General features: G+C 31.6%; 3 protein-coding genes and 1 long non-coding RNA gene across 6 annotated transcripts; 3 read left to right on the forward strand and 1 right to left on the reverse strand.

The window, feature by feature from the left end:
* The first annotated feature begins 10079 nt into the window (after nucleotides 1-10079).
* On the forward strand, nucleotides 10080-17527 carry LOC132747391 (ovomucoid-like). Its single transcript, XM_060736763.1, has 6 exons — nucleotides 10080-10220; nucleotides 10720-10863; nucleotides 14065-14247; nucleotides 16432-16538; nucleotides 16994-17183; nucleotides 17408-17527. Exons 1-6 carry the CDS (start codon nucleotides 10205-10207, stop codon nucleotides 17473-17475), a joined length of 708 nt encoding a protein of 235 aa, XP_060592746.1. The 5' UTR covers nucleotides 10080-10204; the 3' UTR covers nucleotides 17476-17527.
* Nucleotides 17528-19657: 2130 nt separating this feature from the next.
* Nucleotides 19658-22330, forward strand: LOC132747388 (uncharacterized). Its single transcript, XM_060736759.1, has 2 exons — nucleotides 19658-19765; nucleotides 21260-22330. Exon 2 carries the CDS (start codon nucleotides 21271-21273, stop codon nucleotides 22129-22131), a length of 861 nt encoding a protein of 286 aa, XP_060592742.1. The 5' UTR covers nucleotides 19658-19765; nucleotides 21260-21270; the 3' UTR covers nucleotides 22132-22330.
* Nucleotides 22331-32328: 9998 nt separating this feature from the next.
* Nucleotides 32329-33982, reverse strand: LOC132747389 (FMRFamide receptor-like). Of its 2 annotated transcripts, none has more exons than XM_060736761.1 (2): nucleotides 33842-33982; nucleotides 32329-33585 (listed from the first exon to the last, which is right to left on the reverse strand). In XM_060736761.1, the coding sequence occupies exons 1-2, from the start codon at nucleotides 33907-33909 to the stop codon at nucleotides 32517-32519; spliced, it is 1137 nt and encodes a 378-aa protein (XP_060592744.1). In that variant the 5' UTR covers nucleotides 33910-33982; the 3' UTR covers nucleotides 32329-32516. The 2 variants fall into 2 exon arrangements, with proteins under 2 accessions (XP_060592744.1, XP_060592745.1); XM_060736762.1 differs by having other exon boundaries at nucleotides 33735-33959.
* Nucleotides 33983-56258: 22276 nt separating this feature from the next.
* LOC132747390 (uncharacterized) lies at nucleotides 56259-64765 on the forward strand. Of its 2 annotated transcripts, XR_009628123.1 has the most exons (6): nucleotides 56268-56392; nucleotides 56748-56918; nucleotides 58100-58267; nucleotides 58751-58866; nucleotides 59619-59728; nucleotides 63087-64765. It is a non-coding gene; the product is annotated as an uncharacterized LOC132747390 (long non-coding RNA). The 2 variants fall into 2 exon arrangements; XR_009628122.1 differs by having other exon boundaries at nucleotides 56259-56918.
* Nucleotides 64766-70855: the final 6090 nt, after the last annotated feature.

Below are 70855 nucleotides of genomic sequence, written 5' to 3' on the forward strand. Positions count from 1 at the left end.
TATAGAAACCAAAAGTTATCTACTAAATGACTGTCAGGATATTTTTTCGAATGTTGTAAGTAAAGTTATATAGTAGTTTGTAATATAGCCAACAATACGATATTTAAGTGGTAAAAGGAATAAACACTTACCACTTAAACATCAAACACATATTTTTATTACTGCTACATCAGGCAATTTAAATGACATTAGAAATTGATGTATATATTGTATCAACCGTCATCTTGAAAACTCAAACCTCAAATATTTCAGTGTCGCAGATCGAAAATAAGTCAGTACTCAGAATTTAAGCAGAACTCAGTTACATCTTCAGAACTCTAAAACCCAAAGTGCGTTGATATGTAGCATATCAACGCACTTTGGGTCAGTTTTCTTGATTTTGACCCCAAAGTGCGTCTGACCCAAAGTGCGCTGTGAAGTTTACCGCACTTTGGGGTCGGACCCCAAAGTTGCGTTTGACCCCAAAGTGCGGTGTTAACAGTGCGCCAATTTTTTAATACAAACTATACATGCGCATTGTTCAAATCCACTTACTAAAGAAGCCTCCCCCCCCCTGTGTGATGCCATGCTTTGTATGTATTCCCTTAACCAGGATATTGACACAAAGTATCTTTGCATATCTTTCTCTTTGTTTGTAACGGTAGAAATCAAAATTTGGTTACAATGAAAAGTTACTAAGAACAAACAAACATTATCATGTATGTGGCCATTTTTTATGTATTTAATTACATGCAGTGGAGTTTCAATGTCATTTAACATGTTTAAAAACTCTCAAAGAGTGTGTATAAAATGTACAAAGGTGAATCGCTTTCAAATTGTTTCGTGTTTGTCGAACATTTAAATGTTGAATAAAAGCCTTGGATATGAAATACCTCTTTGATTATTTACTTTGAAAAAAAGATCACTTGTTTGTTTATTTTGCCTTTATACAGTTTTTTTTTTCTGTTTGTTTGACTTATTTATGAGCTGCGTAACATGTATTTATTTTCAATGATCTTTTATTACGTCCAAGACCTCTTCATTATCGGTTGTCTTGAACTCCATGTCAGATACATATTGTTAACATTAAGTGATAATCATTTTCTCATGAACTTGTCGGAAGTACTGCTGAACTTATGCATAGATAAGCAGGAAGTAAAATGTGCCACTTACAATTATCGGTATATAAATTTTTGCATTAAGTTTTATCAGTACTAGAAAAAGGTTCAAAACTACAAACTAGATATATCAAAAGTAAATGATATTGAATACAATTTATAATAAATGTTTCACCATTTTCACCTGCATGACATTCCAACCTGAACATTGGTCTTAAACTAACCATAACCCCACTGAAGCAAAAGTATAATACAATTCAGTGAACCAAATAACCAGCTGGAAAAAACTATGATCAATTTAAATAACCATAACCACTGATTAGAGTATAGTACATTTAAAATTCAACAATAAACCATTTAATAAGTAATGATCCATTTCTATGATCATAAATGCTGAACAAAGTTTTGTCTAATATGAACCATAAACCACTGAACAGATGATATAATATTTGTATTAATGTCGTATATAACGAATGTTCTAGATTACTTTTAGAATTTAAAATAACGTGTTTAAAGTTTTTACAACCCTGCGTAACTCTATGCTATCACCTTTTGTTACTATTTCGATAAATTAAAATCATGAAATATGTCACATTACGGGTTGTAATAAATAATAGAGAACATGTGACACGAGAATAAACCCCAATAGTTTTTGGACTATGTATAACACTTAATAACCTCAGTCGAAAATATATCACGGCAGCATGAACAAAAGTGGGACATGTAAGCTCCTAAATTGTTTAACTATTAAAAATCTAATAAATTTTCTTTGAAATTATAGATCTAACATCAAAAATATAAAACATATCTTATAGAAAAGTAATAAACCTCAGTATTAATTTTTATAGGGCTAAATATTGTGTTTCTCCATGATGGAGAATGATTTCATTTCTAAACTAGGAGAATATTGATCCAAGAACGTTTTAATGTTTTTATTTATCTGTGAAGATACTTTTTTTGCGACATTTTTCATTGATAACCGATCGCTAAGATAGGTGACAGTCTTTTTTAACTTAGCTTATATTTACTATCTTCCACATTTATTATTAGTGTTTTATGTACCTATGTGACATAAATAAATATGGAGTTGACTTGCACATTTTGAATAAGCATTTCGTAAATTTTTATGTTACAGTATGTAATTTAGATATATATTTTTCAAGTATTTATACATTATGTCACAAATGCTGTTGTAAACTATAAATACATACCAATTTTCATTAGTTTTGTTTTCAAAGTCGTATCCCTGGTTCTCAGCTTTTATATTGCTGTTACTCGAGCCCCCAGCAACCAAAAGTATGATTCACGTAGAGACTCATTGTGACCGGATATGTGAAAGTGACATGTACAATGTGAAAATATGTGGTACAGATGGAATACTATACGGTAATATATGTTATGATTGATATATGTTTGTATACGGTATAGGAGGAAACTTTTTTGAAGCCGTGTGTTTATCAGATCGAATATACAACACGACTAAAAAAGTTCATTGAGTATATCACACGGATGATAAATTTCGCTCGAAAATGACACGCGTCATCATCATCATCATCATCATCATCATCATCGTCAAACGATTCTTATCAACATGCTACCAGCCCCTGATCAGAACTTTCATCATTATCACGATCAAACAAGAAACATTATCACCACCATCATCGTCATTACTACTTCATCATTTCTGCTTCTTTCATCATCATCATCATCATCATCGAAACTAGCAACTGATCAACACTATCATTATAATCACCATCACCACTGTCATTTTGACGTGCATCGTAATCAACAAGAAACAAACAAAACAGCTTACTATGTTTATAATAGGTGAATGTGACGATGCTAATCAACTGGATGTTGTTGTTGATGGTCATGATTTTTCATTTTCATTTTTAAGGTCATCTATTTGGTCGTTTTTCCTTGATTCTATCATTTCTATTTCATAAGCTTTCTGATTGTGTTTCAGTCTCAGTTGTTCGTAATCGTCATTTAGTTTCTTAAATTCTAATATAAGTTTGTCCATTATCTCTAGTTTTGAAGAGTCAGTCCGAATTTTTTCCTTTAGCGAGTTGTTGTTTTGAAAAAATGTTTCTTTAAGTTGACTTATTTCTAATTTCTTTATGGAAACTTCATCCTGTAGTTTTTCATTAAAATCCTTAAGTCTTTGATTTTTTAAAACAAGGGCAATATTTTCTGCTTTTAAACCGTAAATAGTTTTAGTCATTGAATCGGTCAAAGATTTCAACTTCTGAAATTCTGCTGTTGAAACATTACTTACAGAATTGTTTGTTTGGTTCTTCTTAAAGTAGGCATCGTCTTCATTGTAAAATGGTAATGTATTTTCGGCTGTCTTGCGTCTGATGAAAGTTGTCATGCGTTCCTGATCGCGTTGTTTTGAGTGGTTTGACTTTTGCCTAACTGCTGGACGTAGACAAACTCGTGCAAAATGTCCAATTCTATTACATTTGTTGCATCTTGCCATTTTTGCACAACACTTCTCCTGTCTGTTATTATGATAAAGTCCACATTGTCCACATGATTTTTCACTTCTGAATGGTATTCCATATGAGAAACTCATTGTTGTTCTTCTTGGGGAATTTGAATTCGTAGTCTCGCTTGCTAAATTGAGAGGTTGGGAAATACCCGGATTCTCCACCACGTGTTATGCGCTAAATTATAGGTTCTACTGAATGTGGATTGTATCACAACACAATGTTCCGTTTTATATTTTAATGTTCCTTTCTTAGTGGAATACCACAGATAATATATAACATATACACAGGTTATCCTGATGTTAACAAATTGATATTAAAACAGTAACGATTATTTCTAGTGGAAAGCCACAATACAATGTTATCACTTGGAAATCCAAAATGTAACTGTCCCTAAATTTTCTACATGCATCTTTACAATATTTCTAAAATTGATTTCGTTTTAAACTGACCAATAGAGTTTTAACATTTTTGTGTCTTAAATAACAAAATGACCAATCAGGTTTCAATACAAAATAATGTAACATAGCAACATAGAATTTATAACAACAATCATCACCTGGATATTTTATCAGTCATAAGGTTTAACAACATGATAAGTACAGACAGCTTAATTGACCTTATCACCTATATATTATAAAACTTTTAGCACAGTTGATTGGACAAAGAGGAAAAGCCGTATTTTAATCTTCCAGTTACATAATTTTAAATTTGACATCTGTTATTGAAACATATACTATTTGTAACGTATTTTTGAAATTTCACAAGTTTTGTTTTGAAAATATGACCTTTTAGAAAATGATCATATATATAAATATTTGTGTTTAAAAGAAAATCATCATGCATATTTATTCCTTTTTTTTTTGTAAATGAATTTTATCATTTTTCGGCTGCACAACAATAGACTCAACCAAAACAAGCCGAACTATGTAGTTGCATGACCATGATTAGAAATAGCAAACCAAATGTAAGAGGTAAACCTATTGTAAAAATAATACAAGTAAAATGGTTTCCTGCGGGGAACATTTTTAATGATATAAAGATATTTCATTTAACTATTTTCAACATTGTTATGTGAGAGGGGAATAAATAAACGTTTGTATCAGGAATATAGTTGACACTAATCGATCAATATAGAAGAAAGTCTTTGGAAACTGACCGGAGAAGGTCGAACATAAAACAATTATTTCTTTTAAATAGGCCTACCATTTTATGAATAATTCCAAGCAAAAAAAAAATAAAAATAATCAAAAAAAAAAAAAAATAATAATAAACAAAGTAAACAATTTATTTTTTTGAATAATTTGCAATAGATATTAAAGGAATATTGATAACTTTCAAAAACATCAATTTTTTCACCTTAAACTGTTAAATAATGATAGAAAAATAGAAATATCACGTAACTGTGTTATGTACTTCATTTGATGTAATTCCCCAGAGCTAAAACGGTAACGTACCGGAAAACGGTGTTTAGCTAGGTTTTCGAAAAGGTCAAGTAACCAATCGTGTACGGTTTACAGATCACATGCTCCTCTATGTACCGAAAACAGGTCACGTGCTCCTCCATGCCTCAAAAGTAAAACGCGTACCAATACCCTGCGGTCTCCAGACCGCAGGGAACTATGACCACAGCAGATTTCGTACAGATAAAATAATTTTCAATCAAGATAGAAAATATATTAGATACTCTAGTTTGAATCATTTTTTTGTACTTATTGAAATTTGATTGTGTTCAATACATATTTCAAGCTTTTTATTACTTGATTTTAAAACCGGAATCAAATAAAGAGCACGCACTTCAATATCAAATGAACGTTGCTAGGGTTGTTTTTATCGTAAGATTTATCGTAAGTGAATTTTTTATCTTAAGATAAAATTTTAACTTACGAGTGTCTTTGTGAAAATGACTTAAGATTTAACTTACGATTATCTTAAGTCAAAAACTTAAGATAAATCGTAAGATTATGCAACACATCATCTACGTAAGTATACTGTACTGACAACTGTTCTACACATAGTTACCTCACAACACGTTGTTATATATTATATATATTGTATTTTATTTTGTTGCTGGAGTGAAAAATGCGTTGCTTTTGTCTAAAGAAACATCGATTGGATCTGAACTGTTTGTAATATGACGCTTTCATGACGACTGATGTTAAGGGTCAAAGAGTTTTTTTAGAAGATCTACGAGTTAGGCATTTAAGTAGTCTTGTTATCAGGTACACATAGTTTAAATCTTGATGATAATACTTTTTTCATCTGTCCTTTTGAAGATGAAAATTAGATGTATTAGTTAATTAGCTGCTAATACTTAGTAGAAATTTTCTTGATCTAACAATTACAGTTTTTACAGAAAAGTTAAGGATTCTATGTTGCTGTAAGATTGTAAATTGTTCTTTTTTCCATTTACTTAAAAAATATTCATTCTACTTTATGCGGTTAAAAACAGAAAACAACATTTTATGACTGCGGTTCAAAATGAGATACATTACTAACATTCTCAAAGAACTTTGAAAATCTAGTCCGAAATAGTTTTGTTTTAAATTTTTATCATATTTGCTTTAACCCAAACCGTCTTTATCACATTAACGAGCATTAAATTCGCCGATCGCTCAAAGAAGGCCTCTCTAAATAGTTTCGTCTGTATGATATATAATATGATCATATTAATTGGGCATAATTACGAACATGCAATTTCCGTGCAAAAATGTAGGTACACTGTGCTTTTAGAGAATCAAGTTAACTTTGAATGCTTTATTTCCCGTATTTCTCATGACCAAAGTTGCTTACCCACGGTGGATATACGTACTATGTACGCATGGGCATACTGCCTAGATGTATTCTGAAGTAAACTCTTGAAACTCTTGTAATAATATTTTGAAAAGGAATGAAACACGAAAAAAAAGATAAAATTATCTTGTTAGACTATAAGATAACTCACAACTGGACAACCTTTACAGATATTCATGTAATTCATGTTGTCATAGTTACTACCAGTTAGCGTACACTTATAACAGCCTGTAAAATTCGACAGTCATAAGCATTGTTTCTTTTTTAAATATCTTCACCAGCTAAAAAGTCTCCATTTGCCTCAATATCTACTGTTAGCATCACCGCCGCAAATCACAATAAGAACTTAATTTTGGTTAAGATACATTTTTTGTAGCAGTAAGACATTAAACGATTTGAATCAACGCTATGTGTTGAATTTTCTGGTGGAAGACAGTTGGCATACATAAAATTATATCAGAAAAATGTGTGCGCTGTAACACCGCACTTTGGGGTCAAACGCACTTTGGGGTTCGACCCCAAAGTGCGTAACGTACTTTGGGGTGCCACCCCAAAGTGCGTTACGCACTTTGGTGTCAAAGTTTGACCCCAAAGTGCGTTACACAGGTACATATGAATTTTTTGACATCAGACAAACGCCCGCACTTTGGGGTTATAAAATTCAATCAATAAGAACGAATTATAGTGATATTCTAAAATAATATCTTGTAGTTGATGCCAATCGTAAAACAAAGTAGGCTTAATGGATTAAGTTGGCTAACAATAGCAGACGATTGCTTATTTTAATTTGTTATATCTAATGGTTGCAATTAATTATAATTATATGTTTTATATTCAATTAATTGTCCCATAGGATATTGGCTTGAGAGATATATTGATATGCTTGATGTGTATTGTGTGTAATCATACATAAGATAACATATTCATGAACTAGCGATAATTGTAGAAATTGCATGTCATACGTATTTCCATCTAATTAAAATCCAGTCCCTTATACGATATGATCCTTTTCATGACTCATTAAAATCTGGATTTACTCTATTTCTAGTTATATTAAACGGAGGTAACCTTTCTTGATTACTTATAGTTTTTCTATGTTGTAGAAAAAAGACTTGCATTGAAAGGAATTCAGGCTGTGTCAAGCTGCCACTACGTACTAATACTGGAAAAAATGAGCCATTCAAGATCGCTTCCAAGATGGATGCAATATTATTAGAATTCACCATGCCTAACAAGATCATAAGTTTATAATTATTTAAATGAAATTCAAGTCCAATTATGGCAGGAATTATTTTCAATCACGTATATTTTGTAATTTTCGGGAAAAAAAACATATCGTCTCATTTTAAAATGGCAGCGGTTTTAGGTGGTTCATCAAACAGACACGTTTTCATTATTAGTTATAAAGATTGTTGACAGGTTATATGGCCCTATATAAACGCCTTTTTGTAAATATAACCCGAGCCGCTAGGCGAGGGTTATATTGCAAACAGCCGTTTATATATGGCCATATAACCTTTCAGCAATCTTTATAACGAATTTATAATACAGCAAGCATCATTTTTTAGAGAAAAAAGTAAGATTTATTTATGAATCGACAACAACCGTGTATATAAAATTATATAAACGTCACGATTATCCAATGAAAAGCGACGTTACAAACGTGCAGTATTATAATACCCAAAATAACATGTAAGATTATTTTGATTCACAGTATAAACTGCCCTGTGCTGTAAATTAACGTTTACATCTCAGTTTATTTTGCAATCTCAGGACGGCGTCCAAAATGGCCACAAATTGAAAGTATGTCGTTGCGGAAATATAAAAGTATATTTAAAAATCATGAAGATTTACGGGATGAAAACCAAAATTTACTATAAGGCATTAACTGATGTGCAAAAAGGCTTGATGTAACCGTCACGTAACTTTATTCAATTTATGTTAGTTTTATTTCTTAGTACTCACTTGTTACAAGTCATTTCGGTAGAAATTAAAATACACTGAGATGACATTATTTGCATTTTATTACACCCCATCATATTTAATATGGGGTTCAATATAGAACCAAAAGTTATCTACTAAATGACTGTCAGGATATTTTTCGAATTTGTAAGTAAAGTTATATAGTAGTTTGTAATATAGCCACAATAGATATTTAAAGTGGTAAAAGGAATAAAACACTTACCACTTAAACATCAAACACATATTTTTATTACTGCTACATCAGCATTTAAATGACACTTAGAAATATTGATGTATATATGTATCAACCGTCATCTTGAACTCAACCTCAAATATTTCAGTGTCGCAGATCGAAAATAAGTCAGTACTCAGAATTTAAGCAGAACTCAGTTGACATCTTCAGAACTCTAAAACCCAAAGTGCGTTGATATGTAGCATATCAACGCACTTTGGGGTCAATTTCTTGATTTTGACCCCAAAGTGCGTTTGACCCCAAAGTGCGCTGTGAAGTTTACCGCACTTTGGGGTCGGACCCCAAAGTGCGTTTGACCCCAAAGTGCGGTGTTACAGTGCGCCAATTTTTTAATCAAACTATACATGCGCATTGTTCAAATCCACTGTACTAAAGAACCTCCCCCCCCCCCCCCCTGTGTGATGCCATGCTCTTGTACGAGTATGCATTCCCTTAACCAGACTATCGACACAAAGTATTTTTGTCATATCTTTCTACTTTGTTTGTAACGGTAGAAATCAATTAGGTTACAATGAAAAGTTACTAAGAACAAACAAACATTATCATGTATGTGGCATTTTTTATGTATTTAATTACTGCAGTGGAGTTTCAATGTCATTTAACATGTTTAAAAACTCTCAAGAGTGTATAAAAATGTACAAAGGTGATCGCTTTCAAATTGTTTCGTGTTTGTCGAACATTTAAATGTTGAATAAAACGCCTTGGATATGAAATACCTCTTGATTATTTACTTTGAAAAAAAGATCACTTGTTTGTTTATTTTGCTTTATAACAGTTTTTTTCTGTTTGTTTGACTTATTTATGAGCTTGCGTAACATGTATTTATTTTCAATGATCTTTATTACGTCCAAGACCTCTTCATTATCGGTTGTCTTGAACTCCATGTCAGATACATATTGTAACATTAAGTGCTATCATTTTCTCATGAACTTGTCGGAAGTACTGCTGAACTTATGCATAGATAAGCAGGAAGTAAATGTGCCACTTACAATTATCGGTATATAAATTTTTGATTAAGTTTTATCAGTACTAGAAACAAGGTTCAAAACTAACAAACTAGATATATCAAAAGTAAATGATATTGAATACAATTTATAATAAATGTTTCACATTTCACCTGATGACATCACTGAACATTGGTCTTAAATAAACCATAACCACTGAACAAAGTATAATACATTCAGATGAACCATAACCACTGGAAAAACTATGATCAATTTAAATAAACCATAACCACTGATTAGAGTATAGTACATTTAATTCAACAATAACCATTTAATAAAGTATGATCCATTTCTATGAATCATAATGCTGAACAAAGTTTGATCTATATGAACCATAACCACTGAACAGGATGATATAATATTTGTATTAATGTCGTATATAACGAATGTTCTAGATTACTTTTAGAATTTAAAATAACGTGTTTAGTTTTTAACCCTGCGTACTCTATGCTATCACCTTTGTTACTATTTCGATAAATTGAAAATCATGAAATATGTCACATTACGGTTGTATAAATAATAGTAGAACATGTGACACCGAGATAAACCAATATTTGGACTATGTATACACTCTAATAACCTCAGTCGAAATAATACGGCAGCATGAACAAAGTGACATGTAAGCTCCTAAATTGTTTAACTATTAAAACATCTAATAATTTTCTTTGAAATATAGATCTAACATCAAAAATATAAAACATATATTATAGAATAGTAATAAACCTCAGTATTAATGTTTAAAAGGCTAAATATTGTGTTTCTCTATGATGGATGATTTCATTTCTAAACTAGGAGAATATTGATCCAAGAACGTTTTAATGTTTTTATTTATCTGTGAAGATACTTTTTTACGACATTTTTCATGATAACCGATCGCTAAGATAGGTGACAGTCTTTTTAACTTAGTATATTTACTATCTTCCACATTTATTTAGTGTTTTATGTACCTATGTCGACAATAAATAAATATGGAGTTGACTTGCACATTTGAATAAGCATTCGTAAATTTTATGTACAGTATGTATATTAGATATATATTTTTTCAGTATTTATACATATGTCACAATGCTGTTGTAAACTATAAATACATACCAATTTTCATTAGTTTTGTTTTCAAGTCGTATCCCTGGTTCTCAGCTTTTATATTGCTGTTACTCGAGCCAGCAACCAAAAGTATGATTCACGTAGAGACTCATGTGACCGGATATGTGAAAGTGACATGTACAATGTGAAAATATGTGGTACAGATGGAATACTATACGGTAATATATGTTATGATGATATATGTTGTATACGGTATAGGAGGAAACTTTTTTGAAGCCGTGTTTATCAGATCGAATATACAACACGACTAAAAAAGTTCATTGAGTATATCACACGGATGATAAATTCGCTCGAAAATGACACGCGTCATCATCATCATCATCATCATCATCATCGTCAACGATTCTTATCAACATGCTACCAGCCCCTGATCAGAACTTTCATCATTATCACGATCAACAAGAAACATTATCACCACCATCATCGTCATTACTACTTCATCATTTCTGCTTCTTTCATCATCATCATCATCATCATCGAAACTAGCAACTGATCAACACTATCATTATAATCACCATCACCACTGTCATTTTGACGTGCATCGTAATCAACAAGAAACAAACAAAACAGCTTACTATGTTTATAATAGGTGAATGTGACGATGCTAATCAACTGGATGTTGTTGTTGACGGTCATCGTAATAATAATGTTTTCTTGATGATTATGATCGTGATGCTGGTTGTGATGATGAGAAGGATTGTGTTGTTACTGGTTGTGACCATAATGATATTGACCGCCATTGACCGCGAATCTAGTCGGCATGATGATAGTGACCGCGAATCTGGTCGACATGATGATAGTGACCGCGAATCTGGTCGACATGATGATAGTGACCGCGAATCTGGTCGACATGATGATAGTGACCGCGAATCTGGTCGACATGATGATAGTGACCGCGAATCTGGTCGGCATGATGATGATCATACCATGATACGGTTGTTTCACTTGTTTGTTAAGATAATGATGACAACAACGGTGCTACTGACTATAAAATTATGATGGTGATGATTGGCTTGCTACAGTGGAAGATCTTGATGATGATAGGCATACTTTTCGTGATAATGATGATGACTATCACGATAATAAATTATATATATATGATAATAATGAGTAGGTAATGGTAGTCATGATGATGATGAGGACGATGGTGATGACCGGGAAATTAAATATATTGGCCCTGATGATGTAGTTGTCTTGCTGCTTCTTCTCATGATGATGATGATGAGGATGATGATCGTCTTAATGAATAAATTTTTGGTATTAATTATTTTGTTGATGGTGGTGGTGATGATGTTTTGTCTTTAAGTTCCATCATTGTTTATAACAATGTGACATAGACGATTATCTTTTGACTAATGTATCACACAAGACAGGTATATCACTAGTTCTAGGCCAAGTGATTAAGGTCGTTGACTTCAAACCACTTGACCGTCACCGCTAAAGTTTCATATCGCGACATGGACTTTGAGGAAGCTTTACTTCGAGCAAGCTAACGGAACGTCTGTGGTTCTACTCAAGTGTTAGTTCGTGCCTAAAATAACGCACGGAAGCGCACCTGAAGTATTCCTCCACCAGTTAAGCTGAAGAGTCGCCATATGATCTATACTGTGTTGGTACGACGTATTTCCTTCCCAACCCCCACCAATTTTGTACAAATTCCCGATATTTCCTAGACACTTTGGATAAAAAACATTTTGAAGCCAGTTGTTAGTTTGTTAATTATTGTTGGCTATATATTTTTACACACCTCCTCTATTGTTTGTGACAGGTCTATATTTTTCGGATAGACCTGTTTAAACAAAATAGAGTCCGTTATGAGGTCTATTTTTTGCACGTGCACAGGTCTGTTCTAGTCAGACAGACCCGGTCATGAAATACACGTGAAAAAATAGACCTGCCTATGCGCAGACAAAGAAAACATAAAATGCAATCAAAAATTAAAACCCTTTTAACTAAGCAATTATTCAAGCATCCCTATATTAAATCTTTGAATAAAAATAATGGATATCATATCAAAGTTAGGGCACATTTAACATTTATTTAATAATCGCGTCATTTTTTAAAGTAATATTAATTGTCATTAAGTTCGTAATATAACAAAATGGACGGTACAAGTTCATATTTATGAAACTATATAGCAGAAATCACAGCATACTCATTACGATTTAAAAATGTGAATAAAGTTATAAGTGATTTAGTTTAAAACATTTTATGATGAACGATCATATTTTATTCTAGAACACTTTATAATCTGCTACATAAAAATAGTTTCGGTTCATGTATCTCACATTTGCCAACAAAATACATATTTAAGTCTTTCGTGGTCTGCTGGGTATCCACACATTGCCCTTCGGACAGTTGCCCCCTCGGAAGTTTGCCCCCCTTTTGCAGTGGCTGTCATTTGCCCCCTCATATCTTTGGAAGGGGCGGTCATTTGCCTCCTCCCTGTTTTAAAAAAAATGCTTTATTGTTGAATTGTGTGCTACCATAATTCATCGCCTATTGTCGAAATTTCATTGTGCTTAAATGCACAAAAACTCTCGCGCAAATTTGTGAAAGTCAAAACAGCATCCATAAATAAATGAAACTAAAATGTTTCCATTGGCATACAAAAAATCTATACACGAGATGACAAGAGACAAATCACAACGGCAAAAAGGGGGCAAACGTCCCGGGGGCAACTGTCTGGGAGGCAAATGTCCTAGAATCTGCATTGTCTGATACGAAATACTATCAACATAATTATTCATTCCTTAACACACCTTCTATGACAGATCTATTCACTTTATTATTGGCAAATTGCACATTTAGCTTTTTTGATTTTTGATTTTAAAGGGGACAGCAAATTTAAATGCAAAATATATCTTGTATTTAAGCAGAACGTTGATAAAAGCTTACCTGTATATGCTTTGTGTTAAAAATAATATTTGTGCATTTCATCAAATGCTTCGGATCAGCCATTGCTCAAGCCAATACAGTTTTAACGGTGTGTAAGTTGGATATCGGCCTCGTACATCGATCTTTCTGTTTAGGAAAGACCTGGTCACGAATTTCATGAAACACCTCGAGCGCTACGCGCTCTCGGTGTCACATGAAATTCGTGAACAGGTCTTTCCTAAATAGAAAGACCTCGTACTCGGTCGATATCCTATACAAGAGGATGAACGTTTTTTTAGCAGAAAACGTAGGTGGTACATAAACGGGATGATTAGCTGTTGTTTTTCTTACATAAACCGGTGCATTTTCTTTACTTTAATATTTCATTAAAATGATCAGATTATACAGTAATTGTACTTCTTTGTTAAGTATCAATGTGGTGTGTAGTGGATTATACTTTAGGTAGGATATCTTTATTTTAGACTCCATGTGCACATATGATAGAGCACTTTGTATAGCCGAGAAAAGAGGTGACACGTTGAATATATACAGCTATGGAGACTGTATAAATTTAAACAGCACGTGTGACGTGGTGAACGATCCAAATATCAAATGTGTAAGCAATGATGTAAATAAGATTTGTGCTTCGAACAATTTAACTTATGGTAAGTTTTAAAGGGTATTAAACTATATCTTATCAAATGTTTTCATAAAATCTTATAAACATTAAAGTTATGTTGTTTCCATAATTACATGGTCAATTCTTGAAGCAGCTGCTGTTATATAGAATGTTCTGTGCATTTATCGCTTGCTCTTTAGGAAATTAATAAGCGAATTTATATTGTACAATTTTTCAAAATTCAAACAATATTTTTAGCAGATATAAAGCTTTATACCCTTTTATGAATGCAGGGAATAATCTCTTTGTAATATGATAAACAAGAACATTTTACAGCTTTTATGACTATATGTTTAAACATTACTCATACTGGGTGGGCGACATCCGTTTACGGTATCTTTGTTTCACCACAAATTGGTATTTTGCTATTTTTTCAGTATATTTTTTCTGTCATTATCCAATATCAGAACTTACCAATACAACGTGGCTCTTTTTCCCGTTATGATTGCACACATTTTTCAATGCGATAACATTGTGCCTAAGTGGAAAAGAACAAGAGATTTGATCAATTGTTTATTAACTGCATTGAACATTATCTACATAAATGAATCAAACATTTATGGGCGCTTCCGCAATTATACTGTAAAGCAAAAATCACGTGATCACCCATCCTGTTATACTGCATCAATTTTATGTAGATTTTTCAGCAGAATTTCAAGTTCAACGTTTATTGCATAAATAAATACCTGCATGGCTTAAGAGAAAAACAAAATGAGGAAGAAGCGTTAAAGAACAAAGACCATAAACCTGTATTTAAGATTAAAGATGTTTCGGGAGTTTTTATATGGACATGTAGGCAAAACTTAGAATTTCTTTATAAGATAGCTAATACAAATAACTCTTTTAATTGTGATGACAGTACACAATATTATGCAATTCTATGAATTATTCCTGATACAATTTTTCTGTTTGAATAAAGGGACTTAGATTCTTTAAAAAAACATGCCATTTTAAAAAAGTCCAATTCAGGGGCAGATAACTCAAAAACGAAAAAGTGACATTATAATTTTTTTGCTTGAAATATTTCAGTCATCATATTCTAACAACATGCCTAATTCAAAGAAAAAACTATTAAGCAGTTTTAATTCTTCCTACATGTATAATATTATGTCAATATGGAAACTCCCTCAAGGGTGGCGGAATTATCTACAGTTATACTTTTTTGTTGTGAAAGCTAATATAACTTCCCATTTATATCAATAAGGTACAGAAATGTTTCCTTAATGCCTAAATACTTAATCTTTACTACTTATTTTATTATTTACATACCTTTTAAGCAATTATGCCTACATGACACAAGCTAATGGTCACCCCACTACGCGGTATACATATAACAATACAGTCACGATATGGACTAGACAATCCATTTATGGCTGGTTCTCCTATCTCTACATGGCCTCCAGATCTTAAAGTGAATTGGTCTATAAAGGAAGATCTGCTATACAACCAATTTACGTTGATCAGTAAATTTATTTTTATATTGTCAACAATATCCTTGCGCAAGTGCAGTGGTTATTGGACAAATTGCCACAAGTTTCATCATTAGAATAAAAAAATATTTCTGGGAAATGTCCCTTCTCATTTTGTATACGAATCAAATAGTACCATTTAACGTTGAATTTGTCTTATGCTTAACTTTAATTCTCGTGAGAATCATAATGTAAACTGTAGAATTTTCTAAGTTCAAATGTACTTGCGTCGCCTTGGCCAATTTGTTGTTTATCCGAGCAAACTGTCTTCTTACGTCTGTATAGAAAAACTCGTACTGTATCCATTTACAGTAAATATATTTTACATTCATTCAAGTTCTATTAAATAGAAAATTAATAGAAAATATTGCGCAAATCTTTTAGTTTAATTAATATCATTTTACAATTCAGTAACATATATGTATATATAAATTATATAGTAGGCTACCTAACACATTCTATAATTGACTGTTATATAGTAGGCGTGTAAGATGTCTGTAAAAACTCAGGGATTTCATAAAGTTCGTAGAGAATGTATGGAGAATGTGTCGCACTTGTTGACTTATTAGTATACATCTTAAAATTATTAAAGAGCTACACTATTTTAGTCAACACATAACCTACTTTACATGAATCAAATTATTACTTTTACTCGGTCTTATAACGTTTGAAATGATTGAACGCCAAATTTTGGTTTTCAGACAGTATATGTGAATTTATGGTTTCTAAGTGTCGCCACCACACGCATGTACCTGTACGTGTATTGCACACCGGCGCATGCGTGTATGATCTGAGCACAGCAACAAAGGTATATGCCATTATTTCTTACTATATAAATAGTTTTTCTTTACAAACTTAACTCACCTGTTTTTATAATCTTTATATACACTTATCATCCTTTTTTATTTGCGAAATCACGTGACGTATATTTTTATCATATACTTTTAGCACAACGCAATTACTATGAATTGCGGAGAATTACTATTGATTTCAACCGGAAACATTGCTTTATTGCTCTTTGAAAAAAATATTTCATGTCTAATAAAAACATAGTTACAAGAATCACAGTAAAAGCTCTCTGTTGATTATTGAGTCGTGACATGATATCTGTGATATAAAATTGGTCAGGTAATTAAATGCTGTCACGTATTATGGAACAAAAAAACTTTCAGAATATTTTACATATTGAACTATTTTGGACATTTTACGTTAACATTCTGCTTTGAATAGGGATTTTTACATTTCTTTGGTGAAAATTTACAGCTGGATTGCTCCCAGTATGCAATAGATAACTCTGTGGGATTGGCGCTAGAGAACGGAACTATGCCTCACTTAAACTATCATTGTCCCCCTCACACTGCAAACCACAGTTCTACTATATGCTTGTTGAATGGTCGCACATCTTATGATGCTTGCCACTATTGTCAGCAACTTTCTAAAGAAGGAATTGTCAGTATGTATAATTTATATAAAATACCATTAGAAAATAAACAGGTGTGATTTATTGTTGTAAGACGTCACTTTTAACTAAATATACATTGTAAACCGTAAAGCACACCTGCATAAAAATAAACATTAAAATACATTACCCATGTTATACAATTTAATATGATATGCATAAAAACTGTTTTATGGCTAAATATATAATTCATATTATCTATGTTACTCGTATTTCAGCAAGTACAAATTTGGTCACTTATATCCAGCATACAGGGAAATGCCAGCACAATATGCTTGTCGGATAACTCCGATATTCTTGTATCCATTGTTGAAATAAAATATTCCATGATTATATTATTAAGCGTTTGTTTCATTTTGAAACTTAGTTTTAGCTGGGACCGAAAATATACAGCTTTTGTCCCAGGGACGAAATAATACATTGTTAAATAGTTGGTTATGTAATGTAAAAACGTTATTAGATGACTTTGGTTTTTCTTTCCTGTGGAATTGTGATAGAATATCTGAAATGAATGTTAAATTAATTATTCAAAGAATCCATGATCAATATTTACAACAATGGTTATCTGAATTAGACTCATCTTCTAAATTAGATTATTATAGAGAATTTAAGTTTAACTTTATTCAAGCTAGTTATTTAAATACTGTTAATGTCGAGGCACATATGAAAACACTAGCGAGATTTAGATGTTCATCACACAACTTAGAGATTGAAGAAGTTAGTAGAAGCGAAAGATTATGTCGAAGATGTAATATGAATCAAGTTGAATCAGAGTATCATTTTTTGTTAATATGTCCTTTTTATAGAGAATTACGTTTAACTCTTTTAGATAATTATTATTACACATGGCCTTATATGAATAAATTCAATAAGCTTATGTCAACACCCAAAAGATCTGTTAAAGTAAAACTTGCAAAGTTTGTCTATCTGGCTTTAAAGAAGAGAAACGAGAGTGTTGTTGTATAATAAAATATGTATTTCTTTAAACTATTTTTCATATTTATGCTGTATATGATTAGATATGTTAAATATGCCATGACTTGTGTTGTATGTGTTTATGTGTACCTAAAACTGCCCATCTTTTGTTAAAACATGAAAATGAAATGAATTATATATTTTCATACTTTTCAATATTATATTACTTTTGTTAATCTAACCGCCAATTATGTGTGGCGAAAAACATGTATATATGTTTATGATAATAAATACTTTGACTTGTCCCAGGTTTTAGTCGCCATAATGTATCACTACCTAATAATTTTCATCAAAGGTTTCAATGCTGTGTTGAATAACGTTTGGGAATTATTTTTATTCGAGTCCTTAAAGGCACGCTACTTCAGAAATGAATACATTTTTATGCTTTAGAAAAGGCTGAGTTTTATAACAGTTCAAAATGGTTAACCATCAGAGAATTTTAGATGTTAATCGCCTGAAGAAAAAAGCGCTGAATGTGAAATTATTTGTCATATAAAGAGATATAATTTGACTTCCATTCAAAATATTAAATCACTATATTTTTACTTATTGTCAAATAGAAACAGAACCAGGGCTGATTCAGGTAAAGGACCTATGAGCAACTTTTTAGAAGATAAAACAGGACAACAAAAGTGAAAATGCTTTTGAAAAATGAAATTTAAAGCATTTATTTTATACTTATAAATGAAATATTGATGAAAAGAAATACATATTTTCATTTTCCGTATTTTCACTGTAAAAATATTTTCACAGCAGTGAAACTAATTTTCCGTATTTCACTGTTGTCTTGCCGGACAACTTTCTGCTATAATATTGTACAGCCAATGTACAAAATTTAAGCGAAAGTCATTCAAATTCTGATGTCAAAGAAGAGAAAATGTATATAATTAACATAAACTTCAAGTTTTTTTCTACAAATACAGGATTTATTTTCATCTTGTGGTATGAAAACTATGATTTTTCACTCGTGACTACCGCCACTCATGAAATATTTATTTTCATACCACTCGATGAAAATAAATACATTGTACTGTATTTATAGAAAAAACCTGAATATCCTCTAGATTTATTATATACCTATAAATGAAATATTGAGAAATATTGATGATATAAAATGAGTATTCTCATATTTCATATTTTTACTGTAAAAACATTTTTTTCACTATATATATTCCGTATTCATTTTGGTATCATGTCGTTTTTCTTTTCTTCTAAATTCAGTCAAAACACAAACTTTAAGGGGGTCTTTCAAATTGTAATGTCAAAAAAGATGTATATATTAAACAAAAATTTCAAGATTTTTCTATCAAATACAAAATTTCTTTTCATCTTGTGGTATGAAAATTATCATATTCCATGAAATGTTTATTGTAATACCACTCGATGAAAAAAATCCTGAATTTATAGGAAAATACACGCTTAAATATCCTCTATTAATGGATCATAATGGGTCTTTAATGATATACTTTTGTTCTACTGTCGGCATTCAAAAAGCGGGACGTTGTGTTTAACGTGACGTCATTTCCGGAAACAACATTACAACGTTTTGAATTGCTATATTATATAGATAATTTGTCGAAAATGGATCAAAAATATAAAAGGTAACCTTTATCACACATATATATTTCTTTCACTTTTTTATATAAGTAAATTTTATAAGATGTAAGATTTATTTGGATTAGAGACACACTGTATTGGTTATCTTAATTTAAATCTACTGTAGCTCTTAAATTTTCGTAATTCTAACAAAATATTTTACATGTGCAAACTAACGCCATAATTATATTGAATTGTTTACGGTGAGATAAACTATTAACTTACAATAGAAAAACAGTTTTTGAGAACAGAACAGTACAGAATACTTATTTTTTTTTCGGACATAAGTAATAGATCTACTAGTTTAGTCTTAAATTTAATGAAGAACTTTCATTTATAAGATTACTGCAGTAAGTTAATATTAATTCATACAATAAGAATTTATTAAAATGTGTGAAGCTTTTAGTTTAACTAACTTATAACAGAATACAGTAAGTCTTATCTTTATAGCACAAATAATAAAGCATTGTATTTCTTACATATAAGAATAAAATGATATTCATCTTCAATGTCTATGCTGTAACTGAACAGAGAGCTAATTCAAACAATAGACTTTTGATATATGAATTGATAAAACAAACTTGATATAAAAAATCATAGTTGTAATAATGAAGAATTGAAAAAATTAACACATTTATAAATTGTTAAACAAAAACTGTAGAATAATATGGTATATGGAATAGTTCATTGTAGATCTAAATCTAGAAAGAAAAGTTGGTAACAGGTTTTTGTTTATTAACGGCCATTTTGAAATTATAGTTTTAGGATGTTTTTTTAAAAATTCGTTCTTTTTTTTGTAAAAATGACATGATGAGTCAGTTAATTATTTTTATCAGTAATTATTCAATTTTTCATACGAACTTTTGTGACCTTTCTATTCGCTTTGAAAGGAAAAACATTTCATTTTTTATTTTTCTTTTATTTTTTAATATGTCAACAATATTCTTGGTTTTATTGCAGTAGTTATCGAACAAAATTGCCAGAAGTTCCATCATTAGATTTTAAAAGGATGTAATAATTTAATATTTTATCACATACATATGCCGCTTTTACAAATTCTTTAAAACGAAATTGAGTATACGTATTTTAACGTGACGTCATTGAAGTTATATCGACATAGCGTAAAGACGCGCTAAATATCAGCGTTACACTATACTGTCAGTATGCGCGTCAATAAAAATGTAATTAATTTTCACTGTAAATAGTCCTTGATAAACATAATTATTTTATTCGTGTAGTTTCATTATTAAATTCATTGCCAGAGGCTTGCATAGAGTAAAATATATTTTTTTCAACTCGTTTAATATATTCAGTATTGAACCTATCGTCATTCAATATTCTATATCTCTCGGGGACGTCCCTTCTCATTTTGTCAACCACCACTCTATTTAGGTCTCCGTTTTACTTCTGTCTAAAAAAATAATTCATTATTATCTATATTCTTATTTTATATTATAAGTAAACCACATGATTTGATTTTTGTCTTCTTTTTGTTCCAGGCCGAGATAAAATGAGTGTAGATGTGGCAAAAAATGAAAATTTACAGAATTACAGACTGGTAGACCTTATCGGAAAATCAACGTTCGCAGACTTGAGTAACTTGGAAATTGGAAATCGTTCACAGCAACAAAATGAAAGTCTTAAACAAAAGCACAAGAAGCACGAAAACCCCCGACACCTTAATTGTTCAAAATTAGAAGATTTACTATTAGCGGAGACGGGCGTTAATTTAGATAAAGGTAGTTGTACAGATATCACCCCGAGAGATGTAAATAATAATAAAAGTACTGGTGACTACAATTATCAAAATAAAGACGAATTGATACCAATAGACGACATGCCAGATTTCACTTGGCTCACAAAGGACTTTAAATTTACTGACATAACTAACACATTTGGTGCTGAAGGCAATGTTGCAGAATCTTTTAGCGCAGTTGCAGACAAGGAACCAGGACTCAGCCAGAGGAAGGAACTATCCAAACATTCTCTTGCTTTGTATGACACTGAAAAATGCATCCAAGATGATAGACTTGCGATAGAACAAGAAATACAAGATAAATACGCTGAAATTGATGTTTTGATATGTAAAATCAAAGCAAAACGACAGCGGTCAAGACGTAGACGGAAGTACCAATTACGAAAATATGATAATATAAACATGGACGACAGTGAAGAATGGCTGTCCCCATACGTCAACATTTGTCCAATCAAAAGAAGCAAACGGTGTGCACAGCCAATAAGAAATGCTGTCCTTGTGAGATCAGCGATGCGTAAAGCATGCAAAGGTTTGCTCGGATCTTGTTGCGGAAAAGGATGTTGGGCGTCATGGAAATGGGTCAACCTAAGAGGTGTTATATCTGATTACGAGTGAGAAGAGACTTCTTTATTCAACATAACTTTATTTTTTATAACTTAATACAGCTTAATATTTTACAACATTGACCAGCTTAAGGTGTATAGTTAACGAAATTGTTTCCATATCTAAGTTAAAAAGCTTTATTCCAGGAAAGAAATGCGTTCATATGTAGCATGTGAGAAATACTTTTATCAAATAAAAAAATTGTACTTTAGTCAACCTTTGTTGTGAACTGTTTTGATAAACATGGAAATATCGTTGCTACGTATTCTTTCAAATTAATTCAAAAGCAGCCATAACTCACATGGACACTTATTTTGAACTAAAAAATTTCCCAGATTGTATCTAACTGTCTGAGAAAGTCCAATACATTTGTTTTGATTTGGAATCTATAGAAGCTAATTAAATTGTCATGTTTGAACTCATATCATTGCATGTTGATGTATTTACTGTATCGTATGACGAACATAACATATAAAGCAATAAGCTTGTATATATCAAAATGCTTTCCTTTGTTTTCCGGTAAAGCATGTAAAGAGCTTAAACATGCAATAACTAACATTCTAACACACGATTTCCAATAGACTGAGCATTCGAGCACATTACGTAAAGGTTAATGTTTAAGTAGCCGCTGGACAAATTTTAAAAGTACATGTATACGATATTGTTAATAATAAGAAAGGAATGTTTATATTACGTCATGTGTGACAATAAAACAAATAACTTCGTGAACATAAGTATCTGCTCAATGTTTTTTCAACATCTGTTTATCGATTTTCTTTCAATTAGCATCAAAGAAATTAGCTTCAGAATAGAAAATTCCCACAAGCGATGCTAGAATTTCTTATCTCATAACCATTGAACAGCCAACAATCGTTCAAGCATATTCATACAAACTCCAACCCCAAGAGAAGTCTGTCAATCTGAATCGACATTCAATGTTGTCGTTTTACCTTTTGGGAATCATTTCGTGGTGTTACATTACCGCGCTGTCATAGCACATACTTCCATTACATGCGCAATGCATTATGGTGGACCGCCTCCGTGGTCGAGTGGTTAGAGTCGATGACTCCTAATCCAGTTACCTCTCTGGCGTGGGTTCGATCCCCGGGAGATGCCTTGGTAGTTTTGCGCGGAGGAAGGTAGTCTAGTACTGGTGTAACTCTCCAGGAACAATGGTTAGGAAACCACCCGCCTATATAACTGAAATACTGTTGGGAAAAGGCGTAAAATGAAACAAACAAACAAACAAAAGCATTATGGTAGTATGACCCAATATCTATAAGTCATTTGACATGCATCTTCTCATAAAAAACATGTGTTCGTAGCAGTACTTGTCGACAACGGAAGTATGTTTTTTTCAATGGACATAGTGGTGTCCAAACTTCGTCGATGCCCTCGATCAGTTGACATCACACATCTCCAGATATCAAATCTTCGGAAGCAAAGATGCGCCACCTTCGTGATTAGGTTTTATAACGGTATACCGTTACATACAACATGCATTACACTCAACGCGCAACACTTCTTCATCTATCTCTATGCATATACGAAATGCTGTCTCTTTTGTAAACAACAAAATAAACTTCATTAGGGCCAAATATAATAAAATGTGAGTGAAAGAATGTCTACAGAGTCGAAATAAATTAATAAAAACTTAAATTTCACACTTCAATGAGACCGAATTATCTAATTGCTCCTTACCGGTTGTTTGCATTTGTTTCCAAAATAATGAAAATATAACAAATTTAGATTTTACTGAACTTTTCGTAAACACTTAAGATGTGCATGGTAAATATTCACGTGCCTGCATAAAATCTCACCGCTTCTCCAACAAGGTCGTTTACCGTGCCCATTTAATTGAGAAAAATAACATATACATGTATTTAAGGTAAAATAGAGGACTGGGAAATTCTTACCCACGAGTACTCTATTTCTTCAGGAACCCGCACAGGCCCGATTCCATCAGAAGCAAATCCTCGTTCTAACACAACTATGTGTTTATAAAGCCTTTTCTTGGATTGTTTGAAATATTTAATGCCTAGTGAGAAGTACGTCATGACGATATATCATCTAACATGTTTGTCAGTCTCAAATAAATGCAAAATCCATGCTAAAAGGAAAATACAGGAAATCCATTCATTTAAAAGTAGTATGTCTAGTTAGTGTGTACATTTAATCGTTCGTGTCTTCCCTTGGTAAACGATTCAGTTTTACATTTTTCCCTTATCAACAAACTGCTTCTTTCTGTAACATGAATTTCTTGTGTATCATTAAAGAAATAACAGTTTTCCTAAGATGTGATATCGTTAATGAACCACTATATGTGTTTGTTTTTAAATGTATATATCTTTACGTGTGCTACAAGTAGAATAAATCTTTATTGTGATTGTGATATACATGTATGTATTGAAAGAAATAATAAAAGTCTGCGTCAGTTAATTACCATGACATTATTAAACTTGTTTTCTGATCTAAGTATAAAGTAGATTGGTCCACAATGGACACATTTTCGAATAGGTATAATTCCAAATATGGATAAAAACATAAGAAATTTATCATTTGGGTACTGTTATAAACTATTCTTGAAAAAAAACTGTGATAGAGTTTTAAGTGACTTATGATTTAGTATGAACATTTATTATATACTTAAAGATTAAATAATGATGAAATAAAATGAGCCGCGTCACGACAAAACCAACGAAATGCGTTTGCGGCCAGCATGGATTCAGACCAGCCTGCGCATCCACGCAGTCTAATTAGGATCCATGCTGTTCGCTATCAGTTTCTCTACTTGTAATAGGGTTTGTAAGCGAACAGTATGGATCCTGATCAGACTGCGCGGATGCGCTGGCTGGTCTGATCCATGCTGGTCGCAAACGCATTACGTTGATTTTGTCGTGACGCGGCTCATTAATGCGTATTTTTATTCTCCTTATTTTCACTGTAAAAAATATTTTTCACTGCAGTGAAACATATTTTCCGTATTTTCACTGGTGTTTTGACGGACTTCTTTCTTTTAAATTCTATTTATATTATAATAAACAGACATTTCAAATTTTTTTCAATAAATACATGACTTATTTTCATCTTGTGGCATGAAAATTATCATATTTCACTCATGGCTAACGCCACTCATGAAATATTTATTTTCATACCACTCGATGAAAATAATTCATGTATTTATAGGAATAATTTGAATATCCTCTATTTATATGATAAATAATAATATTGTATTCTATAACAATGTGTTAACTGCTATATAAAGATTTAATACACTTGTTACTATATATAGTAACAAAATTGCCTATGATTTCAACTGATTATGAGTGTCACGTGACCTATTATGAGTTTGCGGCCCGGGGCCGAGAACTAGTTATCAGCCCGCAGAACATGTGCACGTGCACAAACTGATACAATGACGTCACATTTAACGTCATCAAACAGTTAACTGTAAAAGTGAAAGTAGGTTGTCAGCACGAATCGCTTTATTTTTATTATGAGACCTTAAGCGTATTTAGTACAAACAGATTTTTGTTACTATTGAAATTTGAAGAAATAATACGACAAATTCATTCCGAAAAAAATGAAAATAAAACTTGCTTCTTGGTACACACAAACAGAAAACATCTCTGTACAGAACAGTAGAAGAGTAGACAAGAATTTCAACGAAAGAACTTCAAAGTCTATTTGTTTTGATTATGTTTTTGTTATTTTTTTTGTTGTTTTTTTAAATGCTACTATTAGATCTACCAAGTGTATTAAAGACATTAATACACGTCAGCGTAGGGCCGGAAGGTGATAATCGGCCCTGAATGAATAATGGCCCTCGGGCTAAAGCCCTCGGGTCCATTATTCATTTTGCGGGCCGATTATCACCTTCCGGCCCTCTCCTGCCGTGTATTAACCTCTTAATACCATTTATGTCGGATCATGTATCTCGCTTCATATAATTCTCTTTTGGTTTCGTATCAAGTATAATACTACAAATTATTAATATGATTATCATTTATTGTATTAAAGACCTTCAATTGTAAACCAGTTTTCTTGAAAAAAGCAAGTACATGTATATCGCTTTAATACTACATAAGATCGACAAGGTACTAAAGTTTCCTGCTGATATTCTTTTTAGTGTGCTGAAAGTTTATTACATTACGTTTTATTGCTATTGAGTTAACAGAAGAAAATGCTTGATATGCTTTTCAATTGTTAATTTTTTTCTTTACCAAAACAATTTTTTTGCCTTGCATCATTAGCTCTTGAATTTGTTTAAACGTTCAATATTTTATTTCACTCATTGCTGTATAATAGTTTCCATCTATATAGTTTTCCGCTCTTCGCAGACAAGCGTCATTGTATGTGTTAAATCACCTGGCATTTGTTTGTTGATGTTTCGTCTCACCAGCACATATCTTTAATACACTTTAATACATATCAAATCCATATTGTACGCAAATGAACAAAGTTCTGTCAAAACATTGATGATGTGAAATGAAGATGTCATTGACAATACTCTGGTTTTATTGCACCCGTACACAGCTGCAAAACTTATATTTGACGAGGCGCTAAAATTCAGTATTTAACACAACAACGTATAATAACCTTGTATTATCAGTGAAATAAAATCCATATCATGCACAGTATATCACTCACACTGGGACTAGATTGTACTGATAAGGGGAGATCACTGCGTAGGAGATTGCTGAACTTGATTTGGCGAACATTTAATTTTCATGAATTTCCATAATAAGTGATTGTAGTGTTTTGTTCTATATGGCACATTTCTCGATTCAAATGTCATTATTTCTTTGTTTAATAAAAAAGTTAAAAATTACTCCGCGATTATGACTTTAAATTTAAAATAACGTTTCTTTACGTAGCGTCCGCGCAGCAGTTGAACGTCTGACGTTATCTTTTAACGTGAGTCTGTTTCCCGCGCGTCGTTGAAAACAAATGAAAATGGCTGTTAGTTAGTTTTTCGTGAATATGATATAATCACACATCGACGTGAAAAAACATTGCAATTTTATTGGGATATATAGCAAATTCGCTCACAATTAACAAATATGCTGTATTTATTATGTACTTATAAATGAAATGAAATATTGAGAAATATTGATGCAATAAACTGCGTATTTTCATTTTCCGTATTTTAACTATAAAATTATTTTTTTTCACTACAGTGAAACATATTTTCTGTATTTTCACTGGTGTATTGCCGGACTACTTTTTCTAAATTCAGCCAACAAGATTTAAACAAAATTTAAGAGTAAATCTTTCAAATTGTAATATCAAAGAGAAAAATGTATGTAATAAACAGAAAATTCAAGATTTTTCAATAAAATACAGGATTTACTTTCATCTTGTGGTATGAAAATTTTCATATTTCACTCGTGGCTACCGCCACTCATGAAATATTTATTTTCATACCACTCGATGAAAATAAATCCTGTATTTATAGAATAAACTTGAATATCCTCTATCTATTTAATGCTAACTAGTGAAAACTGGCCATCACTCACACTATGACTGAAATAGCTTTGCGAACCTCTAGCATACCTTTTAATTCCTAATTCAGTAAAGTTGTGAGATTACATAAAAAATAATTGTTGCTTTTGGTTGGCATATTTCTCGCTTCAAATATCAACTAAAAATTACACCGCAATGATGACAATAAACTTGAATTTCTTTTTTCCGCAGTCGTTGAACGTTACGTGTGTATGTTACCCCCCGCGTCGTTGAAAACAGTTGAAATTGCTGTTTTCTTTTCTTGAACGGATTTAATAAGAAATTATTTGTTGTTCATGATAATGCCATATATCATACGTCACTCCACTTCTTTCTTACTTCTGTGCAGCTTCTTTCGCAGGTCGAAACAGAATACACTTTTGCGATTATCTGGACCCATTTTTTTTGTTTTCTTTTAATTTGTGATTATTTCAGAAAAAATTGCTGAAAAGAAGTGACTTGCTCTCAGTTTCCTCTCTTGCAAGTACCTGAAGTTCATTTGTAGAAAAAATTGTCCTCAATTTTCTTGACTCAGACATTTTTTTAAACTTATTTCAACTATGATATAAAATAGTGCAAAAATATGTATGCATCAATGTCAAAAATAGGCTATGCTTTTATTGTTTCTACTCAAAATGTTTGAAATATGTATAAAATGTGACCCTACCCCACACATTTTAAATAGTTGTTTGACCATTTGCCTACATGGAATGCCTTGTTCAAAATATCCCTAAAATTTACCAAAATGAGGGCCTGTTTACAAAGATTGCTTAAATTTTGTTAAAAGTACATGTAAATTGGTTGGTCTTGTCAAATATAAAATACTTTTACCGTCTAGTGTTTAATTTATTAGACTTTGAAAATATCAGGTATTTGATAATAAATTTGGCATAATTTAGCAAATAAATACCGATAATAATTTTATCATTAAAATGAAACACCTTTTTCATACCAAGAGTGATACGAGAGACATATAAATAATATTCTAAGAAAAAAAACTGCCTCATCTGGGACTTGAACCCACGTCCCTCAGTTTCTATACAGAAGACCGTAGTTCTAGCCTCTTCAAAGTCGAGTTAGGTGGGTCATGCGTTAACTACACAAAGTCACCTCATATACGATGTCGTAAATTACGTTTGAGAAACGAGATCGTTAAGGTGTCCTTCCAGACAATGAAATAAGGACATCTTAGTTATATCGTAGCAATCTCGTAAGTTTAGTCACAACTTTAAGATACGAGAATTTTTCGAGACAACCACCCCAGGGGTGGATTGTCTCCAAAGCCTCGTTTCCCTTACGACTATCGTAACACTGACTGCGTAAGACCATCGTAGCATTTTTTCTGATTGTCTCGAAGAATTTTTAATTTACGAAGCACTGTAAACATCCCAGACTACGATAAGGAATATAATTGGATCCCATCTTGTTAATTTAGCTTCATTTTTATTTCATCAAGAGTAAAAAAAATCCATGTCACTCAATCAAGTCTCTTTTTCGTGTTTACAGTCCAAAGATTCTATATCAAATGCATATTGAACTCCAGATAGCTAACGCCTCGCCAAATATAAGTTTTCCAGCTGTGTACGAGTCCAATAGAATTCAGTATTGTACATTACAACTTATAATAACCTCATATTAACAGTGAAATAAAATCCATATCACCCACAGTAAAACACTCACACTGAGACTAGATTGTACTGATAAGGGGAGATCACTGCGTAGAAATTGCTAGTATAGTTTTGCTGCATGTTTCTGTAAGTTTGTAAATTTTCATAATAAGTTATTGTAGCGTTTTGTTATAAATGGCATATTTCTCGATTTAAATGTTATTATTTCTCTGTATAAAAAAACTTAAAAATTACGCCGCAAATGTAATATAACTATAAGTTTAAAATTCGCGTCCGCTCATCTGTTTCCCGCGCGTAATTGAAAACAATTGAAAATTGCCGTTTTCTCCATTTTGTAGGCATTAGATAAAAAGAAAATGTTTCAGTTAGCAATTCGTGAATATGCTATACATCACACATCGGAGTGAGAAAATATTGCACTTTTATTGGGATATATATAGCATACATAGCATATTCGCTCACAATTAACAAAAATACTCTATCTATATCTATGCTTTCCAGTGCAGTGAAAACTGAGTTATATCAGTGACATAAAATTCATATCACCTTTGGCGTACGTTATGATTTTCTTATTCAGTAAACTTGTAATTTACATAATAAGTAATTGTTGTGTTTTCCCGATTCAAATATCAATATTTTTCTAAAACAGTTAAAAATTACACCGCAATGGTGACAATAAACTTGAATTACTTTTTTGCGCAGCGTTTGCGCAGACGTTGAACGTCTGACGTAATCTTTTTTTACGTACGTCTGTTACCCCTGCGTCGTTGAAAACAGTAAAAAATGTTGTTTTCTTCACTTTAGGCATTCAATAAAACACTGTTTATTTTCATAATTATGCCATATATCACACGTCACACCACTTCTTTCTTACTTCTGTGCAGCTTCTTTCACAGGACAAAACTGAATTCACCTTTGAGCCCATTTTTTGTTTTCTTTTCATTTGTGATTATGTCAGAAAATTGCTGATCTATTGCAAGTATCTCAAGTATATTTGTGGAAGAATTTGGCCTCCATTTTCTTGACTCCGCCATTTTTTTAAACTTATTTCAACTATGATATAGAATACTACAAAAATATGCATGCGAGGGTTATGTTTTAACAACACATATTCACCCTTGTGCATATACGACATCGTAAATTACGTTTGAGAAACGAGATCGTTAAGGTGTCCTTTCAGTCAATGAAATAAAGACATCTTAGTTATACCGTAGCAATCTCGTAAGTTTAGTCACAACTTTAAGATACGAGAATTTTTCGAGACAACCATTCCAGTTCCTTGTACGGTACGATCTGTTGTGGAACCATTAAAAATCTGGATTGAGCCTCTTTATTTCTAGTTTTATTAAAGGGAGGTAACTTGTCTGAATTAATTAGCTGTGCGTGCAGTCCTTTCTATGTTGAAAGTTGTAGATTGAAAAAAAACGTCAGGATGTGTCAATATGCCACCACTGGGGAAAACAAAAACATTTAAGATGGCTTCAAAGATAGGTGACATATTATAAGAAATTAATTATCATACTCAACAAGATCATAAGTGCATAATTATCTAGATGAAATGTTTTTTTCAATTACGGTATAGGAATAATTTTCAAACACACGTTTATAGTAATTTAGGAAGATACCAAAGTCATCTCGTCTCATTGCTTGATTGCAGCGCTTTTGGTGAAACAGATACGTCGTTTTGCAATGTTACCTAAAATGACCAGTAAGATTTTATTGACTCAGAATATATACGGTCTCTTGCTATAAATTAACGTTTAAAAAATCAATGAAAAAAATTTACTGCGTATATCTCACGAATCTTATCAAAAGTCTACCGAAAATTATTATATCGTGTAATCAGTAATGATAGGTTATTAAATGAAACAATGGATATATTGAAATGTTTTTATTTTATATGGTTTGGTTATTTACATGATTTATAATTTGTCTATTATAGGAGATAGTGGCAACTAGTTAAGATAGATGAGTCTAGCCTGCAGCGTCATTTGTGACATCTGTTTGAGAATATAGAAGGTTTATATTTATTACATGTCTTCATAAAACATCAGTTAACTAACAATACTGAACGTGTGAGAAAATCATATATGAATACAAAAAAAAGTGAGCAGCTAAAAATCGGACATGTTTTGTTATTTGAATAGTTTTGTTATGTTAGTTATATCTTAAGGAGACAGCATCGGTTCAAGTGAATGTCTGATATTAAATAATTTCATTCAAGTACACTGCTAAAGACTATGAAGTTGTTATAGGGGAAACTATGTTTACGACTTATAATTGTATCTGATTATTTAACTTAATAAAATCATTTGTGTATTTTGCACCTGGGTCTCCATATTCTTTGTACAAACCAAAATGATATACGGTTAATATTAAACAAAGAGATTATTTTGAAATTATAAGTGTCTATTTTAAGGGGAAGTCAAGATAACATTAGAAAGATCACGTTTGCTACTAAAATAAGAGCAAAATGATTTTCAATGAAGCATTTTTTTACGTTTAATTCCATTAATTTGTACAACTATTTAAAAAAAAGTTTTTGTTATTAATAAAAGGTATTTTAAGATAAATATTTCGAAGTTGAATATATAGTACGATACTGTTATGACTGGAGGCAACTCTATACCCGTGCGTTCACGCCATAACATACCATATACAAACGTGTCCTTGCATTTTATAATATCACACTCCCTACCTCACCTGATATGATTAAATGTTTACCAATAAAGCAGATTACACGTTGTAATGGTATCAATTTATCCCAACTATATAGAACATACCTTTAATCTGTATAATTGTTTTTATATTGATGTATAAACGACCATCTCATCATACTCTGTAATGAAGACACTCATCTGGGTGTATTTTTTCTTTCAAATTCAGATTTTACTAAACAGTCTATATGCAAATTAATGATTTGATTTTTATGTAATGAATTTTTCATGTACATTTAAAATAAATATGAAAAAAGATAAATTAAAGTATGTAATTAAACTATTTTTTCAATTAATTTCAATTATTTATAAATGTTTGTGTATGCTGATTAACTAGATATATAAAAAGGTTACACCGGCCATAAAGTGATGGGCATATTGACATTTTCATTACTTTTTTATTGTTTTTTATTACAACATAAAACAGTCGAGGACAAAAACTCAATAATACAAAACGTAAATATATTTTTCACTGAAATGAGTCATTTACAACAATTATTTTACCACCTTTTATCAAAGTGTTCACAGTCCAGAGTTTAAGTACAGCTTACATTGCAGCTGACCGAGAATTGATGGTGTTGCCGACCCCTGTTGTAGTAACGTCACCACTATAAGTATCCTTACACACAAGCTTTTTAACGGACTCACGAAAACGAGAACCGGTTAAACAATAAAGGATAAAGTTTGCTGAATTATTTATATACATCAACATGTTGACTAATGCCCACCATGGGTCTTGAAGTTGAATATTTCTGGGCACATCCTTTGGAATCCAGTATGGTTCACCAATGAAATATATACATACAGGCGCAGTGCATGCAATAAAGACAAAATTAAGACAGACGAGGAGTATTGTCATGTTTGACGTTCTTTCATTACCAGATGATGCTTGTGTTTGTGATGTTGTGGGCGCCACTTGTGTCTTTACCTTACGGCTACTCGACAACAGCTTGTAGATGATACAGATGTTTCCTGTACTCAACAACGCAAATGGTATCAATGAATATTTACATAAATCAATCCAAGTCCACACCTTTCCAAAGAACTGTTCGTAGGCGTCCGTTAATGGTGCACAAGGAATAACTATTGTTGTCTCATTTGCAATCGTTATCTCAAGTTTCCCAAAGCCATACAGTAAATGCGAGTTTATAGCTAATGCTAATGAAACTATCATAATTAAAACAATTTTGGCGCGATTTTTTGTGCAAATTGCTTTACTTTTGTATGGGCACAGAGTCGAAATGAGACGTTCGACAGTGATGGCGGTTAAAATCCACACGGGTACATCTGCGCACGTGTACATGAGCCACCAATGGACTTTACATAACACAGGGTGAATGTGTCTAATGTCACTGTCAAATGAATATTTGATCCATTGTCTTAACAATCCAATATATAGAGCACACAAGTCGGCGACGGCGAGCCCCAAAAGATATACCGACGATGACCAGCGGTTGAACTTCCGGCTTGACAGCACAATAATTGATAGTACATTACCCACAGTTCCAAACACTATCAATATCGGCGATACTATCTGCCAGACGAGAACGCCAGCACGAAGTTCCGCCACGGAGCGGAAATGGGAGTATTGCGAAGCTGTCATTGTCCAGTTAGTCCTACAAAATATCTGAATGATAACTTTTGGTTATGAGTATAAAAATATTTCTTATTTACGAATATTCCAATATTTAAATAAATTTCATTAAAATTAATATTAATGATCCACTTTAAGATATCTTTAAGTGAGAAGTTATTAAAAAATTACGTCAACTCTTTTGTGCCAGCTGCTAGTTAGAAATATTTGTTAGGAAAAATAATTCCTGACAGTAAACATTAATAGCTCAGATGAGCGCAAAGATGAAAATAACTGACAGTAGACTTGATATGTAGTCATCATCGGAATTTATTCCACCACTAAAAGCCACAGAATTTATTCCCATCGTTTGTAAATGGATCTTCTCTCACAAATACGCGATACTAGATATAAATATCGGCAGTCACTAGCTTTATGACAACTGTTATCCTAAATAACTTTTTATTATAATTGTTACAGTAAAACTGCAAAGACACTGTACAATGTATGCATACACGTGTAACATAGTTCGAGATTAATGTACACCAGTTTATTATATACTAATAACTAATAAATCGAAAATTGAGAAATATTGATGAAATGAAATGCTAATTTTCATTTTCCGTATGTTTCACTCGTGTCTTGTCGGACTACTTTTTTCTAAATTAAGCCTATACACAGTATTAAAATGATATTTTTCAAATCATGTAGCTAAAAATGCGGAAAAGTATATAATAAACAAAACATTCAAGTTTTTCTATAAAATTAATACAAGATTTTTTTTATCTAGTGTTATGGACATTATTATATTTCACATGTGGCTACCTAACTCATGAAATATTTACTTTTGATACCACTCAATGAAAATAAATCCTGTATTCATTGAAAAAAAACTTGAATATCTTTTATTTATTACATTTTATTTTGCAGTTTTAGTTTTTGTTCTTTACAAATATTATGAATAACTAGAATGTTTTCAATGATGAGAAAGTAGTACAATGTATTAGTTGAACCTTAATTGTTTATTTTCATTGCAAAACTGTTGATGGGGTTTTAGTGTGTTGACTGTATTAAGAATGTATATGTACAATGTTTATATACGGATTGTACAGTATGACTTGTAATATAGTTTTACATAATTAGATGACCAATGAAATATCATGTAAAGCACGATCCACTATAGATATGAAATAAGTTGCATACCATTTCTGTATATGTAAAGTCATGTTTCCTATTATAACCCATTACATATGTATATATTTAGTTATTGCATTATCTTTTAAACTCTAGAAAAAGGCACACACTTTGCAAGTGTATACTTAAAAAACCCAGACCATTAGGCGCCGCGTACACGCGTCGGCTAGTAGATATGCATTCGTTCATTCAGCAATTAGGAAAATTTCAGGCTTGCTTTTGTTTATTTATTTATTTATTCTTTTTTTTTGTTTTAACAAAACTACGCTATTTTCAGATTTCCTAATAAAAATAGCTTTTCTGGTGTACATCAGGTCACTGAGCTTTAAGGAATTAAACTAAACGTTTAACATAAGTGATAGTGCCATGTTTGAATATCAATTTCTTTTTATATTTCAATTTTTTGTTTACATAACAAATAACTTGTCAATGAGCCAGTTTACGTTCTAACACGACGGGAACCAAATTTGGATGGGGAATCAGGGACATGAATAAAATACGCAACGGATTTTTTTTGGCGCAACGGGTGCAATGCAATTGACATTTTTTTTTCCACAACGAACGCTTTTTCATGAAAAAAATAACATTTAAGTAATAAAACTGATAAACTGAATGAAAAAAGTAAGTTTGTTTGAATATGTATTACAAATATTTACAATAGGTTGTTTTGAAGGATTCTATGCTGATAAAATGACCGCAAAATGGACATATTCTTGGCGCAACGGAGATATTTTTCAATTAAAGGAACAATGTATGGTTGTAAATAACAATTATCAATTGAAAATAAATTATATATGAAAATTTAGTATCAACATAAAAGCGACAATACGACGCACAAAAGCGTTCCAAATTAGCCAACATAGTCTGAAAAAATATTGTATGACTATTGTTTTAGATAAAAAGAGCTTGAATTCTTCATAAGAACAGTATGGGTGAATTTTATGTTCTTTGGAGCAAGAATCCTCTATAATGTTTGAGATTTTTATGATTTCTGAATAGTATTTCGAATGCATTTAGTACACGTACTATTTCAAGCCATTTAGAGTGCTGTTATCTTAGGTTGTTAACTTTTAAATTGTTTTAATCTTGTCAAATACCACAATCATTGAATGAATTTGATTTGTAACCATAGGTGTCATTTCTCAACTAATTAATTACGTTCAATTTCAGGGTGCCGTTTTATCAACAAAGACGGTCGTAATTGCGATCTTATCTTACGACCGATGCTTACGACCGAGCATGCGGTTTCCGCACTACCGTTTTATGAACACGGTCGTAGGCCTTTAGTCGCAGCAAAGAACGTTTACGGTACAGTCGAAAGTACGTTTCCGGTCACGTGATTTCCCGCGCACCTGTCAATGTAAACATAACTGCATTTTTAATCGTAGGGCAAATTGAATATTGTAGAGAAAGACGGTGTGTGCCTCGTCGAAGCAGTCGCACTTGTAAGCGGCATGTCGGTCATCCTTAAAAATGACCAAGGATACAATTAATTAAAACCACTAACGACTATGTAAATATATCTCTTACACCCTTGTATATAGAATGGGCTGGTCGGTATGAATATTTTGAATAACGTATATATTATAATGACAGAGATTTCTAGTAACATTGAGTGAAATATGTAATGTTATTATTAAAATGAATCAATGCATTCAATTAAAAAAAGAATAAAAAAAAAATCGAAAGTCAATATAACACTTTTATGTGACGCAGAAAAGTATCTAATTAAGTTAGTATCCCACACATTGTAGTTTTTGCGTTTTTGAAATAAAATGATATTAAAAGATGCAATTTCATCACAGGCTTGTTCTTTTATATGAGACTAGATAATTAATGCATGTCTTGTCCGACGAAAAAAAAACATCAAAGTAAAGCACATTGTATTTACTATGTCTATCCTGCTGTAATTTTAAAACGCTGAAAAGTTTTATTTTGAAAATATTGACTTAAATCATTAACGCACATGTAAACTGGTGGAAAAGTAGATCAGTTGGTTGAGGTCAAATTGTTACCCCAAAGTTACACAGGCACATATGCAAATTTTGACTTCAAGCAAACGACCGCATTTTATGGTCATGAAAAACCCCAACAAAACGGTATATATTTTTCATTTTGTTATATGTAAAGGTTGCATTATGAAAACAATCTTACATTTGATACACTCATACCTACTACAACAATCTTACATTTGGTACACTCATACCTGCTACAACAATCTTACATTTGATACACTCATACCTACTACAACAATCTTACATTTGATACACTCATACCTACTACAACAATCTTACATTTGATACACTCATACCTACTACAACAATCTTACATTTGATACACTCATACCTACTACAACAATCTTACATTTGATACACTCATACCTTCTACAACAATCTTACATTTGATACACTCATACCTTCTACAACAATCTTACATTTGATACACTCATACCTACTACAACAATCTTACATTTGATACACTCATACCTACTACAACAATCTTACATTTGGTACACTCATACCTACAACAACAATCTTACATTTGATACACTCATACCTACTACAACAATCTTACATTTGGATACACTCATACCTACTACAACAATCTTACATTTGATACAACTTATACATTCTACAACAATCTTACATTTGATACACTCATACCTACTACAACAATCTTACATTTGATACACTCATACCTACAACAACAATCTTACATTTGGTACACTCATACCTTCTACAACAATCTTACATTTGATACACTCATACCTACAACAACAATCTTACATTTGGTACACTCATACCTTCTACAACAATCTTACATTTGGTACACTTATACCTACTACAACAATCTTACATTTGATACACTTATACATTCTACAACAATCTTACATTTGATACACTCATACCTACTACAACAATCTTACATTTGATACACTTATACCTTCTACAACAATCTTACATTTGATACACTCATACCTACAACAACAATCTTACATTTGGTACACTCATACCTTCTACAACAATCTTACATTTGGATACACTCATACCTTCTACAACAATCTTACATTTGATACACTCATAGCTACTACAACAATCTTACATTTGATACACTTATACATTCAACAACAATCTTACATTTGATACACTCATACCTACTACAACAATCTTACATTTGATACACTTATACCTTCTACAACAATCTTACATTTGATACACTCATACCTACAACAACAATCTTACATTTGGTACACTCATACCTTCTACAACAATCTTACATTTGATACACTTATACCTTCTACAACAATCTTACATTTGATACACTCATACCTACTACAACAATCTTACATTTGATACACTTATACCTTCTACAACAATCTTACATTTGGTACACTCATACCTACTACAACAATCTTACATTTGGTACACTCATACCTTCTACAACAATCTTACATTTGATACACTCATACCTTCTACAACAATCTTACATTTGATACACTTATACCTTCTACAACAATCTTACATTTGATACACTCATACCTTCAACAACAATCTTACATTTGATACACGCATACCTTCTACAACAATCTTACATTTAATACACTTATACATTCTACAACAATCTTACATTTGATACACTCATACCTACAACAACAATCTTACATTTGGTACACTCATACCTACAACAACAATCTTACATTTGATACTACATTTGATTTACTTAATGCATTATTTACTGATTGAGTGGCCATGGTCAATCTGGCTAGATGTAAATAGTTTCACAAACAATATTGTCTTCTGAAATTCTAATGCTTTACGACATATTACATGTTTCGATGAGTAATTTCAAAAATAGAAATTGTGAAATAGTCTTGGAAGTAGCCTTCCGTAACCTTTCAATTTTGAAACAAATCTTGTCAAGTAAATGCCTGACAAAGAGAATGCTATTCGAAACATCTGCTTTTTAGGGATACATTTACAATTTAAGAAGTTCGTTATAAACTTACAATTTTGCGATATTTTTAGTGGTAAAATCATTAATAATTTATCACTTACATTTAATGAGTACTAAATACATTTTTTATTACTTCTACATCAAATATAAATAGCACTTGGCTGCACTATGTAAAGTTATTGATTACACAGTGATATATCCATCTTGAGCTCCACCAAATATTTTAAGATTGCGGATCGAAAATAAGTCATGTAAGTTAGTACTCAGAATTTAAACCGGCCCCTTCAGAACTTTGGAAACCGACGTGCATTGATGTGTATCATATTACCGCACATTTAGTTTATTTCTCGAGTTTATACCCCGAAGTGCGTTTGACCCCAAAGTGCGCTGTGAAGTTTACCGCACTATAGGGTTGACTCCAGCGTTCGTTTGACCCAAAAAGTGTATTGTTACACGGGCAGAAGAAATGTGCGCTTGTTAAGTCTTTTTATCTTGCAATCGATTGCTGCACAATATTTCATAGGAAATTATGTCTATAAAAAGAGACAAAAAAGAAGAACATATTTTGGTAATCCGGTTTAAAACTGACATTGAGGCCTATATAGAAAGTTCTACCTGCATCAAGCTATCGTACTCACTACAAGTTGACGTTTTGTAAATAGGGATGTGAAAAATTGGTAAAATAAACATAAATGGAAGTTAGGTAAAATTATCTAAGGAAACAGAAATTTTTCTTCTAGCATTTAAAAAAATGTAAACAAAATATTGAGGGTTTGCCCGTTTGTGGGGTATACTGTATTTTTAAAGCAATAACGTAAAAAAACGAAGCATTTCATGCGTGACACCAAAATGGTTCAACTCGCTGAGGGAATAAATTTTAAAAATTTCAATGTAAAAAATAAAAGACATTATTCTTGAATAATCAAAAGGGGAAAATTTTGTCTAGATTTGGATAAACCCTTCGAAAAACGCAAATAAAACATGTTTAAAAAACTAAGCCCAACATAATTAAATATGTTACCACTTTTTACCTACCAAAAAATCTCATTTTTTTTTTATTTTCAGACCTTTTACACCAATTTACATTTTTTCCCAAACATTTTATATTTAAAAAAAATTTTACATAATTATGAAACTCAACTATCAAAAAATTCAATTTTTTACTCATATTCAGGCTTTTAAACCAATAAACAATTTATCCCAACCTTGAAAACCTAAAAAAACCAATCTTACATTTGTTACCAATTCGCCTTTCACCAATTTACATTTGTTTACATTTACCTACTACAAACTTACTTTTTATCCCCTCACACTAAAAATTTACCACCAAAACACCATTTTACATTTAATATCAACCTTAAAAAAACTACACCAATTTACAATTGTTCCCACATATTTTTGCATTCACCATTTAAAAATTTAATACGCATACTCACACAATTTCTTTAACATGTGATACTCAAACTCAGACGTTCGATATGATTTCTCATTTGATACATTGATGCTTACTACACCAATCTAACATTTACTTGGTCTGTTTTATCAATCCAACATTTGATTTTTAAACTGCTATATTAATCTTTAATCAAATTCAGACTTACAACCTTATTACTGTCACACAAACTACGCTAAAATATTTCATGGAAGAAGCATTGTAATGGCATTATTATAGGAATATCTGAATCAGGATACGTCGCACTTTCATTTTTTGTAAGAGACTCAGATCATAATTGATCCTGAACTATCAAACAGTATAAGTGTTGCAGAAAAAGTACACAGGTATTTTTTTCAATCAAGAAGCTATCCTCCTTTGATATAGCAAAATAGTCTATAATTTTGTCCAATTCTTTTTCATAAAAAAAAAGGTTTTTTTTTAACGCATTCCCCATTTGAAATTGTTCTATAATTATATAAATTCAAAAAGAATTTTAAAAATAAAAAGATTAGTGTATAACAGTCAAAATTCACAAGTTCACATTTTATCAAGACTTAAGAGAGCCTCTTAATGATCAGACAAAGGAAGGAAATTATTCGGATATTACAATAAAGAGAGTTCATGTAATCGTAGATACATTTTAAAAGATACCTTTTAATTCTGACCTTTTGTTTTATTGTTTGATGTTTTGCTACTTTTCACTAACTAAAGCGAAAAATAAAAATATAAATTGGAACTGTAGTATTTCATAATCTTTATCAGATAAATTTAACTGATTTTCTAAAGAGTATGATCTCGGAACTCGTTCGTTTTGAAGGAATATGCGAACTATTATGTTCGGTGGGTCGTCGTTGTCACAGTCGTCTTCATTGTTAATATAAAACAATTTCAAAAGTATCATCTATAATCATGATCAGGCGCAGTTGTTATATAAAAGGCGTTAGTCTATTCTGAAAGTTTTTTTTTAGTTCAAATGAATTTGGTCAAAGATTATTTATCATATAGAATGGTTAGAAAACCATGAAAGGTATCAACACGCACGGAACTTGGAGTACTTGATAATTATGACAATTGTAAGACATTTTTTATGATAGGTAACGCCATTGCAAGTTTTCTATTTTTAATTTGGTTTCCCAAAACTGTTTTTTGTTTTTAAAAAAGTCATATTAAAATTTAAATAAAATATGTAAAGTAAAAAGTACAAAATACATTTTGTGTTTAATTTTGAATTTTACCATATGACAAGATATGGATCTAATTTATTAATTAAAAAAATAAACACACAATATTCATTTTTCAGAAAAAAAAGTTTTAATATTTAAATTTTAATAGGGTTAAAAACTGATTATTTTTGTATTTAATTTATCGATCTAAATGGTTCCATTAAAAATATAAATTTTAAAGGTCTACAATCCTTGAAATTTTCAAATTTTGGGCTAATCGAATATAATGAATACCCAAAAAATTTGGTTGGATAACATAATTCCCCACTTTTTTTAAATTTTTTTGCAGTATTTTTATATTAATTGTTATCAATCACGCTACAAAGGAAGTAGTTCGTTACTTTACATTTATCTCTACTAACTAGCTCTGTGATTAACGGGATAAAGTAGTATCATACTCTCATCTCGAGGATTATAGAATATACATTATACACTATATAACGTAATTGCACTATTTATAATAAAAATAGGAAACAAAAGCAATCGATAGGTCGTTTACCTTTAATCTAAAATATAACCAGACTTTTAGTTTTAATCTCCACTCACAATAAGTTAAATAATTCAAGCCTCAATTTGCAAATATATATTGTGAGCAATTCTATTTCTTTTTGAAAAAAAAAGAAGAAAAAAATAAGAAAAAAATCGGTAGTATTTGTAGACTAAATGAAGAAATTTGAAATGTTTGTCACCTAGTTCGAGCCTTGCAAAACAAATTTTCTTGTTAATTTTTGACAACGATAAAATCCGAGACAATGTTATGAAATAAGTTCTTTGGCGACGTTGGTCGAATATGTTTGGCATCTTAAGTTTAATCACTACAATATACATACAAGTGTGACTATGTATAAATGTTGGAAATAAAGACCGTTTATGGAGTTCTGTAAACGGCTAAAGGTTGGAGTTTAAAGCAAAAGTAGCATAATAATATGTTTTTTACATTGATAAAGTTTTAAAGGGTCAGTTAAACTCGGGAGTATAAGCTTTGTAGATATTTTAAAGGGTCAGTTAAACTCGGGTGTATAAGCTTTGTAGATATATTCCGAACAAAATGTAGCATTACTTTTGCAAGGATTCTTGTCATAAATTAGCGACAAGATAATATAACGCCTTTTTTCAGGTTGTTTTTAACCACATTAATGTACCTGGTATTGTTTGTGAATTTATTGTTTTTCAATGTTCTATGAAATATGCTTTGAATAAAAATTATCACATTTTTTTTTGCTATTTGTTCCTCAGTTGATCAACTTTACGTTCTCTTATAAGTCTATCTTTGGAGAAACCAGCTTTCATTCGTTGCGTATGTAATGGATATATAGATTAGTATATTAGTTAGAGAGATCTCTTTAAATAACAGTTAACTTCCTGTTTGTATACTTTCATCGTGAATGATAACAATTAGGATGCCATCACATACATTTATCAGGAAAGTAAAAAAAAGAAGGCTTTTACTTGAAGTAATAGGATTGTATATCTGGCGGCGGTTTTTACTTATGTTACCAAGAAGATAAGTAGGAAGTAAATTTTCAGTCACAATTTTACCTTTATTAGAAACAGCATTAATGTTCTTTGACAACAAGTTCAGAATATTATGAAAATCATGGCGACTATGTTTTGACAATAGTTCGGTGTGTATTACTACGAGATGGAACAGGTCTTTTTTTAGTTAAGTTTCACCATATTTAAATTTTTGAGCTCGATTTAATGAAAGCTTAAATTTACTTGAACCACTCTAGAGTTTATAAACAAGTAATTGTTCCTTATGATGAAAAAATGACGTAATTGCAGTACAGCAGACTCATTGACTTCATGGCAAGAAATAAATAACAAGAAATGTCACCAGTAAGTGACCAATGCCCCAACCCCCTTACAACTATCTATGATTAAACATTATTTAGGAATTTGAAAACAATTTGAACACATATAACCTGTTTTGATATTTCTATTCATCTTGTCAATTAGATACATAAGTTCAGATGTTCAAGTCCTTTTAAATAAAGTGTCATTGACTCATGATGATGTTTAGTTTTTGGAAAGGTTCCATATATACAACTTGCAATAATTGTAAGTTCAACACGTCTTTAATATTCAGTAGAAGTGTGTTGTTAGTAAAATAATTATCAGTAAATAGCTTTTCCTAGAAACGGATAATGACATTATAGCTCAATGTCACACTGTTATGTGACCTACCTATGGTCACTGTATTAACACGCAATTGTTCTTGTGTCTAAAACTTGAAGATATGCTGTACAGAAATGATTTACGAAGGAACCTAATGAATGTGTAGCCGAGTAAAATCTTTAGACGACAAAGCCACTGTTATTCCAGCAGGACACTGTTCTGGAAAACCCCAGTGCATATATGTGGCTGGTCTTCCAAGTATTTATGTTCAACTTGATTTAGAACTTAGGCTTTATAGATAAATTTTCCTTTCTGTTTCATTGAATTTTGTGAATTATATAACAATAACATAGATCTGTCTATTTGATTTTTTATATTACTTAACTAATATAACTTGCGAACACTGGCCTCCAAATCTTTCTATTTGTTCATAGCGAAACAAGCTTTCTTTGGCTAATACCAGAACTATTTGTTCTGTGAATCAACATCTATGTTGTGTGCAAAAAAGGTGAAGAACATTTTAAAGCAAGTATACATTTTCATTTTTTGCTCCAAATGTGTTTCTTTTAGCATATGATAGTTTCGTATGGCTTTTGGTTTGGCCCAAAGGTAACAAAAATGCAGAGTGGAGACTTGTTACAATTATATTATGGGTAGCAGAACTTGTGTTAAATCCATTTAGTAAATAGCAGAAACAAAAAGGAACAATGGTTCAGGATTAATGCCTATTTTCATTAAACATTGATTTTTTATGGCACCATCTGCAAACAGTTTTAAATGTGACTCTTTTCTCAGCATTGAGATGTCTGATAATGCAACAGGAACATATTCGTGCCAAAAGCCATGCATGCTTATTTTCCAATGGAAATGTTGTATTAGGAGAAGAAACTGGAAAATCTGTCACTTGTGGCTGAATGGTTATATCTACCTCATATAAAAGTGCAAAGTCATCATCCTCAACAACTTGGTGTTCTTTATAATTTTCTTGCTGGGTATTTGTTGCAATATCATTAAATGCATAATGGGGGACCAAATTCCTCAATTATTGAACAGCAAGGGAAATCATGTAAGAATAATGTTCAAGTTCTGATCGATTATGTTTAATCACATCACTTTGGTACCGTGTTTGTGGCAGGACATAAAAAGACTTTATCCAGTGCAAATAAATACCTTCAACTCAATATTGTCACAGATAGATATCAATTATTTCAACAAAGTTTGACTAGAATTACAGCGTGTAATATTTTATTCAAGTTAAAACAGAATAAATATACTAGGAAGCAAATGATAAAAGTTAATAAGCATTAGGTATTTTTCTTAAGACAAACTACAATGAAAATATCATTTTCTTACAGTCACAAAACCAAATCTATTAATAAAACATTAAACATTATTACCCCTCACTTTTTTCGTAATGCTAATTTCCCATAGGCCTCTGGAAGTTATTTTTACTGTTAATGCAAGTGTACCACGTGACTAAGAATTTTGTACTGTTACATAGGTAACACTATTTTTAACAGTATAAAATCTGGTCACGTGGTCTATTTTCTAAATAAAATGAAATAAAATGGCCGCCATTTTTTTCCTCGATTCATTCTTATTTTCAACGTTAAACCCGATAGGACATCAATTTCTTCTCTGGAGTAACTATGACACTCATAAAATTTAGTTGTGTGCACCCTGGTGTGCTTTTCGCGTATAAAATATCTTTTTGTTGAACAGTCAAAAAGTGAACATCCGTTTTCTACGGAAGTAGTTGCAATGTAAATAATTATGTGTCAAACTGGAACAGGCAGACGATTTAAGTATGCAACAAAGGATTATTTAACAATTTCATTCAGTGAAACGTTACAGATATGGTGGACAGATATAGGATATCATCGTTATTGTGTCAAAAACCATGCTAAGAATATTTTGAAAACAGAAGGATCAGATTTCACAGATCATAACCGTGTAAATGGGTTAGTGTTTTGTTTTCTAAATAAGTAATAGAAAGAGCACCGAAACACGAGGCTATCTGATTTGTACGAGGGGGCGTAGCCCCCGAGTATTTTAATCAGATTGCCGAGTGTTTTGGTGTTCTTTCTCTTTTGTATCATAGTCAAACATAAAAACACGTTCCCTGTTGTCACATTTTTAAATCCCGGGAAAAAGTAACCAATGATCGAGCATCTGAATATGATATTTCTGCCGCTTTCCCTTCTCTGCCGTCACAATATGTAAACCCCAGCAAAAATGAGCCAATCAACGGGCATGATCTGGAGTGCGGGTAACTGATACCTGCACTCCAGTTACCGCACTGTGCATGTATATGTATACGATTTAACTCTGACACTTTTTCAAAGAAAGGTCCCCAAACTATGATACAAAACCTAGCTTATTGTATGTTTATGATTTGTAGATATCATCACTTGCTTAAAGAATAAAAGAAAAAGAAAACTACTCAAGTAGGCCTAAAGTACACTTAAAACTTAAAAGGTAAGGCCAGTTTAGTTATTGTTACTCTTGGTTTATTTTTGTTACAGTTAGATTTAGTTGACAATTTCAGATCATCACAGTATTTTGTTCGGGGTAATAAAATAAATAACACATGGATTTGTGAGTAACAGTAAAAATATCATCCCTCGTTAAAACACTGTTACCCTCGGCTACGCCTTGGGTAACAGTATTTTCCTCGGGATGATATTTTTACGGTTACCCCACAAACCCATGTGTTATTTATATAATGTTGTTGCTTGTAAGAATGAACAGTGACCGGTGGGATGAAAAGTGCTTCCAGCCAGATTATTTTTTACCTTTAAAACGTGACAAAGGATGATCTTATCAACACGTTTTGTCTATTAATCAGCCGAGTGAGCGAAAGTGATTTGCCTCAGTTGGCAGGCAATAAGACCAAGAAAACACTTAATCAGCTTATTCTGATTTACTTGGAATAAAATTGACCCAGTCTTTCCTAATTATTATCCACCAGCTACAGGCTTACAAGATGTAAATCTTCTTTGAGGGCATGTTCAACATCTATTGTTATCTAAGATCTTAGAGTAAAGGTTACTTTTTCCAACTCCTTATTATCACATGTAGATATCTAACTATTAAAATTTAGTTCAAATAGTAACACTTATATAGATATTGATACGAAATTTTTATTTGAAGTAAATCCTTAAGGAAAGAATAAGATATAAAAACTTTTTTCTTCGGAAATCCGGAAACGGACACATATATGGTAGATCTCTTTGTGTAATCATAGGGAAACATGTACAACAGATGTGAAAATGGAAAAATATCGAACATTCAACAGCGTACAGTTATTTTATCGCACCAAAACCCAGCGTACACTTAGATAGTTTGACCAGTAAGCGTCTATGTATATCGGATCACAAATATGCTTGCTATGCAACTCAATTACGGTTACCCTTATAGAATAAAGAAGAAAAAGAAATTAACTATATTAATATAAGCTCGCTTTAAGCGATTTTATTCACCGACACAAAATCAGTTGCCGTCAGTTTACCTTCAATAACTTTTTTAATTATGAATTTAAGCCTCTGTAATTTTGATGAAATGTGTGTCGGTCCTATCTTCACATCTTCAATACAAAATATGCAATTGTAATCGAAGATTTATGAAATAATTAATAAAATACACTCACTCTGACGTGTGTTTACACGAATAAATCCGCCATTAGTCCGTATCGCATGATTTCACCTCGCTTAAAGGAGTATCGCACTGCTGTACGTTCGACCCCCTGAGAATGATAAATGGAGCACTGATATAAACACAATACGACGTAAGTTTTTTGTTGCTGAAAACTTGATAAAATAACGTTTTTTCTTATTATTTCTTTTTTTTAATAATTTCTATATCTTCGCAACAGTTGGGTGCAAAAATCAAACAGCATTATACGAAAATCGGCACCTGAAGTTATTTACGCTTGAAAAAAGTAACATTAGTGATCTTCCTTATTTTATTGTGTTAGAATCGAAATAACATCGGCCTGAGAGGTGTATATGTCGTTTTGATGCGAAAAATTTAACCACTCAGGCTTACGGCCTTTGTGGTCAATTCCTACGCATCAAAACTCCAAACCGATGTTAAAAAGCCGATATACACCTCTTAGGCCGATTTTATTTCTTAAATATAAAGTCTGAACAGCAAACAACAAAACTACATCAATTATAAAGTAAAAACTCGAAGCTTCATTTTTCTGATGCAAAATGCTTTTTCGGAAATTTAAAAAGCATTTTATAATGCCGAAGCTGCACCTTCGTTTTATAAAATGCCTAGACTGCTTGTTTGCCAAAGGAGAAGATATTACTTTACAATGAGATCATACATTGAATAGTAACTATATAACATGTTAATTAGCAACAAAAAGTTTTCTTTTTTTGTATTTTTCTGATTTATCATGAAAACCTTCCTCTGAAAAGTTTACTTTTTGTACCTTTGGCATTTTATAGGAGACCATCGTTATGCCGTTAATGCAATGTGCATGTAAAGCGACACTTTAAAATTTGACATTAACGACGTCGAAGGCAAGTGCGTTAAACTTCGCACCGCACTTTGGGGTCCAACACACTTTGGGGTCAAAATCGAGAAATTGACCCCAAAGTGCGTTAATATGCTACATATCAACGCACTATGGTTTCAAGAGGTCTGAAGGTGTCATGTGCGTTCTGCTTAAATACTGAGTACTGAATTATTTTCTATCTGCGACATTGGTATATTTGAGGTGGAGTTCAAGATGGCGGTAAATACTTTATGATGCTTAAGTGATAAAAGTTTCATTAATTTTACCACTTGAAATATCTAAAAATTGTGTTCATATAACAAAATTACGGTGGCATAAAAGTGACATTTGCATTTTTTTTGTTTTTAGTTTTGTATACATATTTTATTTTAGTTTTGCATACATATTTTTTTCAGTTTTGCATTCATATTTTATTTTTGTTTTTCGTACATATTTTATTTTTGTTTTTCATATATATTTTAGCCAATCAAATCAGCCTTTAAATCTCATAACAGCCCATAGTTGAGTATAAAACTAGCACAGTGGTTTGGTCACATTTCGGCCCATTTTTGGAATCGGCCCAGTCGTTTTCGGCTTGGCAAGTCTGGTTTCGGCCGACCCTTTTCGGCTCATTTTTTATATCATATATATCTTATATAATCATTTTTGTATTATTAAATACTGTTATATTAGTGTCTATTTTGAAAGGGCTGTTGATTGGTGATCAGTAATTATTCCATGAATATGCACCACACAACCCCACCCCCTGAGAATTGAGAATTATGAAACTTAAGTCAATTCCTTAGCACATCCAGATAATATGCAGAACTTATATGCCAGGTGTGCCGACTCTAGGTCGGGGTCACACCTACAGGATAAAGACTTGGGTTTCATGTCCGCGTCTTATCTCCGAAACCCAATGAAGGATTTAAGCCACCTTGTGACAAATGTTAACCACATCGATACCATATGCAGAAGGGGCCAGAACCTTTCTTTGGGTTACCGCGGATACTAAAAAGTGTTGTTATTTTTTTGATACCTCCAAAAATGAAAATGTTGGTATTTGTAAATGACATTTGCTGTGAAATTATTCGTCATAACAGAAGTCGAAACACTATAGTATTTGACTTCCATATAAAATACTAATTCACTATAACTGTACTCATCATTACCAAAAAACAACAGATGAAAAAGATTCTTCAGGTAATTGGCCAATGTGTATTTTTTTTTTTTGATAATATAGAAGAACATCAAAATAAAAAAGCTTTTAAGAAAAACAAACAAAAGCATAATGGGCCTTTAAACGTTATTTTTAACCCTCGGGGGGGGGGGGGGGGGATCGATACCCCTCTATACTCCTAGTGAGAATTTTACATTATTCTGAAGCTCCGCTCTTAATGTGCGATTACTTAAATAGTTGATATTTTTAGTACTGCCTGTACGGACTACTAATTAAAGCGGACTACTAATTTATACCTGTGTCTATGCTAAGACTATCATGTTTCTTAAAAATGTGTAAATATAAAAACGGGAAAACAATGCATTTAGCCAAAAACAACGGAGTTAATCAAAGGTGAACATTCTTTTTAAATAAATGGAAATTTTGAGAAAAAATATTTTAGGCTTAATAATTGATACAAATTCTTTATTTGGTGATTTATTTGGTGAAAGTTCTTCACTTACTAATCAAGACCATTTAAATCCCTATTGATTCTACTATAATTCAGGGCACATGTTTATGTCTATTTATACCTTGATTTTTTGTTTACCATTGGCTTTGACTACAATATATTATTTAAAACATAATGAACAATAGTTTTCTATGACACCAAAGTGCGGTCGTTTGCCTGATGCTAAAAAATGCATATGTACCCGTTCAACGCACTTTGGGGTCGAAATTGGACCCCAAAGTGCGCAACGCACTCTGGGGTCGGACCCCAAAGAACGTAACGCACTTTGGGGGTCGAACCCCAAAGTGCGTTTGACCCCAAAGTGCGGTGTTACAAGGCGTATTGTCTTTAATGGAGCAGCTCTTACTCATGTACGAAGTAGGCTAATACGTGTTTCACATGTTGTTAATTACGGTTGATCCACTGCCTATACATGTATATATTTATATCTGTACAAGTCGGTATCATACTGTATTGTAATATACTGTATGATTATAAATAAGCTCTTGTAATGACGCAAACTTCCGTTCTTTCCTTGTGTAATTTGATTGCTGGAAAATCGCACATATAATAAACTATTATATGTCTTATATTAATATAATTTTGGTAATTATTTATGATTATGTATCATACATACGAGAAAATAAAAGAATAATACAACTAAGTACAAAATTGTCATTATTTAAAAAAATATAACGCATAACCAATTTTGAACAGGACTGTTAAATTGTAAAAAAATCACGATAAGACTATTACAAAGAATAGTAAAATGATTTATACAATTGTAAAACAAGAATATAATAATCACACGCGTCAAATCTTTCGCAGAAGCGGTGGGTCCATCGAAGCCGAGTTGGAAATTTCGTCGCAGAAGCGGTGGATAAAATATGACTGTTTGCTTTTGTTGGTAAGTTTATGACTGAATTTTGCTTCATGTTTTAATGTTTTACTGGAAACACCTAATGAAACTGGAGCCGTTCTTTTCCAACTTATTACACGCACACGGTGCAATTCATTGCCATTTGTGACATCACTTCTGTACAGTTTGACGAGGGCAACCCACTTTTGCCTAATTTTGGTTAAAACACGTACATATGGGTGCAAAACGACCCCTAAATTCACTAACATTACATGGTATGTATGATAAATGCACAAACAACCATATTTTAGAGCTTTTGAAAATTGTAAATGCCTTTTTTATAGAAGAATTGACAAAACTTGTCTACAACGCATACGGCCGTCGATTTGATTGCAACGCAGTGCGTTTGTCCCGATACAATAATTGTCCAAAGATAACTCATTTTTCAATAGAGTACAACACTTTTCTTACCTTGACATCAAAGAAACGTGTTTCTTTAGTTTAATTAAAATAATATGATTATTTGTGCAAATAGGTGTTTGAGTTGAGCTTCCATTTTCCTTCCATTGTAATTCCTTTGTTAGAATAGCTGAATAGTTTACATTCATCCTGGGACTTAAAAAGACCTTGAGTTCGAGATTGAACAACAAACATATAAAATAAATTCTCGTAAAGATTAACAGAACCTGCTTCTTAAATATGAAAAACAATCTCAGTTTTCAATGTCACTGTGTTATATTACCATACTGAGAACACCAATTCATACTTGTATCGTAGTTTGAGGACCTTTCTGTTGAAAATGTGTCAGAGTTCAATCGTATACGTATACAGTCATAGTGCGTTAACTGGAGTGCAGTTTTAGTTACCCGCACTCGAAAGCATGTCCAGTGATTGGTTCATTTTTTCGCAGCTCACTGAATACACTCACTCTACTTCAGACAAGAAAGTGAGCGATAGAAGAATATTCGACCGATGCGCAGGAGAGTACATATTTAGATGCTCGTACATTGGTTACTTTTTCTGGGGATTCATATTGCGACAACAGGGAACGTGTTTTTTTTTGCCTATGATACAAAAGAGTTTCATATTGCGACAATAGGGAATTCGAACGTGTTTTTTTATTTTTGCCTATGATACAAAATAGCCACAAGGATATTGTTATAAACCGTGCGCATATTTGATATATATATATATTTATATATCTTAAAAGAAAAGCATTTATGCAAAGCATCAAAGGGCGTCCAAGCAAGAAATTCGGCATTGAGGATGAACTAGTAGACATCTGATGACCAGATATTCTAATAAACTTTTCAATGATTATTTGGTTTTTACCAGAATTGTATATCAGACGATAGACATTGTTCATCATGAATTATGGTAAGCATGCTAGAGATTAGAATATTAAATGGTTTTTTTCCACCAGAACTTAAAATTATATCAATATTAACGATAAAATATACAGGTTTCTTATATCCAAAATATAACCCCCTATATGGTATATGTTTATTTATACTATATAGAGAGTATTTTTGGATAACATCATTAACATTGGTTATTTGATAGAATTTCAAGTTTATGTGGTATTTTCTTTGGAACACACAAAATAGTAGTCAAAATGAACTAAGTCTGTTAATTGGTTTATTGTAGGGGTTAATGAATTACTGCAAAAACCTGACCCACCCGTGTGTTTACATTCCTATTAATAAAACCCATTATAACTCATGTTAAAATTGCATACAAAAGTTTCTGTTGTTAAAATGTCACAATGTCACAATATTCGGCAAATCAACATTTCGCTCAAAAAAGAAAAGACAATTTCAAAATGATATAACAATTCGTAAAAATGGCATACTTAAATTTCTTCTATAGATTTATAAAGAGTGCAATTAATGTTGAATCTGTTTGCATTTCATTTCCTGCAAAATTCTTCAGTTCGTTATTCATTGAATATTTTTGCATTGCGAAATTCTCCAGTTCGTTATTCATTGTACATATCGCGACCTTTCATTTTTGATAATCAAACACCCTCATACCAATCGGAATGATCGGCTATTATGACTGACGAAAAGGCCCGAGAAGTTGCACTTGCCCTTTCACAAAATCTGATTTCGTTCCATAAGGGGCGTCGCGCTTCGGCGCGGCCGCCAACAGTCTGACATTTGGTTAAAAAAAGAAACATAATATGAGAAATAAGAAAACAACAGTCTTTAAGCTTCCAGGTTTAACTTACCTTCGCTTAGGGTTCAGTACTGAATTATTGAACACGTTTGATAAAATATTACTTCTTTATTTAATTAACCAACGACTTAAATGAATTAAGTAATAGAAAATCACATATCCAAAATAAGTAGAGTTTACAGTCAAAACTAAACAGAAATAACTGTATTTGGAGTCAGAATTAAAAATGTTCTAAACTTTGCATTAGAGAAAAACATTCACCGTTCTCGTTTTCAAGTTTATTACATGAAAAGTAAATAAGATCCTTTTTTCTTATTTTTATTAGCTAACTTTCTCTGTATTTGTAACTGGTAAAGAACAGAATATTGAGTATTTCTTCTTTTGCTTAAATTGTGGCAATTATCGAAGAAAATGGTATGTGATTTCGAAATGGTGTATTTTTAAAGAATTAAAATTACCTCTTATGAAAAAGGTAACAAAAATATTTCATGGATTTTTTATTTGAAAATATGGAAAAATATACTGAAAAACATTACAAAAGGAAAAAAGATTTTTCAGACGTATGTATAAGCTTCCTGCCCCTGAGATTACCCCAAATAAGTGGCTTCCCCGGCTATAGACTACACGTGAAAATCAGAATTCTATACCTATCAATGAAATTTTCAGAGGCGCCGTTGAACGTTTTAATAGCCAGAGCAACAGAAATAAATTAGTGTAGATGTGATATATACGCGCTGCATTTTGAACAATCTTATGAATATTTTTTATTTTCTACTTTTGCAATCTGTTTTTTTTTTTTTTTTTTCAATTTTGTTATTTTAGTCTTTTGCTGATTTTAAAAAAGAAATAAGTCAGTGTTGATGTAATTTACTTTTTTTGTTCACATTTGTTACAATGTCACAAATGTGTTTCCTATATATTCTAATTAAAATCTGGGACCAAAAATATATTATTGTTCCAGTTAAAATATACAAATCAGGGTATGAATTTTTTAAAACTAACGCAGAGATATAGATAAATCTACATCTCTAATAAACGTTGTTGCTATGACGAAACTAATAATATCTTTTTCTAAATTTATATTCTATTGGATGCACGTTAACTTGTGTGCAAGATTTCAGATTATTCGCTCACTCCATTTTTCCAGTATAAGTGCAAAATGACCCAAAAATGAAGAGTGGTTAAACGCTTTTAACCCAAATCGGACAAGAATTACACAAAATCGCGGATTTATATATAACATTGTAATTAAGATCCTTGACAAAATAGAATTTATATCGAAATCAAATCAGAGTACATATATTTATTAGATACCTATAAATGAAATATTGAGAAATATTGATGAAATAAAACGCTTATTTTCATTTTCGTACTTCACTGTAAAAAAGTATTTTAATGAAAAATATTTTCTGTGTTTTCACTGGTGTCTTGCCGGACTTCTCTCTTTTTTTAAATTCTGCCAGTACACAAAATTTAAGGAAAAGTCTTCTAAATTGTAATTTGAAAATAGAGACAAATGTATATAATAAACAGATTTTTTTCTATAAATACATGATTTATTTTCATCTTGTGGCATGAAAATTATCACATTTCACTCGTGGCTACCGCCACTCATGAAATATTTATTCTCATACCACTTGATGAAAATAAATCGTGTATTTACAGAAAAAAACTTGAATATCCCCTATATGTTTTTATACCCCCACAAACAAAGTTTAGCTTGTCGGTCGGTCGGTCGGTTGGTCGGTCGGTCGGTCCACATCATGGTTTCCGGACGATAACTAGAGTTATGAATGAGGTATTGTTATCAAACTTGGTATATAGCAACCTAATGTGGAAAGTCCGGTTGGTATTGCATTTGGACCCTCTGGGGTCAAGGTCAAGGTCACCGTTACTAAAAATAGAAAAATGGTTTCCGGCCACTAACTAGAGTTAGGAATGAGATATTGTTATCAAACTTGGCGTATAGCAAGCTTATATGAAGACCTGGGTTGGTATTGCATTTGGGCCCCCTGGGGTCAAGGTCAGGGTCACCGTTACTAAAAATAGAAAAATGGTTTCCGGACAATAACTTGACTTAGGAATGAGATACTGTAATCAAACTTGGTGTATAGCAAGCTTATATGAAGACCTGGGTTGGTATTGCATTTGGGCCCCCTGGTGTCAAGGTCACCGTTACTAAAAATAGAAAAATGGTCTCCGGACAATAACTTGACTTAGGAATGAGATACTGTAATCAAACTTGGTGTATAGCAAGCTTATATGAAGACCTGGGTTGGTATTGCATTTGGCCCCCTTGGGGTCAAGGTCAAGGTCACCGTTACTAAAAATATAAAAATGGTTTCCGGACAATAACTTGAGCTAGGAATGAGATATTGTTATCAAACTTGGCGTATAGCAAGCTTATACGAAGACCTGGGTTGGTATTGCATTTGGGCCCCCTGGGGTCAAGGTCACCGTTAGGAAAAATAGAAATACGGTTTTCGGGCAATAACTAGAGTTAGGAATGAGATATTGTAATCTAATTTGTTGTAAAGGAAGCTTATATGAAGACCTGGGTTGGTATTTCATTTGGACCCCTTGGGGTCAAGGTCACCGTTACAGTGTTACTAAAAATAGAAAAATGGTTTCTGGACAATAACAAGGGTTAGGAATGAGATATTATTATCAAACTTAGGGTATAGCAAGCTTATATGAAAGACCTTGGTTGGTATTGCATTTGGGCCCCTGGGGTCAAGGTCAAGGTCACCGTTAGGAAAAATAGAAAAAATGGTTTTCGGACAATAAGTAGAGTTAGGAATGAGATATTGTAATCTAATTTGGTGTATAGGAAGCTTATATGAAGACCTGGGTTAGTGTTGCATTTGGACCCCTAGGGTCAAGGTCACCGTTACAGTGTTACTTAAAATAGAAAAAAGGTTTCCGGACAATAAGTAGAGTTAGGAATGAGATATTGTAATCAAACTTGGTGTATAGCAAGCTTATTTCAAGACCATAGTTGCGATTACAATTAATTGAAATATTTCTTTGTACACAGTTGATAGTTTGTGTTCAAATTTTTCTTCAGACTACTTTTTTTTTCATAAAGTCAAAGTTGCAGGTGGGGGTATTAATCACCTTCAGTGATAGGTCTAGTTAACATCTTTTGCATATTTGTCCTGCAGTTTATCTATGTAAGAATGTATTTTTTATGTGTTTAGGTTTTAGGACCACAATGGAGCTCCTTTAATTAAATACCTTAACAAACTTATATATTATAAACCGCTTTTAACTTTAAGGTCCCAGCTTCTTTCAATATTTCATTTTGATACCACTTCCAATTGTTCGTGCGTCTTAATGCTCGAATGACAAATAAAAACTGTTTCGCGCATGTCACGTGATGGTGTGCCAACCACGTTAACTTTTTGGTCCTGGCGGGGAACAATAGTTTCAAATAAATACATAGCAAATTAAATCGTGTGACTGAAAAGAGATCGGAAAATGTTTTGCTGGCGTCTTTAACGGATTTGTTTAGTAAAGTTTTTTTGGTGAGAACATACAAGATTGTCCCCGAGCGCTCAAGATTCATGGTCGAGTGATTTTCCTTGCACTTTACTGTTAGCTACATTTGCGTGAAGTTTGTGAGAGGGACGTTACGGTAACAAAAGTATGGCAGGTTTGGAATTGTTTCTTTTATTTTAGGACGTCGAAGAACTTAGTATCAATCAAAAATGTAAGTTATTTTGTATTTTATTAATAAAAACTATATAGCCGAAACGTAATATTATTACACATTACAATCGGGAAAGCGTTACTGTTTTTTTTTAAAGGAAAAAATGTAAATATTTCACAGAAAATCCGGTAAATGTTATTGTATCACATAAAATTTGTAAATTATCAATTATTTTTCGTAGGTACAATTTTTTGGACACAAAGTTAAATTTTCCATGAATAAGGACTTTAGTTATAAATTAGCATTAATCATAAGGATTATACATGTTAAACTTTTAATTTTTCATGTGACGTATACGATCATAGTTATTTTTGACCATTATGATAATTGGCTTATGATATAAAACAAAATACAGATATGAATAATTGATAGTTGGCATATGAGGTCTAACAAAGTATTGACACGGATGATTGACGTGTGATATGTAAAAATGATGGCCATGTTGATGACAATGTTGTTTTGATGAGGACGTCTATGGGTGTTACAATGATGATGAAATGACGTTGTTCAAGGTAGTGAGCATCAGGTAAATCTAGTTATTTATAGAAACGAGCTTTCTTTTTAGAAACTAGTTATTTTTAGACAAATAAGTTTTAACTTTTCTTTGTAAGTTTTACCAGTTTCAGAAGATGAAATTTCAAAAGGAACCAATGAACTTGCAAGTAATCATACTATATCGGGCCATGCTTGTGGAACAAGGACAGCACACATTATGCAACATTAAAACAGCATACTTATTTAATTCAATTTACATTTGGAAAATTTGACATTATAAGAAATTTGATATACATATATACATGTAAATGGTATTATGTCAGTAAATGAAATTGCGTAGAATTACAAAATTTTATTTTAGAAATGAAGATTCTTTGTCAAAATTGAAAACTATGTTTTATGTTAATTATATTGACGATATATTGTGTGCATTGTTTATATCGATTTTGGTTGTTTTGGTTTCTTTCCTTGGTGTGTGATTGGGGTTATTCGATTTTGGTTCGGTGTCTTAGTTTGTCTCTTTGTGGGAGTTGTTTATGTGTGTTATGGTAGTTTTTCTTTGTCTTTGTTTGAGTTGTTAATGTCATTTGTGTGTTATGGTTGTTTTTCTTATTTCTGAATAGTTTGGGAATTGGTGGTCGATAAGATAGTTGATTCTTTGCTGATACATTGTGATCGATTTGAAAATTTTGGATTTTGGATTTTGTTAAACATGTACATGTACTAATCGAATTATTATTATTCATCATTTCAAATAGTTATATCAATTTCATTAGAAATGGGAGACACATGTATAGTTATGTTGAATTTTTAGCTGTACAATACCCAATTTTGTATAATTATATTGATGTTTAATTGTAATGTGATATTTTTGATAATTATATAAATACAAAAGCGGAGAATGCGACAATATATTAAAGATAACATTGATTCTTTTAGATTTAGAACGTGACATTTCTAATAATGATATTCGGGTGTTGAATGCGACATTTTTAACAATTATATATACTGATTATTTTAGATGCAGAATGCGACATTTTAGCCTAGTATAATATATTATTATTGTTCTTTGGTTTTTCGTTTGTTTTCAGATGACGTAAGAAAACATCACTGGATTACTTTTGAAAGACAAAACTAGATAAAATTTTATATTTCTAAATATTACCACTATATAATTCATACTATTGAAAAAATTGTTTATTGATCATTTAGCAGACGTAAAGCAGGAAATGGTGGGAAAAATCCTAGCAGACGACAGTTGTCGCGCAGATGCAATCATGCACGATATCAGACTGCCCGAAATTACAGGCTGGCCCAGCTCTATACTGGATTCGCTTTCAGCATGTTAGGGTTTGAAAAAGGAAATCATAACTTTGTAACGTATGTCTTGTCTACTTTTTGAAGATTAAACTTTCGTGTCAATGTAATAATTATGTTGACATATCATTATTGTCTAATGTTTCATAATGAACCATTTTTAGCAAACGAGTAAGGGCTATTTTAGTCACTTGGTCGTCTGTTCTCGTAAAACACTTCGTTTTTGCATATGTTTTGTGTGTAACTTCTTACCTCAGAATTCATTATGATTGTGTAACGGGAAACATAATCTTAACACCTTTAACTTTAAGCTAGATTTTGATTTATATAATTACATTTATGCCACTAAGTCAACTTTATTTAAAGCTGTCATGTTTAAAATAATAATTTAAGTTTACAATATATTCTTATCAAATGAGCATAATAATGCTGAGTTATGGGTCATTAAGAACATTTCAGTAATTTAAACAAATAACTTAGAATTATTTTTAAAATGCTAAAAAATGTAACATTTGTTCGACCATGTTACCAATAGTGTATCCACAGGTAGCAGACGACATTAAATTTTAAAGTGGAAATTTGCGACTTCCGGTGTGTCTGCTACTCGATGTTGTGATCTCAGTTACTTCCCCTGACGTTCAGTATATGAAATGAGGGTCAAGGTAAGTGAAGATATTTTGAAGAAATACAAAATTTAGCTAAACATAGAACAATACATTTTACAGATAAGGGTTTGTGAGTCGCTGATTACACCTTTAACTCTGCAAAATATTTTAAATGGACTAGCCCATCTTCAAATCTGGACAAAACCATTACTCATTTTAAGGAAAAAATTCAAAATATGTACTGACTTTATATCGAATAGTGCAGATCATGAGCAGATGTCAAGGATATGCCGACTGGTTTTGGTCTGCACTGGTCGCACGGGTACATTTAAATTATGCTGTGAGAGTTAATCAACATATTGTACCAGTCAAAATAATCAGCACTTTTAATTTGATTTTGAAAGCATGTTTTTTTCAGATGGACTATGACTTTTTGTAATTATTGTTGCTTTTCTAGAAAAAATGAACTGAACATAAAATAAAGAACTATTCTTTCCGAGATCACTCGCTTCCTTAAAGTTTTACAATCTAAATACAAAAAATATACATTCAATAACTAAATTCACGAATAGGTAAACGATATCGGCACTACATTAGTGATTGTGCTGAAAGAAGGGAGATAATTATGAATGTATTACAAATAAGAGAGATAAAAATATCTCTTATTATAATTATACTATAAAATATCATAATTATTTCTAATGCATAATGTGTATTTTGTAATTATCTGGTGACCTGTATTGTGACACTCCGTTAACATCTTAATTTTCAACCTATAAATAGATTAAAAAAATTAACCTATATTTCAGTTTCAGGATTTGAAATAAAGAAAGAACGAAAGATATGAAATGAGCTCCGGCAAACTGATCTTGGCATGTACTTCCTTAGCACAGAACTTGAACCTACTGATTATGATGAGGTAAAAGTATATTTTATGAATATATGTATAGATTTGTTTCTTAGCCTGCTGAAAGCGAAAGTCATTAGTCTTTGCCTCCAGAATAGAGCCCGACCAGCCTGCACATTTTTGCAGTTTGACCAGCTTCTTTACTGTTTGCTAACTTCCAATTTTCATTTTTATGTGATAATTAGTTATTTGGGACAACCACAAAACAATATAAAACTTTAACTAATTTTATTTTATAGTCATACATAGTGGCATATGTAATTTATCTCACTGAGTAATGTCTTAGTTAATCTTTGGCATTTTATGGGCACGACTCAATTAATAAAAAGACCAAAAGGTTGGGATACCGGGCATACAAAACCCTGTTAGGGCATTCATAGCAAAACAAACAAATGACACAAAATTAAAACAAGCAAATGGAACAAACTGTATAAACTTTTGGAACAGTATTGTCTCGAAAATCATTGATCAAAGCTGTTCAAACAATACTAGTCTTTCAATTCTTCATTCACAAAATAGTCAATTTTCACAAATGTATATGAGCAACAACACAGCATTGACACTGTTGCGCGGAATTGGTTCTGGGAAGCAAAAACCAGTATCGCCAGTATCACAAAATGTCTATTCACCGGCCGCCACTAGACTTCGGATGGTGAACGGGAGATTTCCCGTTAACCAGTCGAAGGCTCCGCCAATAACATATAATATTGGCTTTGCCAATATCATATTATTATTGGCTCCGGCGAATTGAATACTGAAAAAAAGTCGTGCCCAGCCATTCACAACACTACCATGTAGGTAATTCAACTTTAGAAAATAAAGCAGCATTCCAACAAATATGCATATACTAGCGCTCATAAATCAAATATGACACTATCTGAAACACAATAATTTGGATAGTAACCACCAAGATCTCGAATTCAGTGCCATTTTTCATGATATGAATTTAGCAGAAACATTCAACTGTTCTAAATATGTGCTAGCTAATTGTTTATACATTTGACAGTGTATTTTCTCAAGGTATTAATTTAGCAATAACGTTCAAACTGCTTCAAATATGTGCTAGCTACATGTATACTATAAGCGAAAGTCATTAGTCTTTGCCTCCAGAATAGAGCGCGGTCAGCCTGCACATTTGTGCAGTTTGACCAGCCTCGTTACTGTTTGCTAACTTCCAATTTTCATTTTCATGTGATAATTAGTTATAATAATTTATAATGGACTGTTCCTTATATAAAATGTTGAAAAGTCCATTTAATAATTTCCGCAGGTTAAAGCAGCATGCCTCCGATTCATGCCCATTCTACATGTAAATTTTGAAAATGTATCGAAAAAAATATAGTGTAGTGAACAAGGAAAGTAATTTACACATTACAAACAGCATTTACAGTCTACTTACATTACCAAACAAGGCCAAAATATACAATAATAGCCATTGCGTTAGTCACGCAGTAGAAATATGGTAATAAGAACTGCGACTTCGGTCGTTAAAGACATTTAGCACATACATAATTACTTGAATCTTAAATCTTTTTACTTCTCTTAAAATCTGAGTACATTTTTCTTAAGTTTGTTTTCCTGAAATATTTTTGGTTCATCTGGAGGCGTGCAGCTTTAAGGCTTGTTTATAGCTCTTGAATGAGACGTGTATTCATTTGGTTCTGAAACAGTACGGCATTGTGAAAATTGTTTCATGTTCGGGTTTGATAAAATCAATTTCTTTGCTTAACACAGAAGCAGTTACCGTTGTTGTTGTTATTCAGTCATGAATTGCTTTGGCTAAGTTAATATATATACACCTACACTGGTATCGAACATTTTTCTTCATTATTCAAATTTGATAAAGCTTTTGTAAGTTTTATTTATAATAAAGGGCGTCCGTTACCGAGTGGTTGAATGAATTCATTGACTTCAAATCATTTTCACCCCACCCCTTTCTTTCACTATTATGGGCAGCGACTTTGAATTCATGAATAGTTTCATGTGCAGAGATGATCCACAGAGGTGATCCACAGCTAGCTTAATTGGCAGAGAAAATTGGCGGTTCTACTCGAGTGCCCCACCGTGTCTAAAATAATTTATAGAGGGCTATTTTGGACCTTCTTCCGCCAGTAAAGCTGAAAAATTATTATTGTACCATCGAGACAGTAACCATTCACCTACTAAATTAGTGTTATGGATCTGCCCTGCATAGAATTTGGAACAGTCCATTTGAAGTTTATTGGATTTCAATGACAAAATACAAATTTGAGCAGACGATGATATATAGCCTGGGCACGGAGTGCACGTACCAATAGGTAAAGGGTTAAACCCAACCAGAATAACTGAACCATTGCAGTTAAGAATATACTAGAAATAATAAGAGAATCGTTAAATGACATCAAGTGAATAAAAGCTTTATAGATGACCACTATTTGAGTAAGACGTAATTATTTGTTTATTGTATTCCTGAATTCTATTATGTGCATTTTTAATAAGAGTATTGATAACATTGTTGTTGTTGTTTTTTAATTTGGTTATTCAACCCTTGCGTCTGCTGTCTTTTGCAAGTGAAACGCAAAGTGTTACAAGTGATATGAATATTTTATACATTATACAAGTTAAATGTTGATGCTGCACATCAAAGACGCCGCCAAATGATGTGAACAGTCAATCAGCATTGAAAATCGTTCTCTATTACAGTTGAATATCCGAAGCACAAATCAATTTTTTCTCCATGGTCTTGGTATGTGCTCTTTGTTTAATAATTAAGTTGCATATTTTTGTGAAAAAGTAGAACCTAATGCATAAATTCACAAGGTATTGCCATGTCTGAAATTCTGAAATGTTTGTCTGTTGCGACAAAGATTGAAAGGTCTGGTCAAAGCAAAATAAATCTTTGTTCATTTTTTTTCTGAAGAGTTATTTCTTAAACAGTTTGTTTGCTGGTATTAAGGTGTGCAGCTTTAAAGGAAGGCCCATTATGCCCCAAAAATGTTTTTATTTTTATATCTGAAAAGCTTTTTATTTTTGGTATTCTATTATAGTTTCAAAACAGATATTCATTGGTCATTTATCTGAATTATCTTTTGCTTTTTGAAAACAGTTTTAATGATTTAGTATTTTGTGTGGAAGTTAAAATACTACTGTGTTTTCAGTTTGCGACCTTTAAAACAAATATTTTTACATTCAGCCATACTTTATTTTGCTAATAAGCATCTAACATGCTTTAAAGCATTATTTGAACGTTATAATACTTATGTTTGCGCTGCCTAATGTAGGAAAAAATGATTAATTTCTGAGGCATAATGTGCCTTTAAGGAAAAACAGTTGATTCTAAGTTGAATATAATTTTTACAATGCAGGTGTATTGGTGATCTTTACATTTCAGAAATACGGAACATGGTAAATTGAGCAGGTGAAGGAATGAAGAAAACACCACCCTCTTTACAGTCAGCAAAATAACTATGCTTTGTTACGGTTTGGAACTACTGCATGCGGTTACAACTTATGTGACAAAGAGATTTTAATCCGCTTGATACGATTTGGTATCTTTCTGAAAATGTCATGTTTAACTTCTGAATGGTGTTTTTTTCTGCCAAGTTTAAGAAATATATTACCATGTAACTGTCTAATATTTATGGCAATTATGAAGTAATCGTGAGTTTTTGGCGTAGTAATAAAACCCTTAAAAGGTGTTAGCTCGATTGGATTTTCTACATGAGCTTGAAAAAATAACACCTTCATAAATGCCTTGATGTGAACAGAATAGAAGGGATATTTTATTTGCTTTTTACATTGTACATCTTCTATTTAACATACTGTACCGTCAATAAATTGAAATGGCAATAATGAGTATAATTAATTGCAATAATGAATGATGCACTTTTTTGCAATGTATATTTCAAGTGGTGTCATAAGTAAAATTTGATCAGGAATGTACATTTATTAAGACTTAATATATATGCAAACATACTGTACCGTTAACATAATGGCAATAGTAAAATTGCAGAAATGAATGATGCGCATTTTTTACAATGTATATTTCAAGAAGTGTAGTAAGTAACATTTAATAGTTAATAAAAACATACTAGGCCGTACAATGAGAAATGATGATAATTTAACAACGTCATGATAGAAACATCCATTTGAAATTTTTAAGATTTAGATAATAATAACACCACCAAGAATATCACCACTACCACCAAAAAACAACATTAATGAAACATAATGAAAACTCCAACGATGAAATATTTCATCATTTAAAAACATGCAATGATGAAAAAATTAAATAAAATATTAAAATGATTGTAATCACGACCAGAAGAACAATAATGAAATAAAGTAATGAAATAACAATATGAGTGAAATGAAATATAAACAATAAAATTAAATGAAATGAACAATAATGAAATAAAATGAAAACATAAATAATGAAATAAGATAAAATAAAAACAATAAAATAAAGCAAACAAAAAATGAAAATAAAAAATTGAAATAAGGTAACAAGAAATGGAATGAAAGAATAGTATTGTCACAAGTGACCATTCAGTTGTTTACCTATAACATGCTTGACCTTAAAGTGACCAGCTTTTGCCACCAGTATGCAGCCAGGCCAACCTGTACGTCCATGCAGATTGACCAGGCTCTAAACGTTGGCTGACCAATTTCAAATTTGATTTTATTCAAGTTATATTCCCTAAATTGAGAATGAACGTATTCAGAAACGGAAGCTGGACAAGTCCGCTTCCGATAATATTATCAACCATATACATGATATAATGTGTTCCTTTATAATATTAAAGTATCATTTGTTTCATTTTTTTATCTTTTAAATGCTTTAAATAAGGAGTCACAAAGGGTTACTTTATCATTTTCATTTCCAAGCATATCCTCGTGCGTTTCATCGCCGGATAGCCACTGATAAACACTGCCTATCTTGATTACATGTTTATCAACCGTGAGTATCCGACGATGCATGCGTTTCTGCTTGTTTTTTTTTTGTTGTTGTTGATTTTTTTATTGTTGTTTTCAGTTTTTATATGATCTGACAAAAGTTAAAAAAAGATGGTGGGGGCTAGCATCATTTAGCTTTTTTTTTTCGCTTTTGATACGTTATTCTATCAATTTTTTAACTTTACTTGCCTGTTTTATTTTTTTTATTAATTAATTAATTAATTAATTTATTTATTTATTTATTTATTCATTTATTTATTTATTTATTTATTTATTTATTTATTTTATTTATTTATTTATTTATTTATTTATTTATTTATTTATTTATTTACTTACTTATCTTTATTTATCTATTTATTTATTTATTGCTTTGCAAATTACATCAAGCGAAAAGGGAGGCTACTTGTTTTAAAATACAGATTGATCTCCCCTGAAATTTCAAATGATAAGAACGGACCAAAGGAGACTTCTCTTCATTAAAACAAGTATAAAATGATATAAAAAGTCGTTTTCCCGTCAGTTTACACTCCATTACCACTTGTTATTTTTTTCTAACTGATAACTCTCACACATCCTCGGTACTAACATTAACTTATGGGGAAAATGACTTTCATAATGCTACTGTAAAACTTCCAACATATATCAATCAAAAGTAATAGCATTTGGTTGTGAAAATTTAGCCGCAAAAGGCATAATGTTTAATTATCAATAGGGAGAGAAGCCTTTCGGTCCAATTTTCAGGGGTGGTTACACCGTTACTTAATTTATAGTGGTCTCCCTTTGGTCATACTTGCTTTTACAAATTCTTTTGCAATATGAATTTAACATCAAAAACAATTTAAAGGAACACACTATAGTCAAAATTGGATACTTCCTTTTTTACAAGTATACAGAAACTTGAAATATTTCAAAACAATTTTAGGGTAGATTTAATGATTAATGCTTAGAATCTTTTCACTTAGTACATATAAAAATATGAAAATACTTTATAGACCTAGTATCTTTACTTATAGAATTACGTTTTTCTTTTTCAAGTATTATTTAAAATAGTTGGCTATAATTTGTGTCACGGGTAAACAGAGGTAAACCATCAAAATTTTGTATACTAGTTTATATATATCTGGAATATTTTAAAGAACATCATTTGACATGTTAAATCTGTCTTGTATCTTGGAAAATTCTTTGCGTTTGTAAATATTTCTTTAAACAGATTTTAAAAAATCGATTTCAGTTCTGGAATATTTAAAATATCTCAACATTCTTAAAATTCTGAAATAATTCTAACGATGTCCTTTCATAGTTTGAAACATTAATATATTTGTTAATATTTGGGGGAAAAATTGAAATTAATTTGTTTCGTGGGAACTGCTTTACTATCTAAACGTCCATAAATGAAAAAAAGCTTAGTTTGAATGAAGACCACTACTTGAAATAATAAACTTGTGTCTGGAAAATCACTTGAAATATCTAAACTAAACTTAAAATATCTTTAAGTTGAGTTATGAAAGAATAATTGAAATATCTTAACTTAATGAGTTTTTGGAGATACTTGAAATATCTTATCTAAGCTTGAAATATCTTAACTTATGGAACAATACTTGAAAATACTTGTCTGAGTCTGGAACAAAACTTGAAAATCATCTTGAAATATTTTAAATAGCTTGTGTCTGGAACAACACTTGAAAACTTAACTTACTGAGCCTTTAAAATACTTTGGTAATATCTTAACTAAATTTTGAGACCTTGAAGGGAAATACTTGAAACATCTTAATTTGTAACTGACTTTGAGCTTTTGGGAACAATACTTTGAAAATATCTTAATTGAGTTTAAGTCTGGGAAAAAATTGAAATATCTTGACTTAGTTTGAGTCTGAATCAATATTTGAAATTATCTTGACCTTTAAGTCTGAGTCTGAATCAATATTTTGAAATGTGCCCTTAAACTTAGCTTGTGTCTGGAAACCACCCCAACCATTGAACTATCTTTAACTTAGTTTTTAAGTCAATTTGAACAATTACTTGAAAATATCTTAACTTAGCTTGTGTCTGGAAGAAAATAGTTGAAAACATTTTAACTGGGTGTGAGCTTTGAACAATACTTGAACTATCGTTAATTGAGTTCTGAGTCTGGGACAAAACTTGAAAATTCTTTTACTAAGCTTTAGTCTGGGAAAAATACTGAAAAAATTTAAAAAGAGTTTGAGTTTTTAAAAAAAATTTTTAAATTTCTTAACTTAAATTTTTTCTGACACAAAAAACTTTAAATTTTCTTTACTTAATTTGAGTCTTAACCCCTTTGTTTGAGTTTTGGAAACAAATTTAAATTTAAATATCTAAAAAATTAAACTTTAAATATGGAAAAAAAACTTTAAATATCTTATCTAAGCTTGATCTTTTCACAATATTTGAAAAACTTTCTTTCTTGGGCTGGAACAAAACTTGAAATAATTTTTAACTTGTTTTAGCCTTTAACAATTTCTTGTAATATTTTTAAACTTTTGGGGACTTGGAAAAAATACTTTTAAAAATCTTAACTTTACTTTTTAGCTTTGAACCAAAAAACTTGAAATATCTTTTTAATTTAAAATTTAAATCTGGGGAAAAAAATTTAAAAATTTTGACTTAGTTTGAGGTCTGAATCAATATTTGAAATATCTTGACTAAGTCTGAGTCTGAATCAATATTTGAAATGTCTTAACTTAGCTTGTGCCTTATGTCTGGGAACAACACTTGAACTATCTTAACTTAGTTTAAGTCTGAACAATACTTGAAATATCTTAACTTAGCTTGTGTCTGGGAAAGAATAGTGTTGAAACATTCTTAACTGGGTGGGAGCTTTGAACAATACTTGAACTATCTTAATTGAGTCTGAGTCTGGGACAAAACTTGAAATATCTTTTACTAAGCTTGAGTCTGGAACAATACTTTGAAATATTTTAAAACAGAGTTTGAGTCTTGAACAACAATCGAACTTTCTTAACTTAGCCCTTTTTGTGTCTGGAAACAACCACTTGAAATATCTTTACTTAATTTGAGGGCCCTTTAAATTAGTTTTTAGGGCTGAAACAATTTAAATTGGGGAAATTTTCTAAAAATTAGCTTTAAATATGGAAAAAATCTTTTTAAATCTTTTCTAACCCCGGTCTTGCACAAAAAATTTGAAAATACCTTTAACTTTTGCTTTTGGGTCTGGAAACAACACTTTTAAATTTTAAACTTCACTTTTTTTGAGCTTTGAAAAAAATACTTGAAATAAATTGGGGAATTTTTTTTGAGTCTTGAAAAAAAACTTGAAAACATCTTTTAACTGAGCTTTAAATTTTGGGAACCCAATTTCTTTAAATATTTTAACTAAAAAACTTTGGGGTCTTTTAAAAAATACTTGAAAAAATTTTAATTTTGGGGTTTTAAGGGCTGGGGAAAAACACTTGAAAATTTCTTAACTAACCTTTTTGTTTTTGGAAAACAACAAAATCTTTACTTAATTGGAGTCTTAGAAAACTATTTTAGTTTTGCAGTGTGCAGATTGAATAATAATTGATAATATCTTTAAACTTTAATTTAGAGTTCTTTTGGAAACAAACTAGAAAAGTTATCTTAACTAAGTCTGATCTAATTGGGAAGTTATACTTGAAACATCTTTTAAAACGAAGTTTGAGTTTGGGAACAATAATTTAAATATCTTTAGGTTTTGAGGTCTGGAACCATACTTGGGAATATTTTCCTTAAACTTAGGTTTTAAGTCTTGGGAAAAGAATTACTTGAAAAATTCGTTAACTTAGGGTTTGAAATTTCAGAAGAAAAGAAATTTTTTGAAAATTTTTTAAATTTGTTTGAGTCTGGAAGAATATTTGAAATTTTATCATAGGTTAGTTTTGAGTCTGGTAAAAAACAATACTTAAAACAATCTTAACTTTAAAGTGATAATTTGATTTGTCGTATTGCTTGAATTTTTTTACTTACCGATGCATTTAGTAAGGTCGGGTTTTCATTTTACGTTAAAATTGCTTAAAGGTTTTTAAAATTTATAATTTTATTAAAAGCTTTTTTCCCCTCCAATTAGGTAGCACCCCCAACTTTATAATTTAAAATTTTTGTATCATTTGCAAAAGTTTTGTTTTTTTATGCAGTTTTATTTTATTTCATTTATTTGAAACAAAAACAAATTTTTATGTATTTTTGTATGCAAATTTTTTTTTTGAAAAAGGGTAAAAAAAGTACTGGGGAAATTTAAAAAGGGGTTTTTTTGAACGTTTTTTAAAGTTAAAACTTTTCCCAATCTTTATTAAAGATTTTTTAATATTTTTTCAAAATAGAGGGAACCTCCCCCGGAAAAAAGCAAATTTTGGGCACCCCACCTCCAAATTATTAAAAACTATTGGTTTAGTGTACGCTCCACTGAAAATTTCAAAAAGGGGTTTAGAAAGCAAAAGGGGAAACCCCCTAAACCTTTCATTATTAAGTCCGAGTAACCTCACTCGGAAAAAGGGGAAAATTTCCCTAAGAAAACCCAAAAATTTACAAAAACCCTTTTAAGGTTTTAAGGTCAAAAATAGAGTAACCTACCCTTTTTGAAAACAAAAGGGGAAAATCACTGAAAGCCTTTAAAATAATTAAGGTTCAGAAAGGGGGTTAAAAACCTCCCCCTTTTTAGCAAAAAAAAAAAACATACTCTAACATTTATTATTAAAATTAGATTAAAAACCCCCCCTGGAAAAAAAACAAGGAAATCACTTTTCACCTTTCCCTTAAGTTCAGGGGCAGAGTAACCCCCCCCCTGGTTTGAAAAAAAAAGGGGAAAACACTCTAACCTTTTATTTTTTAAATTTAATAAAGTTAAAAAACCCCTGAAGAAAACCAAAGGGGAAATTCCCCTCTTTAAACCCTTTTTTTATTAAACCAGATGGGGTAACCTCCCCCGAAGAAAACAAAGGGGAAAACACTCCTAACCTTCCCTTTATTAAGCCAGATAGGTAACCTCCCCTGAAGATACAAAGGGAAATCACTATAACCCTTTCATTATTTAGTCAGGGAAAGAGTAACCTCCACTGTTTAGAAAAAAAAGGGAAAAATTACTCTAACCTTTCATTATTAAGTCAGAACAGGAGTAACCTCCCCTGTAGAAAAAAGGGAAATCAAACCTAACCTTTTCATTATTAAGGTCAGATAGAGTAACCTCCCCCCTGGAAATACAAAGGGAAATCACTATAACCTTTCATTAAATTTAGTCAGAAAGAGTACCTCCCCTGTAGAAAAAAAAGGGAAAAATTACTCTAACCTTTCATTATTTAAGTCAGACAGAGTAACCTCCCCTGTAGAAAAAGGGAAATCACTCTAACCTTTTCATTTTTTTTAAAGTTCAGAGTAAAACCTCCCCCTGGGAAGAAAACAAAGGGAAATCCACTCTAACCTTTCATTATTAAGTCATTATAGATAACCGGTTTAAAGGGAGAAAAGAAATTCCGGTTAAAATGTAAACAAAAAACAATGTTTATTTGGCTAACGCCTTTCACGATTTTACCAGCGTCAAAATTGTTTAAATTCGTAATAATCAAGTTTACTGTTGCATTCCCATTGAAGGATATTTGGAATTTTATTAAAAAATTTTAAAATTTTGAAATTTGGGAATGTTGCATAAAGAGGGTTATTATGAAACTTTTAGATTTTTGCGCTATATAAAAATTGAATGGGTGGAGAGATTTTTGTAGCGATTTGTGACGAAAATAGCAAATTAAAATAGCCTGAGGGCCTACCGTTTCCCTTACAAAATTTGCCGGGTCACGCATGACTTGACCCGCTATCGGCTTTTATAGTTTGTTGAAAAGTGGATATTTATTATTTATGGAAAGACTTATGTTGAAAATGATTTATGTATCATAATGAGCTCAAATTGAAAGCAAGAAAAGACAGCGCCTCTTCAACTGCTAGTGAATTAAGATACCAGTGACAATATTGACAACCAACCTGTTTACCCAGTTTTTTTAAACAAAAAGATAAAAGACTAAAACTAAAAAAGTAAAGGCACAGTAATTTCCAACACCCTCAAGCTTATAGCACGCCCAAAATTTAAATTGCGTTATGGGAATGATCCCCAGCTCGGTTGAAAAAAAATACGTCTGCATGTTTTTAAAGGAAAAACTTCCCATACGAAACAAAATTCTTGAAAAAGCAAGCTAAAGCAGAAACTTCAGGATTCAATTATAA

Source organism: Ruditapes philippinarum, unplaced genomic scaffold, assembly GCF_026571515.1.
Source record: "Ruditapes philippinarum isolate M1 unplaced genomic scaffold, ASM2657151v2 ctg4138_1_1_1_1, whole genome shotgun sequence".
Lineage (NCBI taxonomy): Eukaryota > Metazoa > Mollusca > Bivalvia > Venerida > Veneridae > Ruditapes > Ruditapes philippinarum.

Coding starts and splice junctions, on each gene's coding strand:
- LOC132747391 (XM_060736763.1), top strand. Junction 10,864..14,064: donor TACAGATGGAATACTATACG/GTAATATATGTT, acceptor TCTTTATTTTAG/ACTCCATGTGCACATATGAT. Junction 16,539..16,993: donor ATCTGAGCACAGCAACAAAG/GTATATGCCATT, acceptor GAAAATTTACAG/CTGGATTGCTCCCAGTATGC.
- LOC132747388 (XM_060736759.1), top strand. CDS start 21,271: ATGAGTGTAGATGTGGCAAAAAATGAAAATTTACAGAATTACAGACTG.
- LOC132747389 (XM_060736761.1), bottom strand. CDS start 33,909: ATGGGAATAAATTCTGTGGCTTTTAGTGGTGGAATAAATTCCGATGAT. Junction 33,586..33,841: donor GACTACATATCAAGTCTACT/GTCAGTTATTTT, acceptor GATATTTTGTAG/GACTAACTGGACAATGACAG.